At 40.9% G+C, this 72,089-nt stretch overlaps 2 gene segments (V, D, J or C); both read right to left on the bottom strand.

The window, feature by feature from the left end:
- Positions 1-22,569: 22,569 nt before the first annotated feature.
- LOC140456922 (Ig heavy chain C region, membrane-bound form-like) lies at positions 22,570-43,081 on the bottom strand. The segment is given in 7 exon segments: positions 22,570-23,138; positions 23,240-23,367; positions 26,173-26,502; positions 26,956-27,264; positions 29,205-29,510; positions 32,601-32,906; positions 43,026-43,081. Coding segments are annotated over 7 exon segments (1,407 nt in total).
- On the bottom strand, positions 43,045-44,431 carry LOC140456923 (Ig heavy chain V region-like). The segment is given in 3 exon segments: positions 43,045-43,116; positions 43,829-44,200; positions 44,332-44,431. Coding segments are annotated over 2 exon segments (414 nt in total).
- Between the last annotated feature and the right edge of the window lie 27,658 nt (positions 44,432-72,089).

Below are 72,089 nucleotides of genomic sequence, written 5' to 3'. Positions count from 1 at the left end.
TGGTCCTCAATTGTTGACTTCATTTGCCCCCGCACGGACAGGATAATATAATGGGGCAGAAGGCAGTTGGGCTTTGCTCCTGAACTCCCCTCCGCTTGGCCTAACTCATGAGAATCTTGGCAAATGCCAGTTGACCTGGAAAATGCAACCCTGCATGTGGAGACAGTACTAAAGGTCTTCATTGGAGATATTGGAAAATTGGTTGCCTAGTCTCCATTTGGGCCTGGAGCTCTTCCGCTGAGATATTTTGAGACGCTGCAACAAGTATAAAGTTTTGAAGAAATGAATTGGTTGCATCGTATCTCCCTTTCTTTGCTTCCACACTCCAACCTCATTAGCTTATCTTGCCAACAGTTAATGAGGGTTTTGAGGTAATAAATCTTGAACCAGTTTTATAAAACTAGCTGTCAATCGCTTGAAATATTTACTCAATTCTTCAGGTTTATTATGATGATTTTATTTTGGATGTAGATGTACGCTTAAAATGATTCAATAGCACTTTTCTGACTATTTGCAGATCACCTGACAGTCCAAAGTACAAGGTCGATGAAAAACTGTACACTCCAAAATCTATCATGAAAAAAGTAAGTTTGAAAACAATATGTGATTAATGTTTTGCTTCATTCGGAGGACACAAAATAGAAAGTAAATCACTTTCTGTGGACTTTTCAAGAAACATCACACAGCAGTGCAGGGAACACCACTGCAGGCAAGAGCATTTGCATTACTGTCTCTCTGTTATCTGCATTAGAATTAGGGATTCAGAATTTTGTTTCAAAAATATTGTATCAGGAGAGAACATCGAAGACACTTCATTGTAAGTTTGCTTACATTTTATTATTGATGTTTCTAAACTCTTAATATGAATACATTCAAGAACTTGCTCTCCCCTTTTTGTCTCTAATCATTATCACCAGCAAGAAAGGTTTTGAAGAACAAATTCATCATTTATTGCTAAACATCACACAACACCAGGTTATAGTCCAACAGGTTTATTTGGAAAAGCACACTAGCTTTCGCAGTGTCGCTCCTTCATCAGGTGATAGTGGAGGGCTCAATCCTAACACACAGAATTAAAAGCAAACATTTACAGTGTGATGTAGCTGAATCATGAACATTTATTGCAGTCACCCATCTGGAGTGTGGCCAGTTTCACTCAAACGGCTGAATGCAAGCTGCAGTCCTGAATCCCGAATCTTCAGTCTTCCAAACAGCTGGCACACAATTGTGGGATGGAGGCAAATGCTCATTTAAATAACTTCATGTATCTTTTATCATCAATTGCAGGCATAGCAAGTGTAACAATCCAAACTGCAATGGAAATGAAACCTATAGTTGTCAGGAACAACTGAAGAAATTAAAGTGTCAGTTTGATCCAATGTGCAATTTAACTCCTTAATAATATTGTATTTGGAATAAAGGCTATTGCTGCAGAACCAGCAATTCTTGTGAAGTTATGTAGGTATTTCCTTCTGTATACATGCAAGTACAATGTCAAATATGCTGTTCCAGGCCACAGTTAGCACATTGTGGAAACTGCTGGGCTCTGCCTCCCAAGTGTGTATTTTTCCGAGAAGTTAGATTGTGGTGTTTTTTTATTTAAACAAGACTTTTGCAATAATAATGTTGTGAATTGTGGTGGAGTCCTGCTGCTTGGACTGAGAGATGGAGCCAGCGCTGCTGTAGTGGATGACACCACCAAGGGCAGCATGCTGCTGATGTGGCCTGACCAAGAAGATATTGCTGGGTCACTATCCCAAGAATGAAATGGCCCAATCCAAAGAGCTGATGGTGAAATCGGAACGATAACAGAGTGGCAAATCTTTCTGTGCCACCAGTAATGTTTGCAATTGCTGAGCCAATACCCATTGATGAGAAAAAGTCAATTCTGTATTCGAACCAGTATCCAAAGCTCTTCACTGGAGAACTTGGACAGTTAGTTGCCCTTCTATAATTGCCCCTAAGCTCTTTATTTGAGACTTTTCTGGACTGTGCAACTGTGAAGAAATAGGTTTGTAACGTTATTCATTTCCATGTTCCAGCCTGCCTGTCAATGGCTTGAAATCCTGACACTCCGATTCAAGTTTCTAAAAATGTTTTTATTCTGAATGTAAATGTTTGCTAAAATTGACTTAATGGCACTTGATGACCATTTGCAGCACTGAAAACATCAACTGCTGAAAGTACAAGGAAGCTGGTGATTCTGGTTCTCCAGAAACTAAGAAGGTCATTGAAAAATAAGCTGAATACAATGTGTGACTGTCTACTAATAGCTAGCAGGTCTAGCTGCATCTGTGGAGTGAAAGCAGAGTTAATGTTTTTAGTTGAATGACTCATGTTCAGAACTTCAGACCTCTCTGAAGAAGGGTCACTTGACTCAAGGTGAACTCTGCTTTCTCTCCACAGATGCTGCAAAATATGTTGAGATTCTTCAGCAACTTTTATATTTTTTTCAGATTGTCAACTTCCACAGTTTGTTTTCTTACATTAAAGAAATTATTGACTGGCGTATAATTTTTGCTCTATTGTTAATCTTGTAAAAAGACATTTTAGGTTGAAGCTTGCAGTGAATGCTGCAGACCTAATGCTGGGACTGAAACCTAGAGTTTTGGCGTATGCTAAGGATGGTATATTGCCAGCAGTGACCAATGAAGAGATTCTTCATTAATGAAGGGCCTTTGCCCGAAACGGCGATTTTCCTGCTCCTCAGATGCTGCCTGACCTGCTGTGCTTTTCCAGCTCCATTCTAATCTAAAATGACGAGATTCCTGCCAGGGTTACTCATCAGTTGACAGTGCAGCTTAGTTTCAAGAGTTGCTACTCCAGTAAGAGGGACACATTTCTGAGCCCTACTGTTCATACTGATCATTGCTGAGGCTGCAACGGTGGGTACAATCAGGGATATGAGGGCGGCAGGACTGAGAGATCATGCAGAGTCAAGATGTCAAAGAGAACTGGTCTATGTCAGCATGGCTTAGCAATGAGAAGGTGCCAGACTCCCTACTGCCATTTTCCAAATTCGACCACCTCCCAGTTAAAAGCTAGTGAATAATTGAGTGAATAATGCATTAATACAAAGTCTTTCAATAATCATTTCCAGCCCTTCAATGTTCAGGCGTTCAGTTGTTCACTTCAAAGCACTGGACTGGACAATGAGGCTAAATATTTTGAAAACACATTGACTACCTAACTCTCTGCTTCCAGATACTATTACATTGGCCACCTCCCCTCACCCCATCTCTTCAAAAAGAACAGACTAAGGTGTCCTGCAAACCTCTGTGGAAGTTGAAAAAAGTCAGCATATATTGCAGTCATATCTTTTGAAAGTGGCCTTTTTTAACAGAATATAATAGAACATAGAACAATACAGCACAGAACAGGCCCTTTGGCCCACGATGTTGTGCCGAACATTTGCCCTAGCTTAAGTACCTATCCATGTACCTATCCAATTGCTGCTTAAAGGTCACCAATGATTCTGACTCTGCCACTCCCACAGGCAGCGCACTCCATGCCCCACCACTGTCTGGGTAAAGAACCTACCCCTGACATCCCCCCATAACTTCCACCATTCACCTTAAATTTATGTCTTTTGCATCCGGGGAAAAAGTCTCTGACTGCCTACACTATCTATTCTAATGTAAACAGGAATTTCTGGAGAGCATTAATTTCTGTAAGATTTCTGGAGGAACTTCCTCTTGACAACATCTCCCAATGCTATAGCAAACCCCACCATTCCAGACCACAGCCCCTCCCAATATTTGCATTACTCCCGGTTATTAGAGTGATTCCTCTCTTTTTCAAAAATATGCTGTATCAGCTCAATAGAGCCTTTTGATCTTCAGGGTTTATTTTCAAATGTTTGCAAGTCATTGATAAGTGTAAATCCTTTGTTTAATTTGTGCTTCACGGTGACTTGTGGCTGGGGCCATTTTGTCAGACCAGATTATCAGGAAGATGGGAATCAAAGTTTGCCAGAAATGAGGAAGCGAGTTTGATTTGATCTGATTTTGATGTGGTTTAATTATGCTTCATTTGGAATACAAGAATGTGAAAAGGGAATGTTGGAGAACTATTAATTCCTTCAAAATGTTTTGTGCAATGCAACGAATGCTAGTTCAGACAACAGCAGCTACATTAAAGAGGCTGCTCTACTGCCTCCCAAGGAATTTAAGGTGAGTGACAGAGTTGTCTTAAACAGTAGTACCACCACCCTAAATGCTGAGACGGGAAATTGCTTGCTGACCAATATTGAGGGTCTGTTTCTGGACATCGGAGCTATAGTGAAAACATTGAAGAATTGTGTTCCTTTCCTTCACCCCACCTCATCGCTTCTTTTTGTTTCTCTTTCCTGCTCATCCTCACTCCCCCACCCCAGATTCCACACTACCTCCAAAATCATTCCCATGGTCTCCAGAGTTCGGTGACATTTGATGAAATATGGCTGCATATTTGAAGAAATATGGCTGTGGATTGGGACCAGCTCCTGGTCTCCTCACCTTGGTCTATCTCCCATACAATGTCACCATTGAATGCTTCGCACTTTTTATAATTTAAGTTGGCCAGAGGCCATGTGTATCCACAGATGTGTATCCACAAATTCCCTAGTAATAGTCATTTGTTTGAATCAAGCTTATAAAGTGCTTTCATGGTGAATTCAATACAGGCAGCATCACATCCACACCGTTTCACTGACATCATCAATGAATAGAAGACTATTTACTGAGGTCATTACAGTGCTCTGGGTCAGAGATCTGTAATTACTCCCGGGCTTATTATAGTCAGGTCTTTCAGTAAACTCCAAATGGATGAAGGAGCAGGAAAGGAAAAGGAATAAAATTCTCTTTTCAACAAAACAGCCAATACTGACTAATATGACATGAACATTCAGTGAATTTGAATAATGAGAAATTGCTATATTCAGATTCTGAATCAAACATTGAACTACAAATTGTGCTTGTAAGGGTTAAATTAGCAATAGTGTATAAAGGGCTTGAGTTTCTTTATCAGAGATAAGGAAGTTAAACTTGAATCCTTGCATTTGGGATGTTTTCCCTCTCTCCCAGTACAGACAAGTCTTTATTTGACCTCTTTACCCCCCACCCACCAACTCCTACCCTCACAGCTAAAACTCTCGATGTTAATAAGAAGTGCCAAATATTAATTTTGTGATCATGCACATATTTAAAATGATTTTAACTGGTAATTTATAACCAGTTGCAGCTGTGAAAATGTTGACACCTCACATTGTGAATTAGGTGGAAACCTAAGTTTGTCAGAAACTAAAGGGAACAAATTGGCAAGTAAGTTTGGTCTAATGTAAGATTTAAATCTGCTATATTATGGATCCAATAATGTGAAAAGGAAGTGCTGGCAGTTGTTGTAAGATTACGTCAGGATTGCCTCACGGAGGCATCCCATGGCGGCGTGGTGAACACCAACACAGATGAGAACAATCACAGAAAACAGCTGCTTGACTGATTCAGAAATGCTTGGTTATTTTGAAAGACGAATCTTGAATCAGCATAAAATATCCAAAGTTTTTCAATGGTCGATTGAATTTTGCTTGTCTTTCAGTATGAAGGTCTTGCATAGACCAGAAATAGCTATAAACAATGGTGACATACTAAATAAATGGTTTTCTCTTCTTTTCACTCTGTACTGTCTCTTCCACACCCCGACCTCAGCATTCCCTCATTGTATTGTACTGTAGAGATCCTGTGGAAGTCAAAAGAACTCCATAACAACAGGACCAAGATGGTTTATGATGCATCTTGAAAACAAATAAAGTCCCAGCAACATTTTCTAGGTCATGGGACAGCATTGTCAATATACTCCAGGGGGATGGGTGGTGAAGGCATCAATAACTAGTTATATTAGCAAGATTACAAGACTGGGATTCAAGGAAAACTGCTTTGTCACTACCACCTCATTAACGTCACTATTACAAGGCTAAAATCGGGAGCATTGGAATCTTCACTGCTCACCTGGTGTTTGGTTTATTTGCAATAATAGTCAAGAAGCTCAATATGATCAAAGAGAGAGCAGTTTGATTGACTGGCAAAAGAACTAATGAACCTAATCTCCAGTCCCTTCACCATCACTGAGCTACGATGTTGGGCTACCTAGTGCTTACACTCTACGGAATGAACTGCAGCAACTTATTAGCCTCACACTGAAAGGACCTTTCCTGTCTATAATCTCTATTTCTTAACAGAACAACGATCAGCTAAAGGTCTGTTACACCAGATTCTGACTTTGTATGGATATCTCTGTTCTGTTATTTTTGCTATGGCAAAATAATGTGATTTATTAAAATTGCAGTCATGAACTAACTTAAGAAATCTAATCGATCAGGCTTGGAATATTGAATCGCAAGTCTGCGATTTTTTTTTGTTTAAATTGCTTTGGACTTAATTCTGAATAAGTTTACTGATAGCAAATTACTTAATTTGTGCTCTTCGATGAATTGCAGTTCTGGAAACATTGTCAGTGCAAACAGTGAGGAAAATGGGAATGCAGGTTCTCCTGGATCAAGTGAAGTAATTGCAAAGTCAGTTTAGTTTCATGCATGACTGACGAAGTCGTTATTTCAGAATATGACAAACCATTAGGAAATAACTGGTGAGCTGGGAGTTTGTGCAATGTTATACAATGATCAGTGGTAACAACTCGGAGGCAATGATTTGATGAGCTCTCAAAGAGGAACTTGCCTGTGTTCACTCCCAAGTCCTTTTACTGTGTGATACTGCAAAACTTCTCCGTATGAAAATCGTAGATTCCCTTTTGAAGACCTCAGTTGAAGCTGCCTCCACCACTACACTATTAGGCAGAACATTCCAGTTTCCGAACTATGCTGTTTTTTTAAAAAAAAGATTCCTTGTAACCGTTGTTTTATTTTGCTGATCATCTTAAATCGGTGTCCTTTTCTTCTCAAGCCTTTTTAAAATAGAATCCGTACAGTATGGAAACAGGTCACTTGGCCCAGCAAGTCCTCACCAACCCTCCACAGAGTAAACAATCCAAATGTATTCTCCTCGCCTTTTACTCTACTCTATCCAAATCCCTTATGATTTTGAACACATGTAAAATGTCTTCTTCATCTTCTTTTCTCCATAAAGAGCAGCCCGAGCTTCTTCAAACTATCCACATAGTTGTCCAGTTGCTCAAATCTGGTACCGTTTTTGTGTACCTTTTGTGCACATTCTCAAATCCCTTCCTGAAGCGTGCTGCATAATTACTAAACATGTGGGAAAAGCAGGACTGTTTATAACTATTTGTCATAATTTCCTTATTTTGCTTGCAACGGTCCTATTTCTAATGTTCAGAATCCTAATGATATCTTCAATCTGCACTGCCAACTTCATAATTTGTGTGCATACACACAATATGTATAAAATGCATTAAATATTAGACCTGGATCATTTAAGAAAGCATTGATCATTGTATCAAAAGATTTTAGCTTGTGTATAAAATGAACAAGGAACAATCCAGAATAATTTTGAGTTGGAGGAGGGCTGAGTTCAATGTGGCAAGAGGGCATTTGTGCAAGGATATTTGAGCACAAATCTGGGCAATGTTCAGCTCCGGCTGTACAGTGCACTTAACATTTCCACAAGCAGGAAATGGTGGCAAAAACAGTACTCTAATACCCTGCATGATGTTGCAAAGGATATGGATTATTGTTAACCCCAGTGAGGACCATGCTAAATATAGACTGTTCAGAGGGGAAATAAAGAGTAAGGGAGACTGGCAGCTAACTTTAAAAGGGAATCCAAAAGTCATGATTAGTCACAAACAGTGAAAGGGTAGCAAAGGAATGAGTGGGGCCAATTATCATTCATCTCCTGTTTAAACGTCATCGGGGCAGGGGCCTGGCTGAGGTATTATGAAGAGGAAGTTGATGTCCAGTTCATGGTGAAACAAAATATAGTTGAGACATGGAGGAGATGAAGGTTGACAGAATTTTAGAAAGGCTAAAATAAAACAAAATTGTCGATGCTGGAAATCTGAAACAAAAATGAAACTGCTGGAGAATCTCAGCAGGTCTGGCAGCATCTGTGGCGGGAAAGCAGAGTTTTAGTTTTCGAGTCCTGTGACCCATTGAGTATATCCAACTCTTTCTTTTTCAATGAGAAAGGCTGATCATCATTGAGTGTTGTAACTGATAACAGCGAAATTGGAGACACCTGAGGATACAGAGGAAAGTAACATTGAAGCTGCAGTGGGAATATCCACAACAACCGAATCCTGTTCAAATAGAGGCATGGAATCAGAGACAGGAGAATCACAACATTTAAAATACTTTTGTTCAAAATTATCTGGATAAATCCAGCAACCAGATTCATCTTAGTGGTGGAAAAGTTTCTAATGAAGTGTAATCACAGCTCAAGCAACAATACTGGGAGATCATATGGACTGAATTTATATGCTGACTAAAAATCTAATATGTAACCTGTTTACCTAAATCAACTGATGAAGGCTCATAATTCTGAATCTTCAGTTTTCTTGGATATTTAATCCAGTTTAGAAACATAGAAAATAGGGCAGGAGCAGGCCATGCAATCCTTCGAGCCTGCTCTGTTATTCATCACGATCATGGCAGATTGGAGTATGACCTTGTTTCATTAAATTAGTTGATCAAGGCTTGAAATGCAGCATTGTGAGACTTCTGCTTTTTTAATGTCTGGCAATAAATTACAGACCCAGACACCATTTTAGTTTGCTTTTAATTTTGATCAATTGCAATTTAACAGACAGAGCATTCAAAAAAATTATAGACTCAATTCTACAGAAAAAACAGTGACGAAAAAGTAAGTTTGATTTGTCATGTGGCTAAATTGTATTTTTAATGTGGAATCTAACACCATGAGAGAAATTACTGGAGAGTCAGAATATCCTGCAAAATAATGTAGAGACTTTCTCATGAAGACATGCCCCTAAAACCAGTCTACATTGTTTGTCCTTGAACATTTCCAAAAAACTTTCAAGGATTATGATCAATATGTATGGTTGTCTCAGATACATTACTGGCAAATGTTGTAACGCCAATACCAAACTCAAGGTCTCTTTCTCAACTTTAAATGTTCCTAGGAGAAATTGAGGACGGCAGAGTCTGGAGATCAGAGATGAAAAATGTGTTGCTGCAAAAGCACAGCAGGTCAGGCAGCATCCAAGGAGCAGGGGAATCGATGTTTCGGGCATAAGCAATAGTCAGTAATTTCTATCAGTGTCCACCGTTACAGCTACAAAAAATCCTCTAATATCTCTCCTCAATGGGTCATTCTTCCCCTTTGAATGTGGGCAGTGAGCACTCAGCTCTATCTTTTTTTGGCAGCAAATCGCTACCTTGCTTCCAGCCTGCTCTCAACAAGAGGTTAACTTGCACTGTCAAGGTGTGGCAATACTGAGAACAATCCTCCCCATACATGACCCATGCTATGATCACAAGAGAGGGGCTTATGCCCGAAACGTCGACTCTCCTGCTCCTTGGATGTTGCCTGACCTGTCAAATATTCCTGTTGATGAATGTTTTGCTTCCTGAGAAACAATTGATAAGTCTTTTTCTCTTCTCGATGCTTTCTGTAAGAGTATAGCACCAACACTTCTATCACTTGCATCGATAACTACATTGAATAGCTTTGGGTTATTAGTTGTCACTAATGTTGGGGCAGTAGTTAACACAACTTTCAGGCTGACAAATGCCTTCTGATAGTTTTCCATCCATTGAAACTTCCTGCATTTCTATACAATTCAGTGAGTGAAGCAGCCACACTGCTAAGACTCCCTACAACTTTCTGATAAAACCCACTTGTAGTTCTACCAAATGCAGAACAACCTCTGTTATACGAGCGTCAATTCGCCAAATTTCAGATTATCCGAACAAGATCTCAAGGTCCTTTGTTTGCAATCTGATCAGTTATCTGAGCAATGCATTGTCTGAACAATTAGTTATCCGAACAATTAGTTATCCCCACCTGTCTAATGTGGAAAATCAAGATTGTTTTGTAGTCGTACTGATCCTTTAGTCGATAAGGACACCTGTCCATGTTCAATAACATGGTCCAGGAGAGTGATTTGTGTTTTCTTGAGTTCGCTGTTAGCCAGGTTTATCACCAAGCCTGCCTCTCAAAGTCGAGTGAATAATTTTGAGAAATTCTGCAAATTTTCCATCCATGTGTGACTAAAAACCAGGTCATCAATGTGTACCATGCAATTGGGGAACGAAGAAATTGCGTCATTGGTTAGTCTTTAAAATGTAGCTGGCTCATTCTTCATACCACATGACATGGCTGTAAACTGTACAGTGCATTTTGGTGTCACGAAAGCCGAAATTGTCTTCACCTTTTTGAATAGAAGTATCTGAAGGGATCCTTTGAGTAAGTCGTACAGAGAAATATAAATTACTACTCCCATCTTCTCAATATGGTCTTCCAAACTTGATTTAGGACATGTATCAGATTTAGTAACTGCATGGACTATGCATAGGTCCACACATAATCATTGGATATTATCTGACTTTGGTCCCACTGATGTCGGTGAACTCTATTCACTACGACAGATTTTGATTACATTGTCTTTCAGCAAGTGTTCAGTCTCTTTCTGAACCTGTGCCAACCTTCAAAGGTTAAATCTGTAGGATGTTATTTGATTGGAACTGCATTTCCTCAATCAATATTATGTGTAGTGAGATTAGTAATTCCCAGGTTATTCCCACATATCTCCCCATATGATTATACTATTTATTTTGGGTTATTTCGATTTTCATCTGGAAGGGAACTCAGCAATTTATCCCAGTTTCCCAGAACTTCCTCATTGTTCAATTTAATTTGAGGAGACCAATTCACAATCATCTGAAATTATTTCGTCACTCTGTGTTAGAACATAGAACATAGAACAATACAGCACAGAACAGGCCCTTCGGCCCACGATGTTGTGCCGCACTTCTATCCTAGATTAAGCACCCATCCATGTACCTATCCAAATGCCACTTAAAGGTCGCCAATGAATCTGACTCTACCACTCCCTCGGGCAGCGCATTCCATGCCCCCGCCACTCTCTGGGTAAAGAACCCACCCCTGACATCTCCCCTATACCTTCCACCCTTCACCTTAAATTTATGTCCCCTTAGTCTCTTTTGTTTTCCTATCAAAATAGCTTTTGAACAAAACACATCTCTTCAAGCCACAGAATGGTCACAGAAATAAGTGGAGCAGTAAGCCATTCAGCCCCTTAAGCAGGCACTGCTGTTCAAAATGACGATGGCTGATTATTCAACCCAGTACCCTGTTCCATCATTCTTTCTGTAAGCTTTGATCCCTTTAGCCTGAAAAAAAAACTATTACGTTTTGGACTCAATCAATTTCTATGACAGTGAATTCCAAAGAGTCACCACTGTCAGGGTGAAGAAAGGTTTCCTCATCTCAGTCCAAAATGCCCGAGCCAGTATCCTTAGACCGTGAGCCCTGGTTCTGGACTCCCCAGCCATGGAGAACATCCTTCCTGATTATCTAAATCTGGACATAAACACTGACTTGTGCTACATCTTGTGATCTTAGCCTAGGTCAATATGGGGACGGTTGTTCTCAGTATTGCCATACCTTGACAGTGCAAGTTAACCTCTTGCTGATAGCAGGTTGGAAGTAAGGTAGCCATTTGTTGCTAAGGAAGAGATAGGACTGAGTGCTTACTGCCCATATTCAAAAGGGAAGAATTACCTATTGAGGAGAGATATTAGAGGACTTTTTCTGGTTGTAATGGTGGACAGTGATAGAAATTACTGACTCCCGTAGAACACACAGGGAATCAGCAAAGGTGACCCAAAGTGCTGATTCCTAATTACACATGTTGCACTTTCCAAATGACAACAGCCCATTGGTTGAAGAAGTTTTCCTTTATTTAAAATTAAAATGCCCATCGATGTATGATACACTTCTGGAGTAGGTGGGACAGGAAGATAAGCCTACTCAGTCTAACCTGGGAACTTAAGCTCCTGATCTAGGGTAGGGAGACTACCATTCGACGACAAGAGGCCTTTTGGCATCTCATACAGAATCGATGCAATTTCCCTTAATTGCTTCATTAATCCCTGGGATGTAAGTAATAAGCCACTTGTCAGAGTGTTGTGTTTTACTCAGGTGACACTGAGTAGTGTGCTGATCTTTAAGTCGGAACGTTCAGGGTTCAAGATCTACCCTCGGGGTTAAAATAGACTAATTGATACTGCCACAGCAGTGCTGTCCTGAGATAATCCTACACATCAGACGTATATGAGGCATTAAACCAAAGCCACTCTGCCCGCTAAAGGGACCCTTATTATTTTGAACGAACGTGAGGAGATTATACTTGGTGTCCGGGCCAATATTTATTGCTCAATCCCGATGAGCAGATGATCCAGTCATCATCTCCTTCCTGGTTTTCTCACAGCACACAAATTAAATATCACTTTTCTGACATGTGACTACATGATCAAAAGTACTTCGGTTGTTGTATAGAATATCTCTGATTGAAAATTGATTTGTCAGAACCTGGATGTATTGTTACTCAACTTTGCTGTTCATTTTTTATTCTCTTCACTCTATGCTGTAAGAAAAAAAAAATCCTTTCCAACTTCCACCAAAGGAGAATGAGACAAAGCTCAGTGCTGTAATATTTCACTTTGTACTAACATCTGGATGAAACTAAAATACCATTCAATGCAAATATAAAACGAAATGAACCAGTTTTAAACATTTAAAACAAATTATATATTTCACCAAAGGAGTGTATTGAAATATTTCAATAGTTCCCATTGTGTCAAGTACCAGCAAACAGTGGAGTCTGTTCCAATCTATTTTATCTTGTCGAAAGAATAGGCTGAGGAAAAGATCAGTGCATTATGGGCTCCTTCAATTTGAGAATGAGGAAAGGAGTACAGTGTGGATCAGTGATTAATAGCAGGAACAGTATTCTCCAGGTTAGAATACATGTGCAGTGGAATATACTAAAATGTTAGAATGAGAGAAGCTGAAGTGGGATATTGTCAGCTGAATGTTTTATAAGTCTGTTCAAATCGGGTCAGTCAGGATCTTATTTAATGGTGGAGCAGGCTCGAAGGGCCAAGTGACCTACCTTCGTTCATTATTCATACCTCGAAACAATTTTGTTAGTTTCTCAAGTGGAAGTATTAAACACACATTTTAAACTGTTACATGGGTACATGCTGATATTTCCATCCATGACTCCCTGGGTTTGATAACATGTAATTGACAGTGGCCCCAGGGGTTCTGCACTTGTTTCAGAGATCTGGAAATAGATGTATAGGATATTCTAGATTCTAGGTTGCATTAAGATGTTATATAAATGCACAACTTTTCTACTTGTCTTCCTGCGAGGGGAGAGAGGGTTTTGCTCTTCATCAAACCTGTGCATCATTTGACTTCAATCTGCTTTTCTTTTTTGCATTATTGTGTGGAGTTTATTCTCTTAAGTCAGTAGCCTGGGTTTTGCCTAAAGTTTAAGAGGTTTTTACTCACATTGGTGAGTTTCTGTATCCCATGAGGTAGATTCATTGCAATCAGTAATGGAAAATATAGCAGATCAAATACAATGTTGTTAACTGTTATTAGGTCATTTAACAGGGATAACTATGTGCTGTTCTATGCCCCTCAGGATTTAAAAGCCTTTTCAGTGAGGCCACTGCTGATTTACCCAAGGCGCTATACTGGTGAAGTCACTGAGACTGAAACCTTTATAATCTGGGACAATGATGAAATACACACTGACTGGAACTGCAACTTATCAGAAAAACTAGGGAACAGGGAGAGATTGGGGCCGAAGCTCAGAACACAGAGGCACTGTAAACCCAAGCACCCATTGACACAGCTTCTCGAGATGAGTTATGATGTGGTTCTGCACTATTCGGGTCTGATCTCTGATCAGAACCAATGCTTCTCTGTCAAACCTATGTGGTTTCTGGAAACAAATAATGTCTGCTAGGAGGCAACTACAAAGCTCTCCTGCAATAATGTGACACAGAATCAAGTGAAATTTGCAGTATCCCCTTTTGGGGCTTCTTGCATCCTTTCAAGAGGCAGCTGAATTTGTTGATCAGGTATCAGTTACCATCGAATTGGATGAAATCTTGTTAGTGGTTCATTTATTTACATTTCCCTATCTCTGAGGTTTGCCCCATTTCTTTATTAAAGAGCCAATGTGTGTGAGATCTCTTTAGTGCTGTCCATAGGAGAGCCGTGCTCCTGCCACTGTGCAACTGCATATTGATATCTGCCTTTAAAACAATCTGAATCTATGGTCACATACTGGTGTCGGAACTGAGTAGGGCTCATACTAGAATGACCAACTTGACAACTGCTACAAACCAATGTGGGCTAGATTTTCCAACTGTCATTATCACAAGGGTGCTTTTGGTGCCACATTCACTATTCAGAATAACAATTGGTTTTTCTGCTCATGCAGAATTTCTCTCTATTACTTTAAATAATAGTGTACTGTGTGTGGTTTGTTTCTATTTATTTCTGTTCCTCAATGATTTTGAAATTCTTACTGTAAAAGGATCAAAGACAAAGTAATGCCATTCTTCTCTCTCCAGAAGGACATTGTTGCTGGTTTTCCTCTGAGGCCAGTGCAGAACTCGACCAGTTCATTGTAGGCCTGATACATTATGGTTAAGTTTAACCTCTGCCAGCTGGAACAACGTGGAAATTTGAGTATTGATGAAAATAAGGATTTTTTTTTAAAAATTAAGTCTTTAGTATTGTACTTATCAGGACACGCTCAAGAATACCAATGGGAAGGGAGAAGACATTTAATCTGTCTGGGTAATGAGTGCTGATTGGTAAAGGCCGAGAGAATGGACCAGCTGATGAGTGGCAGTGAACTGCCAATGCTTGTTGTGATTCGACTAAATTGGTGATGGCCATTCTCTGATTCATTTGTCAGGGCAATACCTTGACCACTCAGGAAACCTGCCAATTGAAAACTTAACAAAGTTTAGCTGTTAACTGTCCGTCACCATCTGACAAGCCCATTTCCATTGGGTACATCTCGATCAATCATTGTGTACTTTCCAAAGCAGCAGATCTCTTTTCCTGTTCAGTGTAAACTGTTGTTTCCCTTTACATTAAAATCCTTGCAGCTATGCTGATGCATGCAAGACAAAAAAAAAGTATGTCCTATTTTACAGCAATACCCAATTTCTGTATTTGCAAACAACTGTTTGAAAATGGGAACGTTTTGCTAATGGAGGATCCAACATCCGGCTGATATGATTAAAATGGAGGAGAAAGTGAGGACTGCAGATGCTGAAAATGTGTTGCTGGAAAAGCGCAGCAGGTCAGGCAGCATCCAAGGAACAGGAGAATCGACGTTCTGGGCATAAGCCCTTCTGAAGAAGGGCTTATGCCCGAAACATCGATTCCCATGTTAAAAATGGAATCTAGTTTTCGAAGTTGAAATAATTTAACCCCCTGACCAGCGCACTTTGTACATGCTGATCCTCTTTGAATATTGTATCAGTCTGGCTGTTGAAAGACAGCTTTGGAAAGTTGTTTAATTATGTTAACTTCAATTTAATGAATTGCTGAACCGGTGGAAAATACATTCTATTGCATTTACAAAACTAAGACATCTTGTGAAATCAGGAGATGTGCACAATGCAAATGAACATCCCATTTACTGCTGGCCTGGACAAGACTGGTAAATTTAAACTGGTGCTTATAGAGAAAAGACTGAGAACTTAACTGGCTCATTATCATCTAATGTATTGAGTTTAAACTTATGTCTGTCTGTAAATTCTTCAAGGCCTTGATAAACACTGCCCCTTGTACCCCTAATATACACACTCTTTTCTTTTGGTTCTCTGATTGCTTTATATCCTTTTGTCCACGAGTATGGTCAAGTCCCCTTAATTAGCTGTACTTTACTGATAAACTTCCTCAGATGCCCTCTTTACTCATTCTCTCTTTGAAAGCTTACTTAAAAGGCAGTTTCATGTTTCTGGTCATTGGTCCAAACTCTACTGATACATGCCAACAACCTTCTCCTGTTTGGATTTCGATGCATCCTTTTTCTGTTTGGAATGTCGAACTCAAATGCTGAATATAGGGTTAAAGACAGGATTCTTGGCAGTGTGGAGGAACAGAGGGATCTGGGTGTGCAAGTACATAGATCCCTCAACGTTGGCACCCAAATGGATAGGGTTGTTAAGAAAGCATATGATGTTTAGGCTTTCATTTACAGGGAAATCGAGTTTGAGAGCCGCGAGGTTTTGCTACAGCTCTACATGTCCCTGGTGAGACCACGATTGGAATATTGTGTCCAGTTCTGGTCACCCTGCTATAAGAAGTATATACAGGCTTTGGAGAGGGTGCAAAGAAGGCTTACCAGGATGCTGCCTGGACTGGAGGGCTTGCCTTATGAAGAAAGGTTGAATAAGCTTAGACTTTCCTCTCAGGAGAGAAGGTGGAAGCGAGGAGACCTGATTGAGGTGTCCAAAATAATGAGAGGAATAGATAAAATCAAAGCTAGAGAATTTTCCGCAGGGCAGGATTGACAGGTACGAGGGGGTCATAGTTTTAAGATATTAGGAGAAAGGTATCGAGGAGACGTTAGAGTAGGTTCTTTACACTGAGAGGTGTGAATGCATGGAATACATTGCCAGCGGTGGTGGCGGAAGCAGAGTCATTAGGGACATTTAAGTGACTGCTGGACATGCACATGGTTAGCAGGGAGTTGAGGGATGTGTAGGTTGTTATTATATTTTACATTAGGATTAAAACTCGGCACACTGTCGTGGGTCAGAGGGCCTGTTCTGCGCTGTACTTTTCTATGTTCTACGTTAAAGCATCTCATACATATGAGTAATAATGTCCACTTTTGGCAGATTTAATTGGAATGTATCTGCCAAACCTTTAGCAAAACTGAATCAGCAAACAGCTTCAAACTGTGCGCACATCCATCACATAACATTGCTGTTCCTCATTAACTCTTCAAATGCACTGCTCCATTCCAAATAACGGACCATCCCATTCCCATTCAGAGAAATTTGTTTCTGATGGATGGAAGCGGTTGTTTCTGTACTTCTGCCATTTTTGTTGAACTCATCTCAAGTGACACTTTAGAATTTGACAGTCAGGCCAAGACTGTTTGTGTTAAGCTTTATCAATTTTGACCAGTTTTCCAGCTCTTCATGTTCTTGAATATTGGAATGGGACTGGGGTCTATCAGGCCTCAAGGGACAGGCAGCAAGGTCATTAGGTGGATAATACAGTGGAAGATGACAAGGGAAGGAAGGAGTGTCAGTGGCTCTCATATTTCCACCTCCGTAGTATTTTATTGATCCCAAATTAGGGAAAGGATGACCACTCAGGTGGTCAATGTAGAGTCTATTCCCGTCAGTGCTGGCAGTTTATGAGCAGTAAGTGGGTCCTCTATTGAGTGGGAGACCTCCTCCTGCATCCTAGAGACACGCCTGCAGGATGTCCCTCCTAATGAAGTACCTCATGGCTCACAACAGGGTATCCCATCTGCATACTGGAACAGTCTCCTGTCCATGGTGGCGATCATTATGGGAACTGGAAATCAGAGTATGTGAGTGAAAGAAGCCGTGAGGGCTAGAGTGTTCACAGCATTCCCAGGACCAGGTTGGCAAGTCCTACTGAAGCCATTAATAAGTCATTAAGATCCCCCAATTGGTGCATGAACAATGGGTTACTCCTACTCCTAGTAAGAGTATTGTGATTAATGCTTTTTAGTGCTATTAGGCAAATAGTGAAGTGTGGCCATGTGATAAAATCATTTACATTCACTGCTGAATACTCGAGACTTTTGGTGAGAAATTTTATAATTTTTCTAGCTGTTCTGAATACACTTTTTGTTTCATACAATGGTGATTTTCTACATAGGATTACAGAGGAAAAACAGACCATTTGGCACAATCAGTCCATGCCAGTGCTTATGTTCCACTCAAGGTGTTTCACATCTTTCCTCATCTAAATCGTCCATTGTAATTCTCTATTCCCATCCCTTCCAAGTGCTCACCTAGTTTCCTTGAAATACATCTAAACTATTGATTTCAACTATTCCGTCTGGTCACATATTCCCCGTTCTCATCATTCTTTCAGTGAAGAGGTTTCTTCTGAATTCCCTTTTGGATCTCTTGAGGTACTGCCTTATATTGACAGCCTCTAGTTATGTTCTATCCCAAAGTGAAATGTTTTCTCTGTGCCTTCTTTTTTCAAAACCTTTCATAATTTTAGAACTGTCAGCCTTCTTTTCAAGAGAGAAGTGAACAGCACAACAATTCTTCCTTGATATGCACAGCCAGAAACTTGTGTAGCATTTTTATAAATCTTCTCTTCACTCTTTCTCATATATTCTATAATATGTCAACTGGAACTGCAGGCAATACTCTTAATTATAGTCAACCAAATTTTTATAGGGACCCTACTTTCAAATCTATCCCTTTCGAGATAAAGCTTAGAGCTTTGTTTGCATTTTTATGGCCTTTGGAACCTGTGGTGAAATTGTTAGTGACTGATGTAATTGTCTGAAATCCCTTTGTTTGTCTCCCTCACTTAGACGTGCATCTTTGAATAAATGACCTGCACATTATTCCTACCAAGGTTTAACACTTTACGTTTATCTGTGTGGATCTTCATTTGCTAATTATCTGAACATGCCGTAAATTAATTAATGATCGCTTGCAACCTCTTGTAGTCCTCAGAATTGGCTACATTTCAACATTCCTTTCCAATTTGGTGTCATTGAATTGCTAACTTTTTTGTCGTAATTTAATTTGCAGTTTTACTTTATTTTGTTTTGAATTTTTAGAGAGGTGCAGTAATCCACATGGTAACTATAACAACTAAATGTAGAATGACAGATAGATGAAAAATTTTAACAAACACGTGACTAATTGATAGACTCTATTAACTGCAAGGTCAAAACAGGGAATTATTTTTTACATGAATGATATGGTGAGATTATGCGTAGTGCAATAACTTTTTGTCCATTTTTTTGTTGCAGTTTATTTCCTCAGGTCTTTCTGTGCTACTGGTATGAAATTGAAAAGGCACCCATCCTCCATTTTAAGCGAAATGATAATTTAAAAAAACAGCATTTATATAAAACGTAACATGATTTATGAAGCCATCCCTCTAGGCTTATACATATTCACAGCCATGTAGAGTTATATAGGGAGAGGCTGAATAGGCTGGGGCTGATTTCTCTGGAGCGTTGGAGACTGAGGCGTGACTTTATAAATGTTTATAAAATCATCAGAGGCATGGATACAGTGAATAGACAAGGTCTTTTCCCTGAGGTGGGTGGAGTCTCACCTAAACCTATACTCGTGAGTATAGGTTTAGAGTGAGAGGGGGAAAAGTTGAAAGTACCTAAGGAGGAACATGTTCATGAAGAGGATGGTGTGCATAGAATGAACTGCCAGAGGAAGCGGTGGAGGCTGGTGCAATTTCAACATATAAAAGGCATCTGAGTGTGTATACAAATAGGAAGGGTTTAGAGGGATATAGGCCAAGTACTGGCAAATGAGACTGGATTAGTTTAGATTATCTGGTCAGCATGGGCAAGTGAGACTGAAAGACCTGTTTCCAAGTTGTAAATCTCTATGACTCTATGATCTACCCCTTTGCTCTTAATGTACTAGCCGAATCTCTTTGGATTATCTTTAACATTATCTCCCAAGGCTATCTCATTTTCCTTTCTTGCCCTCCTCATTTCCGTCTTTAGAATGTCCCTGCACCTCTTGGACTCTTCGAGATTCACTTGATCTCATTTATCTATATCTAATATATGATTCATTCTTAATCTGAACCAGAGCCTCAATATCTTTATTCCTCCAGTGTTCCCTCCTCTTACCAGCCTTATCTTCACACTAACAGGAACATCACGCCTCTGAACTCACGTTATCTTACTTCTGAAAGCTTCACTCTTGCCGGCCGTCCCTTGAGCTGCAAACAGTCTACTCCAATCAACCCTTGACAGTTTTTTGTCTCAGACTATCAAAATTTGTCCTAGTCCAATTAAGAACTTTAACTTATACATAATATATATAACTTATATATAATAGATATTTCCATAGATATTTTACAACTAATCGAATTATGACCCCGGCCACAAAAAGCTCCCCTACTAACAATTCAGTCAATTGCCCTGCCTTGTATTACAAGAGTAGGTCAGGGTTGCTCCTTCTGTGACAGTTACATCTGCATATTAATGAAGAAAATTGACTTTAGCACTTACCAAATTCCTCACCATCCAAGCTCTTAAGACCATGGCTGTCCCACTGTATGTTTGGAAGTTTAAAATTTGCGATTGTTACAATCCTATTATTTTTACATATAAATAAGATCTTTCAACATATTTGTTACTCAATTTCACTCTGACTACTGGGGGGACTATTACAATTGCATCAAAGTAATCATGCCCTTCTTATTTATGAGTTCCATCCCCATAGCTTCACTGGACCATCCCTCAGAAATCCCTTGTGTTAGAACAGCACTTATATTTCACCACAAGAAAAATTGACTCCAATCTCCTTCTAGCTCTTCCTATTTCTGCCGTACCTTTGATGGTGGGAGGGGCTTTGAACATAAATTATTCAGTTTACTGGTGATGGTTCGTAGCTGAAAATAAAGAGACCATGGATGATTTGGGTGATGGGAAATAAAAGGCTACATTGTGTGGAAGGAAAATTCTGGATATAAACAAGAATTTTACAAACCGATCTCCATTCTGTCTGCCCAGGTCTTGCCTACACCGCTGTACCTCCAGAGGACTTTCCTTTTATTTTGATGAGTTCAAGTTAATCTCAGCCGCTGTTTTGTACTTGTCAACTATTTGTTAACGGGGGTTTGCCGTTTCAGAATGTAGGTTGCCTTATTGTGTACGTTCTCAGAGTTCAGTGTTTGGGGTCCTTGTTGGTTCACCCTGTGCTTTGGTATATAATGCAAAATTACAGAAAAATATTAATAGAAATTTAAGATAAAATGTTAGGATATTGGAAGAACAGCTAAGAGCATCAAGTTTGACAGAGGGTTGTGGGACAGGGTACAACTAATCGAATTATGACCCCGGCCACAAAAAGCTCCCCTACTAACCATTCAGTCAATTGCCCTGCCTTGTATTACAAGAGTAGGTCAGGGTTGCTCCTTCTGTGACAGTTACATCTGCATATTAATGAAGAAAATTGACTTTAGCACTTACCAAATTCCTCACCATCCAAGCTCTTAAGACCATGGCTGTCCCACTGTATGTTTGGAAGTTTAAAATTTGCAGGAAAGCAGCAGGGTTTCCAAAACTTCTCATCTCTGCTTTCCCTGATCAAAATCAACCTGCGTTTTATAATTTTTGAGGATTGTTATTCATTAATATCGGTGTGTCAGATAAATCTCAGTCTCAGGGAGGTGTGGCGTGCTTCTTTGTTTTGTGATGAACTCAGAGGAACATACTATAGTAAGAGAGTAAACCCAAAGGGGTGAAGGAGCAGAGGATCCCCCGTGTGTATGTGCACAAATCAGGGAATGTACCATGACACGTGGACAGAAGAGCAAATAATCCCTACTTCATCAATAACGCTGTAGAGAACAAACACAAAGCAATTATAATTAAACTCAAATAAAACAGTCTCTTGTCTCACCTGAAATGTTGCATCTTGTTTCCGGTGCCACGTTTTTGAAAAGATGTCAAGTTATGAGATTGAGTGTGTGACTGATTCACAACACTATTCCCGGAATGACACACCTCACCAACTCTGAGAAATTGTGAATGTTCTCCTCTGCTGATAGTTTCCAGACTCTGTGAACAGTTGCTCTGATTGGTTCTCAATTCTGTCTTGCGTCACATAGATCCCAAAGGCTGAATATTTCAAGTACTCATGAGCTCTGCCTGATCAACATCGACCTCTGATTTATTATTTGTGAGGGTTGCTGTCCTGTAATATCCCTGTCTCAGATAGATCTCAGTCTCATTCCCTGGGATTTGACAGGTGTGGTGTGTCAAATAGACCCCAGGAATTGTGCTCCATGAGATTTAGGTGTGAGAAAAACTCCAGTCCTGAGAATCTGCCCTTGGATTGTGTACGTGTTGTGTCTGAATACCTGACTAAACGTTGACATTTTTGGCTGATGAATGTTTCGTTGGGCACTTTAGGTGGCGATTTCTGCATTACTAACCCAGGCCGTCCCGACATTGGGAGCACTTTTAGTTTAGACGGTGGAGAGTAAAGTTTCAAACTCCTTTGCCTGCCTTTTATAGGCTTCTGGTGGAGCAAAGCTCCTCATTCGTATCATTAGGTGACCCGAGGTTGTGACCCTTTGTGCATAAGAGGAAATGTTCTCTAATCCTTCTGCCTCTGGAGTGTTCCATCAGGCATATCGTGTGATAGATGTATTTACATTAGTGGGCTGCATGGTAGCGCAGCATTAAACTAAATGACTGGATGAAACACAACCAAACAGAACAAATGAAAGCATTTGGCTGGGAAAGGAGTAGGATGTGGGAAAATGTATTATTACTGACTGGTCTTGAAGAAATAATTAAGTAAACTCAAGGTTAGTGCATATTCATTCGAGATTTATTAACAATTTCAGAAAGCATTTTTATCCAAAAAGTTGATGTAAAAGCTAACAGAAGTGAATATAATGGCTGGATGCCACATTGAGATGAGAACACATGCGCTGTGAGCTGGGAGTTTTCTGTACATCAGTAACAGTCACAAGAAAGGGAGTACAAAGGCTCATCAGAAAGGGTTACAGCAGTAACAGTCACAAGAAAGGGAATACAAAGGCCCATCAGAAAGGGTTACATCAGTAACAGTCACAAGAAAGGGAATACAAAGGCCCATCAGAAAGGGTAGGCAACCATTCTGAGTAAGGAACTAATAAAAGCAAAACAAATGGGCTTCAAACAACTGGGAAGCTACAAATTCTTCCAACCACAACTATCTCAAAGATATCAAAATAAAAAGGAAAATCCATCAATAATTGTCTCAGTTACATGCTGATAAACTGAAGTAATCTCACTGTTAGAGTCAGCAACAGGACAGATTGTAGATTGGGAATTCAGAGACCTTGATAAGCAGATCAGGAAAATCAAGGGATTCCACAATTCATTCACTTAACCTGGAAAAGAGAGATAAAGCAATGTTTATTCAATGGCACACTTAGACATTTCACAAAACATATTGGGCTGCTTGGCGTGAGAAAGATGTGATTATTCTCACCTTCACCAGAGTGACGGCAGCGCTGTAGAAAATACTCAGGAAGAACAAGGTGATGAACGTGGAAGCAGTTGTCCAGATGTTGCTGTTATCATCCTCATAGTCTTCAATCCAAGTGCGATCTATTGAATCTATGAATATAAAGCCGAGAAAACGCATTTAGATTGTTTATTGATCCAGATCGATCTATCTGCATCCAAGTCATGTAATTAGAGACCATTACATCTTCATAAAGCAGTCAGATATTTCTCAAGGGCTCTTATCTGTATCTATTAGTGCATTATTGACTCTCAGCAAGAAATTACAAATACTAACTGCACACGTTCTTTCATCATTGTCCATGTCAGAACGTTTTAAATTATTTTTCTTTCAATCTATTATTTAAGGATATTATTATTTGAGGAATGCTTATTATGAATGATTATTTTAATTATATCATTATATTTTAAATATAGGCTGTGACAGCACTTTAGTTGAAAATTGTGGCCATCACTGAATAAAAGTTCAAATGTGATTCTCATCTTTATGTATTGGTGACCAATTGCTTGGCAAATCATGAATATAAGTGACATCACAGTCAGGACATTGCTTCATATTTTTGTTTGTAGGATCTGTACATTTAGGAATAAGTGTTTGTACGTGTGTCCCTTAATTTATTTGATCTACTGGTTGGTGTGTTTGATTTTCCTTTAATGTTTGTGTATGTGGTTATGAGAGTCTCTTACTTCACTCTTGCCCACGTTGGAGTCTGTGCGTGAATAAACATATTCCTGTTCCTTTACTGCTGGTGTGCTCATGTGTTTGTGCACCGAGATTTTGGTCTTTTCACATTGTGTAAGCATCATCATGCTAATATTCCACTTCGTTGCTGCCTATGCTTATCTTGTAATGTCTTTGTGAGCGTTCACTTTTCATTAGTGCTATCTAAAATGTGTGCTTATGTGTCTGTTTCAGATCCTCCCGACAACTAGGTTATTTTCATGTTTATGCTTAATAATTGTTAGCATGCAACGTTATATTTTGTTGGATGTTTATATTTATATGATGATGTTTGCTTGTGTGGCAATCTTTCCCAAACCATCTCCTGAGAAGCTTGTTTGTGTTATTGTTTGTGGATGCTTGCTGATGCTTGTGCCCATTCTCCTTATTTAATAAACACCCCTCTATTTGTTGATCTATGCACTTGTGTGTCTGCATGTGAGACTCTGAATTTGTGTGTACGTGTGATATTGTATCCATGCTGATCAATGTGGTTTAAAAATAACTAATTAAGCTGCCTCTGTCATTGTATGTTTGTGATTCTGAAAATGGGAAAGTTATGATATTAATATTTATCTCTGTGCACTTACGTCCTTGTGTGAGTTGACAAGTGGGAGGACATTTTTCGGAATTTGTATCGGTGTTCATGCGTGTATGTCTGTACCCATTGTACTGTATGAATGTAAATGTATTTGTGTGTTACCGTGTGTCTATGTTTGTCATGGTTATGTGTGAGTACCCCTGTTCATTTGTGCAAATGATTTTCATTCGGTGTATGTGAGTTTTTGTATGAGCTTAGAGAGTGTTCAAGTGCCACTTGCATGTGTGGCTCTGTGTGAGTATGCATGTGTGACATCTTATCTATATGCACGTTTGAGTGTGCATATAAATATGTGTCTTTAGGTGAGAGCTTGTATATGTGTCATTACGAGTGTATTTGTGATCATCTCTCTGTATCTGTTCTTATACCAGACTGCAATTTTTATTATTCAAATTTATTGTTCTACTTTTTATGGATTGTCCATAATTAGATCTGACCTTGGTGTTGTAGGAAACATTTCCCATTGTCATGGAGAGATAAGTGTATTATGAGCAACACTTCTGTTGCAGTGATAGAATTTCTGTCTCTGAGAGAAAAGTCTTGAGTTCAAATCCCCACTGCCCAAGAGATAACATTTCTGAATATGTTTATTAGAAAATGTCTACTTGTGTTCTGTATGTGAAACAAAATGATACCAGAATTGATCCCATGTGCTCCAGAAAACTGAGACAAACCTATGGAATACAAACCGGGACGATGCAAACACCAGTTTTGGATTATGGGAATCAATGTTAATCATTTGTTAACAGAGCCAAGCATGTCCAACATGCTTCAAAGGTATTATTTTGCAAGGAAATGTTAAATCTTTGGACAGTAAGCAAGGAGCTGACTGTTCCTGTTAGTAACTGGGTTACATTACAGAGGACATCTTCCATGAAAACTCTTCACAGGGAACACGAGGACAGACCATTCATCATTCCCCTCCCCTCTGCTTCACGACAACTTATCTGTTGATTCTCTTTGGTGTGAAAGTGAAGATACATTCTGTCAACTCATGCGCTGGTGCAAGCTCCCTGGCAGTTCCCCAGAAACAAAGGTTACATTCAAACTGTTCTGCACTATTTACGATTGGTATGTTCCAATCAAATTTAATTTTAATGTGTCTTAAATTTACATTTCCAATTGGTGCAATGTGGCAGTTTAAAACTGACATGAATTTTGTAAAAGTGTCCAATCGGGGGAATCAAGAACACCAAGTTCATAACTCGTGCTCTACCCTTGATATAAAATGGACATTGTCAGATTTTGTCACAGAGGGATTTAGGATGGATAAGGTATTTGGCGGAATCCTACAATGAGTGAGCTTTACTCTGTCTCTAACCCAGGGTGTATCTGAGCAGAGAACATTAACTGCACAAGACACTCGTCCTAGACCTGTTAATAATCCACTTTAACTACACAGATGGAATGGAAGTCAGGGTGGGAAACAATTAATTCAGTATTTAACTCACAACTGGACGAAAAAAAACACTTCTACTACTTCTGTTGAATTATTAAATGCAACTTTGAGATTTTTATTGACATGAATTAACAGTGTCCATCAGTGCAAGCGAAATGTTTACAAAACTCGGTTTACCGCTGGATTTATCGACTGTTCTGTTGATGATCTTCAGTGGAATCGCTTCATGTCCCACCACACAGGAGTAAGAAGCACCGCTGGCCCACTCCTCCGCTGTAATGGATAACAGGCTGTACATGAAGAAGGAGATGTTGTCACTCTCCGCCATCACCTCGGTGTTCTTGTAGTTACTGGGATTCACCGGCTTGTCATTATTTGTCCACTTGACGAAGATCTCTCGGGGGGAGAAACCTCTCACTAAACAGGTGAGGGAGAGAAACCTCTGAGCGGAGATTTCTTCTGTTGGTGGCAGAAGGACTGACACTGATGGCTCCAGCGGATTAATCACTGCAGAATATTTGAGACAAATATAAATCAACCAAAAAATCCTGAACCATTATCACAATTTCACTAAATATTAAAATATGCCATGTTTAAATTGGGATTTATTCACTTCCGTTTACTAAAGGAGCAGAATGGTACACATTCTGTCCAGTAAAAAAAGTCGAGTTTAATGTGAAAGTTGCCTCCATGTTTCCAGCCCACAACAAGGACATTCTGTCCACTGTCATTGCTGATGGTGACGTCACAACCCAGGCTTCTTCCCACTTTATCTGACTGAATCAGAATACAATATCCTTTGGTCCATCTTTTTTTTAATCAGCTACCTAGCTATCCTGCCTTCAGATGCATCATTAATCCTCCCAATGGTGTTTGTTCATTACCAATCAAAGCCTGACATTGATGTAACTGGATCTGGATTACACATGGGATCCTTTGTGCTTTAATCTCATTGCTCACCTTTCTCCTTGTGGATGGAGTCTCTCAGCGGAGTCGGTAGATTCTGATGGTACACCACACATTCAAAAGTAACGCCACTCAGCCAGGCTTCAGTAGAAATGTCTAATTTGCTGATCACGCTGTCGGGATTCTGTCCAGGCTGGTCAGCAATCTCTGTTTTCAGAGGCTTCTTTTCTTGTTTCCAGGTCACGTTGACTCCAGAAGGAAAATTGGACACAACGCAGGTTAGCGTCACTGTCGCCTCCAGTAAGACTTGTTCTACTGGCGGTGGGAGGATTTTAACGGTGTTAGGGTGGCACTCGGTATCTTCTATGAAACAAAAATCAAAGTCAATGAAAAATGCCCCTTTATGATACAAACAGCCAATCTTCAGATTACTTCTTCACAGGGTGAAGACACCACCTTCAAAATGGCAACTCCAACTATTGCTGAAACGATGCTTACTGTTGTTGATGTATTTTGATTTGTGAAACCATTTGTGATTACCTATAACATACCCTGTGTAATTACTCCTAAAGAACACTGGCTTTGTAACAAGTGAAACCTGAAAAAAAATAAAATAATCGAAGATACCATCATGTAACCCATGGAATTACCTTTCTTTCAGAGTCTGTCTCTCACTTAACACCATCTATTGATACTTGTGACAAGAGTACTCTCAATATAATGAGTTCATTTCTATGTTCATAACCCTTTGTTGCAAATGCTGCTGGTCATGCTGACTGCCAAATCACATCCTACATTTTAGACAAATTATAATAAATAATAATTATTCTCTTTGCAGAGTTCTAAAGTGTTACAGGAGCGGTGAACAGCCATGGAAATTCTGTTCATTATATTTAACGTGATCAAAAATACTTTGTGTTATTGGTGTGATGTCATTCTCTAATTTATGTCATTGTTCCTCGTGAGCTGTGTTTGGAGCAGATCGGAAAACAAGACATTGAGTACAGCATTGGATATCGAGAAGGACACCCATCTCCTTAAGTCTTTCCCTCCATTCAGTTTGTTCGTAACTGGTCTGTACTTTCACTTTATTTACTAAGGTGCGTTTTTTAATTTCTTCATAGAGCAGGGGAGAAAAAAAAACAAACAAAAGCGTCTTAAATTAATCTACAAACGCGATGGAAATGTGCACTAATTTTATAGACATCCACTACTCACTGTGTAAACATCGCGACCCCAAACCAGGCTAAATCAGCCTGTCTCGAGTTCCTAGTTCATTCATCCCTATTGGACCGTTCTTACCAGAATTTATTCTCCTGCCTCATCCACTAATTACAGAGAGCACCTTAAAGAAGCTCAGTGAGATCACGTTTATCCCAGTTGATGTGATACCCACTTGGTCTGTGGTCTGATCCCATAAGTGAAGTTAAAGAGCTCAGTACCAGATAAAAATCAATGTCGTACAATGTCCAAGGCCAACAGATCATTCCTGAGCAGGGAATGATGCACTGAACGCATTTTGATTTATTTTCAAGTAAGGGTCACTGCATATTTTAACCACGTCTTTTTGAGACCACAAAATCATAAGATAGAGGATCAGAATAAGGCTGTACGGCCAATCCAGAGTTTAGATCAGAATGATGCTGGAAAAGCACAGCAGGTCAGGCAGCATCCGACGAGCAGGAAAATCGACGTTTCGGGCTACAGCCATTCTACTGTCTTCTCTAAACAAGAGCCGATCTATCTCTGGCTTGAATACACACAATGGCCTGGCCTCCACAGCCCTCTGCAGCAACAAGTTCCACAGCCTCATCACCCACTGGCTGAAGACATTTCTCCCCACATCTCAGTTCGAAACGGTGCCCCTTTGACCCTGAGACTGTGCCCTTGGGTCCTAGTCTGACCTACCAGTCAAAACATCTATTCCACGTTCACTCGACCTCAGTCTCTCAGTATTTTCTATGTTTCAATCAGATATCTCTCCAATATCCCCCCTCCACCCCCAAACTTATCCTTGAAGCGGCCCTCTGAACGCCTCTCCCAGCATGGTCAGGCAATAAACTATTTAACAAAGCTCACTGTCTATATATCTATCTTCAACAGAGAGGAAACATGCTTTTCTGACTTGTCAAAATGTTGAGTCATGAGCAATGCGAATGTAACACTCAAACTGAAATGCGATATGTGGCATGTTGGGAAACGAGAAGCTGTACTGTACTGTTTACTACGCCTGATAAATGAGCGTGTTTGATTCACATCAGAGTTCAGAATGATTTGTAGCTCTCTCAGTGTGTGTCTCTTACCCTGGAGTGCGGTGATGTTTTTACTTTGAATGTTCTCTCCATGAGTGACCTGGCAGGTATAGACTGCGCTGTTGAACCATTCACCATAAGGGACCATCAGCCGACTCGTCACCGAGAAGTTCCCGTTTGCCTCACACACGGGAGACGTGAAGAAGCCAGAATCCAAGGGTCGGCCATTTTTCAACCAACTCACGGAGATTGACTTCGGATGGAAATCGATGATTGAACAGACGACGGTTGCAAACTTGCTGCTTGCGATTTCTTCACTGGAGCTCACGGTTAGGAGAAGAGTTGGTGAGAGAATACCTAGATCATTAGGAAACACATCGCATAAATTATCTGACGAATTTCAGAACAAGTACAATCGGTTCTCATATATCAAGGTTTCTTGTGGTTAATGGATACAAGAATCATAATTGTGCAGAGTGCTGGAGAAAGTGGGATCCACACAGAAAGATCAGCAGGACAATGTGAAAAGCTAAAATTATCGGACACAGCAAGGGAGTCAAGGAGGCATAGAAACTATAGGCCGGTAACATCAAAAGGGAGATAGCGATGTTGGATGGTATTCGTTTTAATGACAGAGTCTGATGAACAAGGCAGACAAATTACTGGCATAAATGAGGAAATGATGCGGTTGCTATCACAGAGACATATTGAGAGCGGGGCAGGAGTAGCTATTCAACATTCCAGGATTTAGTGCCTTCAGGTGAGACAAGGAAAGATGGAAAAGGATGAGGGCTGGGGGTGTGCAGTGCAGAATGTTGCTTCTGTCGCAATTCTGACAAGAGTATTTTAGGCTTTAAAGAGAAATGAAACCATGGATACCTCCTCGAACAAAGGCAAATGGACAGTACTTCAAAACCAAAATACAGCAAACATAACTACTGGGAGAGCACGATAGACCTTACTATAGGTCCAAAAGAGCAAGTGAACATACATGGGCAAATTTCAGAGAAATGTAAATTAAATAGGGGAATGAGAAAAGAGGTTTTTAACTTCCTCAGCATAGGCTTGGATATTCATTTTGTCAAAAATTTAGAGGGAGCAGAATTCTGAAAATGCCCCCAGGAGAATATTTTAACAAAGTATGTGTTTAATACTGAGAAATTTAATCCAGACCTTGCAAGAGAGGGGTGAATCTGGACTTAACTTTAGGGAATGAAGTCGGCCCAGTGGGTAAAACCTCAATGGTGGAGCACTTTGCAGACAGTGATCGTAAATCAGTTGGATTTCAGATTGTACTGCAAAGGAATAGAAATTGGCCCAAAGTTCTGAAAAAGCTAAGGACAATTTTAGTAAGATCAGGTAATGACTTGACCAGAGTGGACTAGAAGCTGACACTTATTGGTAAATCTGAGTCAGAGCAGTGTGACACATTTAAGAGAGAGATAAGAAAATCACAGGGAGGACATTTCCCAGGAAGCCACTGAGTGGGACCAAGAATGCAGTGGGCTCTGGACACCAAAGGCCATGGAGGATGAGATAAAGAGAAACAAGGGAGGCTTCCGGTCGATACTGAAATCTCAAAACAATAGGAATTAGTATGGAGTACAGAATGTGCAAGGGGGAGTTTGAAAGACAGAGGAATTAGAAGAGCAAAAGGGACCATGAGAAAATAATAGCAGTCAAAATAAAGAAAAATATTTTTAAAAGTTACACGCTCATTCATAATAAAAGAATTATTCAGTAAACAGTAATGCTCATTAAGTGTATTATTGGAGTGGAGCCAGAGGATTAGGTTGTGGTCAAAACGAACGTGTTGTGCCAGTGTTCAGTAGTAAGAGGGACAATGTGGGGACAGAAAACATGGAGGGGTGTTGTGATGTAGTTTTCAGAAATTAGGACACATGACGTGATGTTCTGTGTTGTCTTGCTGAATGAAAAGTGGTTATATTTCCAGGGCAGATGAAAAGTATACCGAGCTGTTGAGCGATGCAAAGGATGAAATAGTTGGGTCGCTGACAATAATTTAGAATTCCTGTCTGGCCACAGCACTTGTGCCAAGTGAGTGTAGATCAGCCAACGTTGCACTGTCATGCAGGACGAAGGAAGGTATAAATAATGAAAACACAGATCTGTCAAGCTCATCTCAGTGGTAGGGAAACTATTGAGAAGTGAAATTAGTCTTCATTTGGAAGATAAATCAACAATTTTCAGCACAGTTTTATTGAGAGGAAGTCTTGTGTAAGAATTTGATAGTAGTTTTCAGAGAGATAACTCGATGTCCAGATGATAGAAATAATCAGAGCCAATGGGATCGGAGTTAATTTGACAGATTGGATCGAGAACTGGCTGAGTGGTGGGAGCAGGGGATAATAGTCATCGGCTGTCTGCGTGAATGGAAATCTATGTCTCCTGGTGCTCTGTAGGGATTGGTTTGATTTCCTTGTTATTTCTCTTACATACTAATGATTAAGACTCAAATTTAGGAGGATTAACCAGTGAATTCACAGATGAAATGAAAACTGTCATGTTGGTAAGTCATGAGCATAATGGCTTTAGATTGCAGGAGGATATAAAAGGGTTGGTTGTATGTGAAGAGAAGTTGCAAATGGAAATTATTCTGCATAAATGTAAGGTGATGTAATTCGGCAGAAGAACCTGTGAGGTATGACGTTTTGAATGGTGGAACCCTGGAAAGGCCTGAGGATCTTTGGTGCATGTACCCACCGATCCCCGATAGTACTGTGTCGTCTGGATAAAGAGGCGAAGAAGGTGATAGGATATTTTCTTTTATGAGCAGAGACATTGACAATGAAGAGTAGGGAGATGATACTGGAACTTAATAGAACACTGGTTAGGCCATACTGAAGCGTTGTATGCATGTTATCGAAGGAATGTGATTACACTGAAGGCAGTATTGATGAGATTTGCCAGGATCTTGCCTGGGTTGGAGGGTTTCAGTTATGAAACTAGTTTAGATAGACAGGGGTTTTCCTTGGAGCAGAGGACAATTAGGGAGAAGATTATCATGATGTCTAGAATTATTTTAGGCATAGACAGGGTAAACTGAATGAAACCTTTCCCCTTGATGGAGAGAGAAGGTAAGGCCAGGAGCTTCCAAGTGGATCTTAGGGGAAAACAAAATCAAACGGAGGGTGGTGTTAGCCTTGAGTTCAGCACCTATAAGTCATGTAGAGACTGAGCCCCTCATAATAGGTATGAAGTATTGCGATGCATCCTTGCAAGGGCAAGTCCCACAAGGCAATGGATCAGGTGCTGGCACATGAGACTGGAATAGTTCGGTGGCTGTTATTGATAGGCGTGAACTGGATGGATCAAAGGGCCTTTTTCCTGTGCTGTATAAGGTGATTCTGTGAAAACGATTATAAATAATGCCTTCTTCATATTAATCCTAGATGCTCTGTTTATCTCAGTTCCCACAACACGTACCTGAACATGGCATTTCTTTGCTCTTGTGTGACCCGCTGTGTTGAACCTCACAGTAGATTTTGCTGGGGCAATCTGCCGCTGACTCGGGCAGGGTTAACTGGCTGCTCAGGGTGTAGGTTCCCTTCTTGTTTCTCACTGATGGGTAAGTCTGAAATCCAGTCGTGATTAACTCCCCACCTTTCTTCCAGGTTACCTTGGTGACGTCAGGGGAATAATCCATCGCCAAACAACCAAAGGTCGCAGAACCGGTGTCGTGCTCCTGACAGGAGGAGACCAGGCCATAAAGCGTGGGGGGAGATGGTGTCTCTACAATAGAATAACCAATTGAGCATGTTAGTTTCTGTTCATTTGACCTTACCAGTTACTCAAATGTATCCTAGGCTGTAAACGTTTGCCAGTATGCTCCCGCTGAAGTCTACAGCATAACTGGAGTTTATTTTTGTTTCCTACCAGTTGCTGATCATGATCATTGGTTCCTTCTTTAGAAACATGCCCTCAACCTTGACCATTGCCATATAATTTAGGAAGAAGAACATCCTGATCCCACCCCAGTAACTTTGAAGATGTCACCAACTGACACTTTCACTGGATTGCTGTGAAGAGCAAAGAAGTTTCACAAAATACAAACCAAGGAACTGCAGATTCATCGAAATTCTACAGTGTGTGCAAACAGGCCATTTGGCCCAACAAGTCCACACCCACCCTCTGAAAAGTAACTCATCCAGACCTATTCCCCTACCCTATTATGCTACAGTTAACCCTGACTAATGCACCGAACCTCCCAATCACTGAACACAACATTTGCAATTCCCCCAGCTTGCACATCTTTGGACTGTGGGAGGAAACGCACACAGACCTGGGGAGAAAGTGCCAACTCCACACAGACAGTCACCCGAGGCTGGAATGGAAGCCGAGTCCCTAGCACTGTGAGGCAGCAGCGCTAACCACGGAACCAGCGTGCTGGTCCACTAGGTACCGTGCTGCTGGAAATACCCAACCGCTGGCAGTACCCCCGGAGAGAAATCAGAGTGAATCATAGAACATAGAACATTACAGTGCAATACAGGCCCTTCGGCCCTCCATGTTGTGCCACCCTGTCATACTAATCTGAAGCCCATCCCACCTACACTATTCCATGTACGTCTGTATGCCGAAGTAAAAACAATGACTACAGATGCTGGAAATCCCATTTCTGGATAAGTGGTGCTGGAAGATCACAGCAGTTCAGGCAGCATCCAAGCCTGTCCAATGATGACTTAATCTTGGCGAATCTACTACCGTTGCAGGCAAAGCATTCCATTCCCTTACTGCTCAATGAGTAAAGAAACTACCTCTGACATCTGTCTTATACATATCTCCCCTCACTTTAAAGTTGTGTCCCCTCGTGTTTGTCGTCCCCATACTTGGAAATCAGGTCCAGTGAGCCTTCCTCACTTATCAATGCAAGGCAGAATGTTCTCTCTGGGAGGAAGGTCACTGCAGCAGCAGCACAGGCAGGAGCTGAGCACTGGGACAGGGAGGAGGGCTGTCACGGCTGAACTCATGCCAATTGTCTGGAAGTTGAAACATCTAATTTACAATGATCTGAATTCTGGAGGCCTCTGAAAAATGGAGGACCATTAAGGTTCAGAGACTTTGAAGTGTTACAGCTGGGTATTTACGTAAATATGATTTGAGAAATGAACTGGTAATCTTTAACTTTAATAACTATCAAATTGACATGCAGTTCACCACCAAACCTCATCTTTCAGACTAACCACTGCACTTACTCTGTCTAGACCTAAATTTCCACTCACATTGACAAACCCTACCCATTCATGCCCGGAACACACAACCCCTATCATACAAAACACATCCAAGGCAATCCATATTGGTAGTATATCTGAGAAGAGAGATCTCGGTGTCCATGTACATAGATCCTGAAAAGTTGACAGCCAGTTTGATAAGAGTTATTTAGAAGGCATACTTTCTGTTGGCTTTCATCAATAGAGGGACTGAGTTTCAGAACCACGAGGTTAGGCTGCAGCTGTACAAAACTCTGGTGTGGCCGCACTTGGGAGTATTGTGTACTGTTCTGGTCACCACATTATAGAGAGAATGTGGAAGCTTTGGAAGAGATCAGAGGAGGTTTACCAGGATGTTGTCTGGTATTGGTATAGAGGGAAGGTTTAATGAGGAAAGGACGAGGGTCTTGAGGCTCTTTTTGTTTGAGAGAAGAAGGCTGAGAGGTGACTGAATTGACACATAAAAGATAAACAGAGGGTGGACAGTGAAAGTCTTTTTCCTTGAATAGTGATGGCTAGCAGGAGAGGACATAGATGATAGATGTCAGAGGTTGTTTCTTTACTCAGAGAGGAGTAGGGGCATGGACCGCACTGCCTGCAACAATAGTACACTCGCCAACTTTAAGGGCATTTAAAAGGTCATTGGATAAATATATGGATGAAAATGGAATAGTGTAGGACAGATAGGCTTCAGATTGGTTCCACAGGTCAACGCAACATCGAGGGCTGAAGGGCCTGTACAGCACTGCAATGTTCTATATTCTATATTCCAGATGGACATATGATCTCAATTCCTTTCACTCATTTACACTCCTGCCACCCTGCACATGGGCCATGGTGAATCTGGCCCTGCCTGGACCTGGCACCATCATTTTCACAACCTCTGACAAAAGCCCACTACCCAAGACATGACCTCAGCCCTTGATCACTGACCTTACATCTTACCCAAGTCAACCTGTGCACATTGCATCCTCACTCCTTTCACATCTGTGCTTTACAACCTACCATTTTGCCAGACTCCGAGCTTTGCATTTTGACAACACGTCCACCTGTCACTTCATTACAGTGACCTTCCACCCTGAAACATCCTGGCACTCTGCCCACCGCTACACTAACCAGCCTGGCATCCTGCCCACCTCTCCATAAACCTGTCTGGCAAAGACAGACCTCCTGCATTTCAGCTCAAACTACCCCTCACCTACCAAACACAATTCGAACAAATTATCCTGTGACCATTACCATTTACCTTGATGCCACCTTGCCAGACAGAGTGCATGCAAGCTTACCCAGCAGCCAGCCAACACCTCACAGCCTACCAGCTCAAACTCTCCCACATGCCCAATCTAGCCCCTCACTTGCTCACCACCTTCCAACTTTGAGCCTACTCCAATATAAAGTCAGTGAGTCATAAAGTCGTACAGCACAGAAACAGTTCCTTTGGTCCAGCTCATCCATGCTGACCAGAGTTCCCAAATTAAACTAATTCCACTTGCCTGCCTTTGGCCCATATCCATCCAGACCTATCCTGTTCCTGAAGCTGTTCAAATGTCTTCTAAATGTTGGATTTATCTCTGCATGGACCACTTCCTCTGGCAGTTCATTCCAATGTTTTGGACAGTTACAACATGAAGCCCTAACTCCTGCACTCAGTGCTGTGACCAATGAAGGTACATGTGCAAAACACCTTCAACACACTAGGTACTTGAGACAACGCTTTCAAGAATCTATGAGTCTGAACCCTCAGGTTCCTCAGGGTTCAACAACACTATCCAGTGCCCTACCATTAACTCTATAAGACTCTATGAGTCTGGACCCTCAAGGCCCTGTGTTCAAACATCACTATCCAATGCCCTACCATTAACTCTGTAAGTTGTGACCTGATTTATCTTCTCAAAATGCAACACGTCGTATTCATTTAAATTAAACTCCTTCTGCCACTCCTCAGCCCATTGGCCCAGCTGATCAAGATCTCATTGTACCTTTAGATAACTTTCACTGCCAATTATACCACCAATGTTGGCATTACATGCAAACTTACAAACCATGTCCCATTCAATGTTTTCATGGCTTTCAACCAATATTGTAGCCTGTTTCCCTTTCTCCCACATATCTGTAGCATTTTTTAAGGATTGAAGGAATCTATCTCCTTATTGAAATCATTTAATGTTTTGTCCTCAATCAATTTCTGTGGTGGAGAATTCCAAAGGTTCACCATTCTTTTGCTGAATAGTAAACAATCAGGTTCAATGTTATCGAGTGTTGGGAAGATTGGTGAGCAGCAAGATTAATGATGATCCCATGAATGGAATAGCCTTCTAGAGGGGCCAAGGTGCCTTCTTCAGCTTCCATTTTGCATGCTGTCATATCCCTTCGGCAGCATGTTCCAAAATTGTGACCCTTGAGGATAAGGGCGCACATGTATGCAAATGCTTCTCCTGAAAGCTTTCCTCCAAATCAGACTTCAACTTGACTCTCAACTATTTCCCTGCCAGTTTCCTCTTCCTCAATCACAGCCATGGGACTCACTTCCTACCAGCGCTGTGAATGTGCTAATACCACACCAACTTCAGCAATTCAAATAGACTGATGACAACTGGTTTCTCAAGGCAATATAAAAAGTCTGACACTTCCACACCGGTCTAGAGATTCAAACAACCACTGGAAGAATTGTAAATTAATAGAGGCACTTGTGTGTCTACACAAGATGACATGGTTTCCTTTTGTGTGATTTGACTGTGTTTTCACTGAAGGAACAGAGCTATTTCTTAATCATATAATAGGAATCAAGCATCCCTCATTTTTAGCAAGGCAATCACACATTATATTTCTTTATTCCAGGGAAGTATAGTGTTAAATTAATGAAATATGATGATTGGGATGTTTCAATTGGGAATAGTCAGAGATTTAAAGTTTACTTTCATGAGCAATTAATTCCAGCCTCATTGTTTCACAGTACTCACAGGAATGTCTTTCAGAAATGGTGTCTCCCTTTGTTTACTGAATCAGTAAATCTGGGATAGTTTTTGCTTGTTAATCAAAGGTGTTGAAGAGTTTTAGCCAAAGGGATTGAGCTCACAGATGCTCCATGATCTAAGTAAGTGGTGGAACAGCTTGAGGGGCTGAGTGCCCTCCTCTTGCTCCTACCTTCCTATCATTGTGTCATTCATTAAGCTAGCACTGGCGGTGAACACTTTTTATTAAAATATTTCAACAAATTAATTGTTTCACACATGCTTGAAAAAAATTCTGTTGATTATTTGGAACGAGATAATTGACGTTCTCTATTTGATTGATCAAAATCATTTCCAGCCAATTACAGCAGCCACTGCACTCTGGAGTGGGTTGTTACTTCATAATAGTTTCTTGTGAAACTCCAGCTCGAGATCAGGGCGCTCAAATTCAATGATTCTCTGATATTTAATATCTCTGAACATTCGCAATTTGTTCAAATGCATCTTTTCTCTGAAGGACGTGTTTAATCAAACAGAACTTTTTTCAATGAAACAACAAACTTTAAATGCTAGAAAACCAAAATAAAAGACAGAAATTTCTGAAGAAACTCAGCAGGTCTAGCAGCTCCTGTGGAGAGAAGGCAAGGTTAACCTTTCACATCCAGAGACCCCCTCTTCACCAAATTGTTTTCATGAATTTGGCACAAGAGCTCACACCTGTTGAGATAAACAGTGATTACGTTGGCTTGACTCCTGTTGGAGAAAGGATTCTTAGCAGAGGTACTGGATGGTCAGAGATAGCAATTGAAGACCAACTCAAAAGCTATCTCCATCTGCTGCAAGTGTTGGGTTCAGCGGAACTCCCACCGGACTGAACAATCAAATTCAGCTACAGCACTGGTTTAATATAAAGGTGAGCACTTACTCCATTAACACCATCTAGCGATGCCCAAACGCTTGTGAACAAATATTGATCTGGAAAAAGCTGCTAACTGCCAAAATTCTGTTTAATATCTAAGAGACACAAGTCAGGACAGCGATTGATTAGATTTCACTGGCCTCTGTGAGTGGAATTCCAACAAACACCCAAACATCTCAATCTGCTTTCTTGCACTGAAGTAACCTGATAAGAGATGGTGTTACATACCTCTCTAACAGGTTATAAGTGAACACAGGCCACCTGGCACAGACTCAGGGACACTACTACAACATCACAACAGACCTGAACACAATGAGCTCGACACTATCACAGAGAACACAGCCCACCTGTTTTGACAGTACATAAACCATGTTAGTTATTAACACCTTCCAACAACCAGGAATTGTTCCAGAATGTTTGTACAATGAAAGTAACATTTCAACATTTATCCAAGAATACTTTGATAGCAGCTCCGAATTGTTCACACTCTATGGGAACTACAGAGGAATAAAACTAAGAATTGTATTGCCATCAATTCACTGTCACTGGATTCCAACCTCGAACTCCCTTCCTCTTTCCCCTGTGAATGTTGCTGCACCAGATGGTCTACTTAGTCTGATAAAGATTAAAATGTTTTGAAGTGTAATATGACCATTGCCAGTGACATTAACAGCTGATAATAGGTTTTCAAATAATAAGATGCAAAAAAATTCTGATTCTACATTGTGCCACGAAACATGTCCTGCATAACTGGGGCACAAAGAAAGTTTACAGCATATTTCCATCTGCCTCGCTCAATCAAGTATCTCTTGTTGCCAACAACCAATTTCAAAACTCTTGCTATCTGCCTTTTGTTCCTGAAACGTTCGTTCTGATTGGAACAACTTAGTCAGGGCTCTCAATTCTGAGGCACCTAATCGAATATTGTATTTCTGACCGATAAAAATGGTTTTGAAGCGAGAGATGAAATTGAACTTCTGAGATTCAGGGATCCGAACTGGACAATTTACAAATGGTCAGGACCGTTGACAAGTTAGTCAGAAATAGCACTGAAACAAACTGTACAACAGACTTAATCCAAGAGGATACATTGCTCAACTCCTCACGTCAAATATATTCACTGTACTTGAACATTCATCAGAGGAACTAACCAGTGGATTAATGTGAACGAGAATGTGTTCACAATGAACATAAATAACCACTGAGTTAATAAACTTAATAAGTCATTGTATTTAATAAAATGATTGAGGTGGGAAATATCGCCAATTAAAGCACAGATCCGGAGGCAATGGATTATTCTCTAAATTATTTTTACATATTCTTAAAACGTTCCTTGAACTGGGGAGATTTTGCATGCACTGCATAAAGTCAATACTGCATTTCAGTGTGGAAAGCATTTCTGTTGAAGGAATCAGGGCAAGGTCATTTTCTTGTTTACTGCTTTTAATGAACGAAAATGTTTAAAAAGGTATGAATTGAAAACATGCTTCTGTCTGCAGTTGCCCGCTTTAACAGATGTCTAAGTAAATGTGGGCACTGCTGCCTCATAGATCCAGGTACCCAGGCTCGGTTCCAGCCTTGGGTGACTGCCTATGTGGAGTTTACACAATCTCCCCTGTGTCTGTGTGGGTTTCCTCACACAATCCAAAGATGTGCATGTCAGGTGAACTGGTCATGCTATATTGTCCATAGTGTTAGGTGCATTAGTCAGGGGTAAATATAGGGTAGGAGAATGGGTCTGGGTGGGTTACTCTTCAGACGGTCGGTGTGGACTTGTTGGGCCAAATGGCCCGATACATACTGCAGGAAATCTAATCTAAACGATTGTCACACTTAACAAATGTGAGCAGATTCCTTCGGATCGCTACATTGCAATAAATCGGTCAAGTATATTAATTAAAATAAATATTACTCTATTTTCAGTGTGTGAATAAACAATGTGCTCCGTTATTCTCTAGTTCATGTCTTCTGCAAATTTGTGAACTCTGCATATGTCTGAACACATCGATGTAAAATGAATTCTCTGCGTTTGCAGCAAGTACTCCCATGGTTGTAAGAGTAGAGTTCCTACAGTATGGAACAGGCCATTTGGCCCAACAATTCCACACTGACCCTCTGAACAGTCAGCAGCCCAACCAGACCCATTCCCCATAATTTATATTTACCCCTGACTAATGCACTCTAACCGAGACATCCCTGAACACTACGGCTGTGCTAAATTGCACAAATCACCTGACCTGCGCATCTTTTGGATTGTGGTAGGAAACCAGAGCGCCCGAAGGAAACCCATGCAGACACAGGGAGAATGTGCAAACTCCACACAGGCAGTCACCAGAGGGTGGAATCGAATTTGGGATCCTGGTGCTGTGAGGTAGCAGTGCCAACCACTGAGCCACCATGCTGCCCTGCGAGTTCATGAGTGAATTATTTTAATTAATTCAAAATTTGTCCTTGGTCACATAATTCACTTTTGTAGTTGTTTCCGAAAGAATGACTCTTCAGTTGATTTGTTTTTGTAAAATGTAACTATTTAATTAAAATGCACAGATTGGGAACACATAAAGCACTGTGCAGATTAAATAATTCAGTTAATGTTTTATTTTTATCCTGCAAATCCAGTTTAATCAGGGACATAACAATAAATTAACTCAACTTACGTATGAAACTGATCAAAGCAGTGAAACTGATCTGTTCTTCATAGAATTGTGCAGAATTTCCAAATGGTCTTTGCGAATGATCTTTTCCAGTCAGAAAAATATGTATGTAGTGTACAGCGGAATTGAAAGGTGTTTCTTGATCAATTATAACACAGTCATGGCATTTTTGCTCAAGAGCAGAACTATTAGAACATTAGACTTTTGAAATGCTATTTATATTTCTCTCTGACTTGTAAACTGTTTAAAGACAGACCGTGAGATTGAACTAGATAGTGGAGTTCTGAATTTGGATTGGAAAGCATGGATTAGATTAATCCTTAATTATTACTTTTAGGTAAAAATGGCGCCCAAAGGTATCTGTTTTCCCTTCATTTCTAAAACCTTTGCGATTTGCCTTTCACTTAACAATAGGCTTTATGAAATTTCAACTCGCATGCTGATTGCATTGAATGAGGAACCTGGAGTGGTTCACTGTCACCAACCGTGTTAACATTGCAAAACAATGTAGAAACCAGAAACGGTTTCCCAAATATAACACATTTAATGTTACCCAAGCACAGTCCTTCCTCAACAGATGAACAATCACCAGATCACAACATGGTGTGTTTGCAGCAGAACTGGCTCTGCAAACATTTTCAACAGAACCAAGAACATGATTTAACCTCACACAAAAAAAATAAATTGAAGTCTAACAAAGCTGCTCAGAATCAAGCAAACTAATGATTAAATTGAATAGAAATAACAAGTCATAACAGCAACCTTGTTTGTGAGGGGACTTAACACTTAAAGCTGTAACGTTTCTGGCAACAGTTCAATTTATTTCCAACCTGCACACCCTTCTTGATCATGACAATCCTGTGCAGCACACAGTAGAGTGGTTGAAGGCATATATTGATTAATCACTTCATGGTCAAAACAAAATTACTGAATGGACAAATATTACCACATTATAATTTTAAGTTAGTTTCAATTACATAATCTGTTCAATTCTGCAGTTTCAGATTTTAGTTCCAAGTTTTATTTTGAATGAGGCTACTCAAAACAAAATTCAGTTAGTTTACAATTAGAACTGAGTTCTTTTTTTAAAAATTCAATGCATTAAAAACTTATCTTTTTCATTTCTCACACTTCTGGGTTTCTGCCATAAGTTGGTTTTCAGACCGTTACAAATGGATGTAATGTTTTCAATCAAGCAGAGAAAAATGTGTCATATAAGTTGAACAAATGCAGAAATGATTCATGAAAAACAATAGAACTTCACAAATATTGGTAATGAACAGTAATCCAGAGAGACAATCTCCTCACCAGAAAGAAAACACCAATTACAGAAAGCATGAAAATGCTGATCAATTCCACCAATTGAATAAGAATTCAATCAACTCAATTCAACAGAATCAAGGAAAATAAAATCAGAATCCAATCAACTCAAAACAACAGATTGGAATGAAACATAATCAGAATCCAACCAATTCACTCCAACAGAATCAAATAAAACAATTTCAAATACCAATCAACACACTTCAACAAAACCAAGTAAATACAAAGCCAAAATCCAATCAACTCAATTCAACAGAATCAAGTAAAACAATTCAGAATCTAATCAACAAATTGCAATATAGCACCGCAAGAAAATTTTATGACAGTTTCTAACCTGCTTGTCATCAACAAAATAAATGAGAAAATGTAATCATGGTAAGAACATATATTCAAGAAATGAATAATGATATTTTAGCATATTTTAATCATGTTTGGTAATATCTCAAACATCTTTGAATTCTTAGCGTTTGTTGTTGACAATAAAACTCACAGTCAGGGTGTCACTGACATTAAACATTATTTATAGCTGACTGTTTAAGAGACATTAGGTGTTTCAAGTAACCCAGCCACACAGAATGCCCATCTGATCAAAAAAAAGAGATACACGGAGCAACTGACGCCATCATCACCATTTTAGCTATTTGCTGAGCCTTAACTGAAGTCTATAATCAGTCTGAACAAATATCAATCCGAACCAAACCAAACTCAGCACAGAATCTGAGTTTCATTGAATTCAGAAATTAGTCACATGAATCGAAAATTTTTAAAAAGTTACGAAGAAAGTTCATAGTTCTTACCTGAAGACACTGTCACCATGGTCCCTTGGCCCCAGTAATCAAGATAGTCACAGTGTTACATTCTCTGGACTGTTTCACACAATAACTAGCTCTGCATAAAACAAATCAAAAGTTTACCATCATTTTAAATTTTCAGAACCACAGGCAAAATAAAGTCACAATAAATCTTCATCACATAATTGTGCAAGTGAATTCTGATCATTCTTGATAAATTTTAATACTGTTTTATACTTCACAGAGTAACACATGAGCTGATTCTCAAAATCCCCAAATGGTGTATCGACAATTACCCAACACTTTTACAAATTAAATAGTGATACTGGCATTGCACCCCACAGAATTAATACTGCACTGCAAGTTAAGACGGTTTGTAGATGTAATCACTGACGAGTTTCAAACAATGGAGGCTAAATAGGTTTTTGTATTGATCATAATTGCAGTGTCACTCCAGCTATCACAATGATGTAGACCAGTACACTCATTCTCTGTTCTTTACTCTCGCTCTCAATTTTCATTTGAAAGAGCCATTTCGTACTGATCATGTTTAGAATTAATGCCATAGTTAACATAACAATTAGCAGTGATTTCCTGAGCTGTCAGATATATTAAAACTAACATTTTGTCCGAGCATTTAATTGATGGAAGTGTTAGCAGTATATACGACATGCCCAAAACATTGTCCCATTGTGTCACCAGTTTGCTAGTTTAAATGGTACATTTCCTCTTTGATAGTTTTGTAAAAGGCAGCCTGAGGTCTGCTTCTGATCGCAGTTGGTATAATTGCATTTAAAACTCGTACTGACCGTCAGTTTATGATGGAATTGACAAAATGTTCACTCGAGCTGTTTTTGAATGGTTCCTCTCGCTGTGGTCTCTTGCACAGTAATAGATGGCGGTGTCTTCGATCTTCAGGTTCCCCATGTCCAACGCGAAAATGTTGTTTGAATTGTCTTTGGACGCAGTAAATCGATTCTTAATCGCTGGTGCATAGTTACTGTTGGATGAACTATAGTACTGAAGCAGCCACTCCAGACCCTGTCCGGGAACCTGTCGGACCCAGTTCATGTAGTAGCTGCTAAGATCGAAGCCGCTGGCTTTACAGGTCAGTTTCAGGTTGCCTCCGGGACAGCCAGTCTCTGCCTCTGGCTGAGTCAACACAATCTCCGACTGGACACCTTTCAAAAAGAAAACAAATAAACCATGAGCATTAATGCAGATTAAATGATGGCTGAGTCTTTTACATTCCTGCGGTAGACTAACATTGAGACAGTGATGACAAAGACAGACTTGAACAAAAAACACTCACATGATAAGAAAGTAAGGAATAAACTGAGAAAAATTGTCGACACAATCATTCTGATAACTTGTGGGAAGCGGTTCTGTCAAGATGATTTCTAAACAGAGCCGACCCAGGAGTGTTGAATTACGGTCTAGTACCCAGGATTTATATGGCCATCGGAAAGGGCAGGCTTACAGCTTCCGCCTGTTGGTTTCCTGCTGGAGGCTCAGACTGGATCCTGGTCTCAGCTTGTACAGCCCGAACACATGGGATCATGTATTTACGAGGTTACGCTTAAACATGGACATATACACATCTTGGGATATTTATTTTGCTGAATAGCTTCTTTGGGAGTGTTTTTATTTAAATGGTGGAAGTAAAATTGAGTATCTTCAGGTCTGTTTCACATGATAGTTGCAAGTATTTTGTTTAAAAAAAACAAATTCATTCGGATGTTAGCTCCCTTTATTTCTACATTCATTCACAAGCAGATAAAACTAAAATCAAAGTTCAAACATATTACCAGCTAGTAAAACAATTGAGCTTGTTTTCCCAGGACACTGCCAGTCTCTGTCCCAATACAAAATAACATGTAATTCATACTAAACATTTCAAAATTCAATTTAGAGAACTGAACACAGAGCTTGTCCAAAGTGTTTATATTTAGAATATTCAATTCGAAGTTAACTCCCTTTAATTCTACATTCCACCACAAGCAGATAAAGCTAAAAAGAACTTCAATAATATTATTAACCAACAAAATTAGTGACTTTATTTTTGCTGTCACTCAAAGTCTCTCTCACTTTACAAAATAACATACCATTTCTAATCTGCGTTTCTAAATTCAGTTTAGAACCTAATATGGAACATGTCTAAAGTGATTATGTTCAGAATGTGAGTGTGTGTCACTAAACAGTTTGGACTCGGAGATTAGAAGCACCTCCTTACATTGCAGAATGTCTCTCCCTGCATCTTTTTTTTCAAATTGCTCCGACCCTAAAGTGCATAGTAAAGGAAAGCTGTGTGCCTGAGAAACAAAAAAAATGAGTTGGCAGGGATAAATAACACCTCGGTAAACTTTTGAAAGAGCATCTAATGAACTAGAACAGGACAGTCCATACATCCATATCTAACTGTCTGGGTACATCAGGAATGTTTGGTTAAATTAGAGAGTATTACAATAATCATTACCACGGATGTCGGTTATAAACAGTATATGTCTCTGCTCACTGATAGCTCTGACAGGGGCAGATAACTCATAAAAATCAGTAAAAATTCGCTGTTACACGACACCAGTGTTAACCATGTATAAAGGGCCCACTCAGTTTTAATGAGATGCATGAATCAGAGAACGTTGTAACAAGTGATGTGAGTTTGAAACAATTCAATTTTGTTAATTTACTTTGAGATGATAACAAATGTTACTGCAATGTGGGATTTTGGATCCATTAACTTTATATTCAGGAGTTTTGAAGATACTCAATAAACAGGCTGAACTAACCAGAACGTCACTGCATTCAATGTCCTGTTTTCTGACAGTCACACAGTGAATGCTGTATTTAGTGACTTTCCTTTTTAAAGAAGAACTGCCAAGTGAAATGTATCCATTGTGAGTAAATGGGAAAATATCGTTTGTTTGGTAGGATTTTACTTTAGTTGATTCATTTTCCCTTTAATAGGCCAGATACAATAGTTGGCAGCAATTAAGCTGACTGCAGTAAAGGTCCTTGAGTTCCCAGTTTCATTTACTGGAAGCAGGTGGAGTTTCTGCAGTGGATCAAAGATATTTTGTTTCACTGTTGACCAGTTGGTGGAAAGCAAACTGTAAACCATAACCACCGCCTCCTCAGAAACAAATCGACTCAGCAACAATGCTGGAGGAAAGTTTATTTTTCAGTTGTGTAACTTGGAAAACTAGTCACTCCTCTCATTGAAGGAAATATTCGCAGAGTCTCAGACACAACCTTAACATCAACAGTTCATTTGAGGATCACTACAGCACTGTTTAATATTGAGAAAAATTGATCAATAGTCAGAGAGTCATGTAGTGATACAGCATGGTTACAGATCCTTCGGTCCAACCAGTCCATGCCAGTCATAATCCCAAACTAAACTAATCCCACCTGTGTGTACTTGGCCCATATCCTTCTAAATATTTGATATTCATTTACTTATCCAAATGTCTTCTAAAGGTTGGAAGATCATCCCACACAAAAACCATTCTCTGTGTAAAAAGCTGTCTCTGATATGTTTTTTTTTATTTTTCTCCTCTCATTGTAAAAACATGTTCCCTATTGTTGAAATCCCCCACCATAGGGAAAATTCGCCAATGTCTTCGTCAAAAATTGAAAACAATCCCAGCTCCAAACATTTACAAAATATCACTATGGATCTTCCTCGAGTCCAAAAAAAGATTGTCCCCTTTGATCAATGATTTGTAAAATTTACTCGTGTATCTACTGTGATAGACGTTTTCAAATAACTTCTCAAATGCAAATGGTTCACATCAATCGGATTAAAGTAACATTTCGTGCACTACCCCACACACACAAAAAAAGAACTAGTTTGTTAACATGATTTGCTCTGAGGAAGTCTACGATGGATTCTTTTATCAAACAAAATCATTTCCACTGTTGTGAGCGCTCGTCTATCTTCTGTGCAATGGTCTGAATTTTAAGTTGTGTCTGACTGCAGATGAAACTGGCTGATCTGGGTAAAAGTACAGTTTGTGCCTTTCACATTGTTGATGTATGTTGCTGACTTTAATTGAATAAAGAGGTCTTGTCCCAGGCATCGTCTGGCACCATTAATTAGACCATTAATTTCCACATCACGAGCCAGATTATCAGGTGGAGTTTATTGATATGTGATATTTTTGAAACGAAAGCTTCGTACATTTCCAGTATGAATCATGTCAATTAGAGCCATTCACCTTTCCACTCATGGCTTGATAAACCTATATGAGGTCGCCCCCCCGAACTCTCATCCTCCAGTGATAAAGGTTCCAGTCTATCTGGAATTCCAAGGTGGTTCTGTTCCCTCACATTCTGCTGTTTAAGATCCTCCTGTCACCCCAGGTCCACAGACAGTGTCCCTTGATTCCAGTTCAAAGAAATGAAAGGAACTTGTCCCGCCATATTTTTCAATTTTCTGTGGCTTCAAATACTATAAAAAATAAATGTTTGTGTCATTGCTGATTTATGGGAGAATGCCATGTACGCAATATCTGCTGAAAAACCTGCCATACCATCCTGAATCTGGTTCGCAGGTTCATCTGTTGCTCACAAACGCAACCAGACATCAGGGAACAATGAACATCGCCCACACCCAACCCTCCACCATTCCCCTCTGTACTTTGCACTTTGTGAAATCCGTGTTGTCGATAATCAGTTAAAAGAAAGGTTTTTTTAAAAAAAATTCTTAATTCATGTTGCTGATCTTGGCTGAGTAAAGGTATGTTGCTGTCAGCATTTCTGGGGAACATGTCTGCATTTTTTTCATGTCAGTTTACAATGATATTAAGTCAAGAATTGTCAAAATGTCCTGAGAAACAACGTTTAGAAATGGGCCTATTAGCTCCTCAGGGCTGTACCAACTGTTTGAATATTGATACAGTTCTGCCCCTACTTTTTCCCCATAAGCCAGGATTTACAGCATTGGAGATCATATCTATGTTGATAATGGATTAGACCCTACACAATGTTCCCAATGTTTACAGTGCTATCACCTGCAGGGTTATGGACAACATGCTATAAATTGGGTGTTGGCTGGAAGGCTCTGTCTTCACGTGATACAGGTGCGATGGGCGAAGTGATCTCTCTCTGTCGTGAAAACTTTCTACTACTCTAAATTCATCTTTCCTACTTTGTCTCGTTCAGAGGCTCTTCATACCAGAAATATTCCAAGCATTCGTTTCAATGAGATCAATACATTCCACCTGATAGTCTGGCTCGTGATGTGGAAATTAATGGTCTAATTAATGGTGCCAGACGATGCCTGGGACAACATCACTTTATTCAACTAAAGTCAGCAATATACATTCACAATGTGAAAGGCACAAACTGTACTTTTACCCAGATCAGCCAGTGTCATCTGCAGTCAGACACAACTTAAAATTCAGACCATTGCACAGAAGATAGACGAGCCCTCACAACATTGGAAATGATTTTGTTTGATAAAACAGTCCATCATAGACTTGCTTAGAGCAACTCGTGAATATTGCTTGATTTCTTTTTGTGTGGGGTAACACATGAAATGTTACTGTATTCCGACTGATGTGAACCATTTGCACTTCAAGTTATTTGAAAACGTCCTTTATAACAGATATGTGAGTAAATTTTAGAAATCATTGATCAAAGGGACATTTTTTTTTGAATTCAAGGAAGATCCATAGTGATATTTTGTAAATGTTTGGAGCTGTGATTGCTTATAGTTTTAACGAAGACATTGGCATACAGTGCACAACTTCACAATTTGCTGTAACATGAAACTTGCAACCACTGTGAACCTGGAAGGTGATGGTTCAGAATTTAACAAGGACCTAACAAGGTTCGTGAATGGACCAACGAATGATTCGTGAAATTTAACAAAGGCATTTCTGAAATGATTAAATTAGCTAGGATGAATGTAGAGACACAAATTCACATCTCTGTTTGCATTTCAATATACTATAAATCACTTTTCTATTATATCCTAAAATACTTGCGTCTTCGTTCATATTTAATAAACTCTATCTTGTTCCAGTGTTATGATAGTTTCTTTATTTACTTCACTCAAAACTGTATGCTGTATTCTTGCCTCAGTATTGACCAAACTCAGTTTGGTGCCAGCTTATGTCACTTGAGCTGCTTTTTCAGGAAGTGAATCGCTCCACCTGTTATGTCAAAATAATCTGTTCATGCTTAGTTCGAAATGAATCCTGTTAATATCATCCCAAATTCAGGCTCGGTTATTTTGTATTTATGCATTGGAAATGAACAGAATATGACTGATCTGTTCTTGGTGGAGTGGGAGAGGGAATTAAAGTGTTCAGCCACGGGGCCGTGGGGTTGGTTGGCACGGGTGTCCCAGAGATGTTCTCTGAAATGATCAGCAAGTTAGTGTCCTGCCTCCCTGATGTAGAAGAAACCATGTCAGGTGGAACAGACACAGTGGATGACATTTGTGGAAGTATAGATAAATTTCTCTGGATCATTTGGGGCCTTGTCGGAGGTGAGGGGGAGGTATGGGCGCAGATTTTGCACTTCCTGTGGTGGCAAGGGAAGGTGATAGGGGTGGGGAGTGGGCTGGTGGAGGGGCATGACCTGACGAGGGAGTCACGGAGGGAATGGTGCCACCGGAATGCAGATAGGGGTAGGGAGCGAAATATACCCGAGTGATGGGGTCTGTTTACAGGCGGTGGAAGCAGCGGAGGATGATATGATGTATGCAAGGTCGGTGCATTGGAAGTTGAGGACCAGGAGGGCTCCCTGTTGAGATTGGAGGAATGGGGTTTTCAAGGGCATCGTCGACCACGTGGGAGGGGAAATTGCAATTTTTGAAAAAGGAGGTTATCTGGGATGTTTTATGGTGGAACTGGTCCTCCTGGGAGCAGGTGCGGTGGAGGCAGAGGAATTGACAATAAAGGGATGGCATTTTTATGGGAGGTCAGGTGGGAGGAGTGTAGTCCAGGTAGCTGTGGGAGTCAGAAGGCTTGTAGTAAATGTTTAGTTGGTCACTGGAGATAGAGGTGGAGAGGTCTAGGAAAGGGAGGGAGGTGTCCGAGATGGTCCCTCTGAAGTTTAGGTCAGGGTGGAAGGTCTTATTAAAGTTGATGAACTGTTCAACCTCCTCGTGGTAGCATGAGGTGGCATTGATACAGTCATCAATGTAGCGGTGGTAAAGGTGGGCAATGATACCAGTGTAGCTGTGGAAGATTGACTGTTCCACATATCTGACGAAGAGGCAGGCATAGCTGGGGTCCATACAGGTGTCCATGGCTACCCCTTTGGTTTGGAGGAAGTGGGAGGATTGAAAGGAAATGTAGTTGAGGTTGAGCATGTCCTGCTTGGGTTGGCGTGACAGGAAGAAACGGAGATCTTCGAGGCCTCCATCATGGCGTTTGGATGTGTACAGGGCCTGGAAATTCTGTTCATTCTGGGGCTTATCAATTGCTTGCAGTTATTATGGAACTGCAAGGACAATGGCTGGGAACTCGGAGAAACCAAAGTTTAGGTCTTCTGCTTGAAGCAAATTTTGACCAGAATATTTAAACACCACAAAGCTCACTGTAGGAAATTCCAGTGCTGCAACTTTCAATAATATTTGAAACTTTGTTAAAAATAGGGATTTTTAGTCATAGTTTCTGAAATAATCAAGAAAATAATTAACCGTTAGAACAAGCTCTTTCAAAGAGAGAGGATTTGCAAAGTTTGAAACCATACAGTGCTGTGGTTTATTTGAATTCAATGTCGGTCAGAGTTCGATACTGACAAGGTGATCTCTCCATATATTGATTCTGTTAATCTGACACACCGACATAGCTGTCTATACAAAACTGTATTATTTGTTTAGTTGATTAAAATTTAGGAAACAGATCAAACAGAATGTATTCGGCTGGGGAGGTGATGGATACAGAAGGCAGAATCAAAAATTGGGAACATTAAATCTGAAGAGAGAGTAACAAGGTGTACAAGATCAAAGACATTACAAGGTGCATGTCGATATGTTCCAGACGTTAGTGAATCGAATGAGCTTGTTCGATGGTCGAGAGACTCGTCCAATGTCATCCTGGAATCAGACCGTGAAACAGAGATCGAAATGTCGATTTGCAAATGTCACTTCGATGTGATCGCTTCAGACTCTGTGTCCTGAAATAGGCCACATTGGCAGATGTTTCCGCCAGATTGCATCCCCTGGGTTTATTTTCTGATCAGAAGTGAGATGTGTGGCTTGCTGCTGGCACATAGAAACAGGAAGTTGCACGCCAGCTGAGAATGATCCATCAGGCGCTACTTTCCGTATTATCAGCACAAACAGTCTTCCTACCTCTGAGGGTGAACACACATTGACAGGGTCAAGAACAAACGGACAGATTGCTGTAGGTCTCAACATTGTATTCAACTCCATTCCCATTTCCCAGAATGAAACAGAAGAGACACAAGATTATTTCAGCTAGAGTAAATTATCTGTCAGAGAGATAAGAAGAGTTACCATCGGGTGAAAGGAGCTAAATGACAATATGTAGTTTCGCTCATAAACCTATGTTTAAAAGTAGAAAGCTTGAGGGAAGTTAATAAGTAAATCTAAGAGACAGCATTCATTAAAAGTTGGAAAAGTAAAGTTGAAGCAATAAAATTCAGCATGGTAACTCTTCTTATCTCTCTGACAGATAATTTACTCTAGCTGAAATAATCTTGTGTCTCTTCTGTTTCATTCTGGAAAATGGGAATGGAATTAAATACAATGTTGAGACCTACAGCAATCTGTCCGTTTGTTCTTGACACTGTGGAAGTGATATCATATCGGAAGTGATTGATTCTGTTTTCTGGAGAGGCAATGAGATGTGACATCGGGTGTAAAAAGTGGATGTAATGCTTCTTGACTTCAATCAGGTTTTTGACCAGATCTTGCATCTTCAGTAAGGTAAGGGTTCATGGGATCTGGTGCAGTTTGGCAAATGCATCGAAGGTTTACTTGTTGGCAGACGGTAATGTTCGAAGGTAGTCATTGTGAAGACATCTTGTGTCCAGTGGCTTATTATACGACTTGGTGCTGGATCCTTTGATGTTTGCAGAGTATATGAAAGGTCTAGTCAAGAATGGAGCAATTTTGATCAGTAAGTTCAAAGATGAGGTGAAAAACATTTGGTTTTGCAATTAGTGAGGAGGAAAGCCAGTGTGACATCAATGACCTTGCCTGTCGGAGAGAAGAATTGAAAACAGAACATTATATCCTAAAATCTGTGAAGTAAAGCATTTTCGAGACTAACAATTTAAGTGAATATATGATGTATTGTTGGAATCTACAAAATACAAAGGATAAGCGATCTTCTGGAATCCTGAAGAAGGGCTCATGCCCGAAACGTCAATTCTCTTGCTCCTTGGATGCTGCCTGACCTGCTGCGCTTTTCCAGCAACACATTTTCAGCTCTGATCTCCAGCATCTGCAGTCCTCACTTTCTCCTCGATATTGTGGCTAGACCATTAATTCAGGAAGCTGGGGTCTGAGCCCACAGTGCTGCCACATCAAGTCGTGAATTAAGGTTGATAATTAAACAACTCATTGAAGGAATAAGCTCCACAGATATTCCCTTGCTCTGCTTTGAAAAGAACAACACATCAGCGCAAAAGTTAAGGCTGAAGCATTCACAGCAACCTTCAGCCAGATGTGCCAACTGTCTGATCCATCTCAGCATCTTCCATAGATCACCAATATTACAGATACCTGTCAGCAGGGAATTCGCTTCGCTCCACGTGAAATCAAGACACTGTTGGGCGAGTGGCACTGGTTACTGCAAATGCTATGGAGCCTGACAAAATTCTGGCAATAATACTGATGACTTGTGCTAGCCAAGCACTCCCGGCACAGCTACAACACTGGCATGGACAATGTGGAAAATAGGCCAGGCATGTCCTGGGCACAGAAAACAGGTCAAACCACCCTGGTGAATTACTGCCCCATCAATCCATGCTCAATCATGAGATAGGTGTCGGAAAGTGCTTTCCACAGTGCTATCAAGCAGCACTAGCTCAGCAATAACCTGCTCGTGACATAAAATGTGGGTCATGCAAGGCCTACTCAGCTCATGACTGAATTACAGACTTGATTTAAACATGGACAAAGAACTGAATTCCAGAAATGAGGGGAGAGTGACAGCCCTTCACATTAAAGTCACATTCGACAGAGTGTGATATTATGGTGTCCTAGCAAAACTAGATTCAATGGGTATCAGTTGACAACCTCCCTGCTGCCTGCAGTCAGACCTCCCACATTGGAAGATGGCTCTGCTTGTTAGAGGTCAGTCGTCTCAGCCAAAGCAAATCTCTGTTGGAGTTCCTAAAGAAAGTGTTCTTGGCCCAATCATGTTCCGCTGCTTCAGCAATGACCTTCCCTCCATCAGAAGGTCAGAAGTGAAATCTGCATTGATCTAGCACTTTTTCTGTGACTCCTCAGTCCACATTCAAACGCAACAAAATCTGGACAATATCCAGACTTGAGCTGACAAGTGACAAATAGCATTCACACCACAAAACTGCGAGACAAAGACCATTGACAATAAGAGACAATCTAACCAAAACCCCTTGATATTCAATCGTGTTACCATCACTGAATCCCTCACCATCGACATCCTGGGTTTTATTGTTCATTAGAAATCGATCTGGACACTCCATATAAATACAATGTTTGTAACAACAGGACAGAGGTGAGGAATACTGCAGCGACTAACTCACCCTTCTGACTTGCAAAGCCAATTGACTATTTAAGAGACAGAAGTCAGGAGAGTAATAGCACAGCTCGCCCCTTGACTGGAGAGGAGCACCTTCAACTGCACTCAAGAAGTTAGGCATTGTCCAGGACAAAGCATCCCACTTGATCAGCAGCATATCCACAAGCGTCCATTGCCTCCATATCTGATGCTTAGTACCAGCCGTATGCTGAAAAATGAGTTGCTGGAAAAGCGCAGCAGGTTAGGCAGCATCTAAGGAGCAGGAGAATCAACGTTTCGGGCATAAGCCCTTCTTCAGGCATACCTGCCATATGCACTATCTAAAATACTGCACTGCAGAAACTTAGCCACTTCCTTAGACAGTACCTTCCCACTACCACTTGCATCTCGATGGACAAGAATAGCAGATGCTTGGGAACAGCACCACTGTAAGCTCCTCTCTAAACTACTTCTGACATGGAAATATATCATCGATCCTTTACTGTAACTGGGTCAAAATCTGGAACTCCCTTCCTCAGGCCATTTTGGAACATGTTATTTCAGAAAGGCAGCTTACTGCCATCTTCTGAAGGACACCTACAGACAACTGAAAGCAACCACCGTGTTCCATGAGTCAATAAACAAAATCATTGAAGCTAAGATGACAGTTTGAGAAAGTGGTTGAGGAGGCATTATGGGTATGTAATAAGCAATCGAAAGGTTTGGAGCAAAGTTCCAGAATCAGTCTCTACCATGGTAGCTTCAATTAATGAAAGAGTATGAAATGAAAATGCTGGGGTAATGAATGATAATCACAGACCTACCAAAGTTTTGAAACATGTTCCATGGTTCAGTATTGTATTTCAGAGGAGGATGTGTGACTTTCCTACCTGGCCTGCCTACCTGTTCAACAAAAAGGCGATGGTTCCTTTCCTGTGCCGAACCTGACTAAGAAAGTGAGGACTGCAGGTGCTGGAGACCAGAGTTGAGAGTGTAGTGCTGGAAAAGCACGGCAGGTCAGTCAGCATCCAAGGAGCAGGAGAATCAACGTTCCAGGCATAACAACTTCATCAGGTATCTTAATGAAGGCCTCATGCCCGAAACGCCGATTCTCCTGTTCCGGATGTTGCCTGATCTGCTGTACTTTTCCAGCACTACAGTCTCGACTGAGAAGCCATTTGGTTGTAATAAAGCTTAAGAAAGATCAACCATAATTAGCCGAGCAAGATGGCAGACCTTCAAAAAGGTAGCTGATGACCACCTTTTTGGGATATGTGACTAACTTTTTCATAAGTCAGTGCAGAATTCAAAAATGCAAATTATGGTGAGTCAGGCTGTTCAGACAGAGTCCGGTACACATTTAAGATTGATGATTGGATGCAAAGTCTCCTGTTGTGTTGCTGTGAACAGCAAGAGAGTTCTTGCCAGTATTGCACTCCAATATTTGTTCATGAAGTAAAGTGTCAGATTTATTGCATTTCTGTGCTTTCTGTGCATTTCCCACATGAGGATCACAGTGGTGATATCATGAGACCAGGATTCTCGAACTCCAGTTTGATGTTGAATGGCCAGGGTTTGGAATACCATCGTTTGCCCAGGGTGAAATTTGAATTTAAAGAAATCCTGGAATCGGAAAGAAAGCCAAATGGTGACCATGTCGCCCGAGTCAATGGAAAAATACAAAAACAGCTGCTGCACGAATGCCAAGGCATCTGTCACCTTTCCATGGTCTGGCCGACATGAGATTCCAGACCCACTGGGAAGTAATTGACTGTGTTCTGAAGTGGCTTTAGCAAGTTATTCAATGGGCAATTAGGGATAGGGACTCATCGCTGACCCGAACCAGAAACTAATACGTGTAACAAAACGTCACAACAACTATATCAATTAAATGTAATTGTTGCGGCAGTTCCTGATGTCATTTCAAGTATTTCATGTGAATGTTCTAACACACACTTTGAGTGATGTTGCACCGTCTAAACGGACTACAATATAAATCATTGGTCATTCAGAGTAGATCCAGTTCAACATTTAAGTTTAATTGCAGAATTTTCAGCACTGAATTTTTAACCTAAATAAAAGTTTTCAATCAATAAAATCTGTTGCAATTCGTCTTCATAAATTTGTATTCACTTCTACAAATGGTCAATATTCTAAAAACATACTTGTTTCGATTTGAATCTTACCAACAAATCACTTTGTTCATCTGGCTTTGCTGTCATCATCACTTCCTTGAAGCCAATTAAGCATTTATGTAAATAAACACAGAAATAGAATTCTCAGAATAGATTACAGAACCACAAAACCCTAATTTATATTTCCCCACAAGCACAACACACGAATTGTGGAAAAAATGCAAATAACTCAATGGATTCCAATACTAATTGATGTTAGGACTTTTAATACATAAGTTGTATGATTGTTGAATGACAGAGGTATCAGTTGTCATGTTTAGTCAAAAGTCTATAATTCAGAGATACATTGGCACAGCTAATATTTCTGTCTCTATTTTTCTCTCTTCCCCTCCTGCCTTCTCCCCTTTTTTCTTTCTATCTGATGCCGTGTTTTGCCTCTCCACAATCGGACGATGTTTTCCTTAATAACCTGATCCAACACCTCACCAACATATCCTCTCAGCCACATTCATCCATTTCATTCGAGAGATTTGAGTCAAGGTTTTCTCAAAAATCTGTCTGAGTATTGAGTGATCTGGAAATGCTTGATAGGAATGAGGCTGCAAGACTGTGATAGCATTTTCATTGTATCTCAGCAGTATTATTCTTGGATGAGAAATGTTTAATGGTTCAGGGCAATGCTTATTTAGACTATAATTAACCTTTACTGCACATCTCATGGAATGTTTAATATTGTAGAGGTCGATTTATTCTGTATCGACTCTGTGTTGTACCTACTCTGGGAGGATTTTTTTTGGGAACCCTGGACGCAGCTCTACTCTATGTCTAAACCAAAATATATTTGACATGATTGCATTGGACAGCACAACATAGAGGGAGATTTACCCAGCCCATTACATGAGCTGAACAATCACAGAAAACATTTGATGTAGCCGTGTAAAGGGGCTTGGACTCCTACCCACTGTCTTTCTGATTTTGAAATGTTTGATACCAGAATAAAAAGGGAACAACACTATGCACCGAAACTTTGCTATACAATCAGATTATCATCTACAGGCACATTCGCAAACCATCTATGAACAACCGTTGCAGTGTTAAATGGATAAGTGCTGAGAGAGATTTAATATGCAATACGTGTCTATTTCATGCAACACATGTCGACCGTGTGCTTGATATGGTAGTTTAAATGTAGTTTTGATTTGTCTTTAACCTTTTCTGTGAGAGTCGTGGTTGTGTTTGACAAATATTAAACAGAACTGGAGGACTCTATGACTATAAATGCGGTCACTGCATTCGAGGCAGAATGCAATGCCATCAAACAGGGAGAAAGATGATCCCTGTCTTTTTTCATGATGAGGAGAGATTGAAGCAGCTGGGCTTCAAACATGAAATTTAAATGAGGCCGATATAATTCTGAAAAGAGTAACTTAGAGCAAAGGACAATGATAGGGAACCAGAAGCAGCTTGTTCAGCCAATGGAGTTTGGTCTTCCAAACAATGACATCATGGCTGAACTGATAATCCTCACCTCCACTTCCCAGCGTTTTAAATGTAAGCATTGATTCAATTACCAAATCAAAACCTTTCCATTTCAGCCTTCGAAATACTGAATGACCCAATCTCGACAGTCTTCTGTGGAAATGAATTCCACAGATTCACAACATTCTGGGAGACAAAATTGTGTTCTGCCCGAAATTTGTGACCTCTAATTCAGAGATTCTACTCCCTGGTCCGAAACTCTCCCACAAGGGGAAACAACATTTCTGCATTTACACCATCAAGTTTCCTGAAAATAATAGATGTTTCAGAATGTCACCACTGAATCTTCTATGTTCCATTGAGTATAGGCCCAAATGACTCAATCTCTACTCTCAAGACAGTCCTGCATCCTCAGGATCAGTCGACTAAACCTCGTGTGGATTGTCTCTCATTCCAGTCTACCTTTTCTTTGTGATATGAGTCCCAAGAACAATTCACAGTATTCCAACTGTGGTAAGAATAGAGGTTTTTTTCAGTTTTAACAAAGATTATAGTCATACAGATATCCAACACAGAAACAGACCCTTCGGTCCAACTGCACTGACCAGACATCCCAATCTGACTGAGTACCATTTGCCAATCATTTGGCCTATCTTCCTCGAAATGTTACCTGTTCATACACCCATCCAAGTGCCTTTTAAATGCAGTAATTGAACCCATCTCCACCACTACCACTGGCAGCTTTAACCATACATACACGTGAAAAGGTTACCCCTCAGGTTCTTTTCAAACGTTTCTCCTCTCACCTTAATCCGCTGTCCTCTTGTTTTGGACTCTCCCACTCGAGGAAAAAGGCCTTGGCTATTCACCATATCAATGCCCCACATGATTTTATAGGTCTTGTTCAGGCCACTCCTCAGCCTCCTGTCCTCTCACTGCAGGGAAAAGAAAAGCCCCAGCCTATTCAGCCTCACCTTATACCTTAAACACTCCAGTTCCAGCATCATTCTTGGAAACCTTTTCTACACCCTCTCAAGTTTCACAAAATCCTTCATAGAAATGGTCAGCAGGATTTGTCTGTAATAATTCTAAATGTGGCCTCACAAACGTTCTGTAGAGCTGAGACATGACATCTCGACTCCTCCATTTAATGTTATGACCAATGAAGGAAAGCATGCCAAACACTATCTTCCCCACCCTGTCTCCCTGCAACTCCACTTTCAAGGAATGATGCATCTGCACCCTTTGGTTTCTTTGCTCAGCAACACTCCCCAAGGCCCAGCCATTAATTGTATAAGTCCTGCCCTGGTTTGCCTTACAAAAATGCAGCACCTACATTTATTTAATGAAGCATGGGTTCATGAGAGGCAAGTCATCTTTAACTGATTTATTGGAACTCTTTGAGGTTATATCGAGCGTGGTAGACAATGGGGAAATGGCGAACGTGGTGTATCTGGATTTCCAGAAGGCATTCAGCAAGGTGCTGCACAAAAGGCTGCTGCATAAGATAAAGATGCACAGTGTTACGGGCAATGCATCAGCAAGGACAGAAGAATGGTTAACTAACAGAACGCAAAAATTGGGGATAATTGGGTGTTTTTCTGGTTGACAATCAGTGGCTAGTGATGTGTCTCAGGGATCAGTGTTGAGACAGCAATTATTTACAATTGTTGGGACTGGAATTGTTTACAATTCAGATAGATTGCTTTGAGTTAGAGACCCAAGTGTAGAGTGTTGTAATTCACAGAAGCCACTTAAATGAGTGATAGGGCAAAATGTGCAGAAGGATATAGATAGACGAAGTGAGTGGGCAAGGGTCTGGCAGATGGAGTACAATGTTAGTAAACGTGAGGTCATCCATTTTGGTCGGAACAATAACAAAGTGGACTACTTTAAAATGGTGAAAAATTACAGAATGCTGCTGTGCAGGGGGACCTCGGTGTTCTTGTGCATGAAACACAAAAGTATGGTTTGCGAGTACAGCAGCTAATTAGGAAGACAAATAGAATAATGTCCTTCATTGCCAGTGGATAGAGTTTAAAATTAGGAGCTGCAGCTGTATAGGGCGCTGGTGTGGCCACATCTGGAGTACTCTGTACACTCTTCATCGCCTTACATGAGATGGCACTGGGATGGGGTTTGCTGAGGAGGTTGACTGTGTTGATTCTGGAAATGAGGGGGTGGGCTTACGAGGAGAGATTGAGCAGACTGGGATTATACTCATTGGAATTCAGAAGAATGGGGGAGGGGTTTTTAAAATTATAAATGGGATAGATAAGACAGAAGCAGGGAGGCTCAAAGCTTGGGAGAAGATTTGTATCTCGGTTGCTCGTTGTTGTGGTTCTGTTTGCCGAGCTGGGAATTTGTGTTGCAAACGTTTCATCCCCTGTCTTGGTGTCATCCTCAGTGCTTGGGAGCCTCCTGTGAAGCGCTTCTGTGATGTTTCCACCGGCATTTATATAGATTTGTATCTGCCACTTTCGGTTGTCAGTTCCAGCTGTTCGTTGCAGTGGTCGGTACATTGTGTCCAGGTCGATGTGTTTGTTGATAGAATCTGTGGATGAGTGCCATGCCTCTAGGAATTCCCTGGCTGTTCTCTGTTTGGCTTGTCCTATAATAGTAGTGTTGTCCCAGACGAACTCATGTTGCTTGTCATCTGCGTGTGTGGCTACTAAGGATAGCTGGTCAAGCCAAAGTCTTCACCCAAAGGGTTGTGAATCTCTGGAATCCCCTGCCTAGTGAAGCATCTGAGGCTAACCTGCTGAATGTTTTAAAGGTGAAGATAGATTTGTGAAGAGTAAAGGAATGAAGGGTTATAGTGCGAGGGTGGGTAAGTGGAGTCTCAGTCCATTGAAAGATGATCCACGATATTATTGAAAGGCAGAGCTGACTCATGGAGTCAGATGGCCTCCTCCTGATTGTATTTCTTATGTTTGGATGTTGTTATGTTCCAACAGGCCTCCAATTCAATACGTAATGCTCTCTAACTACTAAATAAAAACTGAAAGAACTGTGGATGCTGTGTATCAGAAACAAAAGCAGAAACTGCTGGAAATGCTCAGAAGGTCTGGCAGCATCTCTGGGGTGAAAGGCTCACCAGTTTATGGTTCCCTGGCTTTTCCATCCAACTTTCTTCAATAATGCTGCCCCATTAGTCGCTCTCCAGTCTTCTGGCATCTCATTTATGATTATCAACAATACAAACATCTCAGCAAGGGGTCCAGGAATCTCTTCCCTAGCTTCCCACAAAGTTCTGGGAAATACCTAATCAGGTCTCCAGGATTTATTTCCATTTTTCTACTTTAGACCTCCAACACCTCCTTTTCTGCAAAATGAACTCATTTTAAGATTACATTATTTATTTCCCAAGTTTCTTAGCTTCCATGCTCCTGTCTACTGTAAATATTGATGAAAAATATTTGCGTAGTGTTTCTGCCATCTCCTGTGGTTCCATGCATGGAAAGCCCATGTTGATCTTTAAGGGCTGTATTCTCTCCTTAGTTATTCTTTTAACCTTAAAATAATTTTCGAATCTTTTCGGATTCTCCTTCATTCTATTTGCCACAGCAATTTTATGTCCTCTTTTTTCCCTCATGATTCCCTGTTTAAGTATAGTCCAACTGCCCTTATACCCTTTTCAGGATTCACTCAATCCCAGCTGTCTATATCGGATGAATGCCCCCTTCTTTTTATGGACAGAAGTTGCAATTTCCCTCATCATTGAGCTTTCCCCATGCCTTGCCCTTCACACAACCAGAAACATACCATCACTGAACTCTCATTGTCTCATTCTTAAAGGCCTCCCACTTGTCAGCCGTCCCTTTAACTATGAATAACCTCCCCCAACCAACTTCTCAAAGTCTAATACCATCGAAACTGGCCACACTCTAATTTGAAACTTTTCATTTTTAAATCAATTCTATCCATATTCAACATTATTATTAAACCAATAGAATTATGATCACTTTCCCGGAAGTATGCCCCTATGGACACCTCAGTCACTTGCCCTGCCTTGGTTCCCAACAGAAGGTCAAGTATTGCGAACTGTCTAGTAGGTGCATCCACATATTGAATAACAACATTTTCTTGTGCACACTTAACCAATTTCTCCACATTCCAAGATCTTAACACCACCCCAAACTCTGTTTCGAAAGTTAAAATTCACGACCATTATCCGTTTTTTCTTACAGATAGCATAATGACTTGTAAATTTCCCATTAACTATTAGGAGGCCCATTTTACAATCCCAGCAAGGTCATCACCTCTTTCTTATTTTTATGTTTCATCCATATAACTTCACTGGGCAGTCTCCAAGACATATCCTCTCTACATCCAGATGTAATGTTCTTTCTAACCAAAAACACCACTCCATCTCCTCTCTTGCTCCTCTGTCTATACATTCTATAGCATTTATATCCTGGAACATTAAGCTGCCAGTCCTGTTCATCCCTGAGCCACATTTCTGTAATGGTAATGATAACCTTGTCCCACATTCCCATCTATGCCCTATGTTCATCTGTCTCACATGTTAGGCCTCTTGCATAAAAGTAAATGCAGTTTAGCAGCCTTACCTTGCTCTTGCCAAACTGTTATCTGCCTTGACCCCTAGAACTGCTCACCACATCTCACCTCAAAATTTCTATTTTTTCACGATCTTGTTGGTTCCCACCATCCCCCTTACTAGTTTAAAACCTTCAGCATACTGCTAGCAAATTTCCCCACAAGAATATCTGTCCCCTTCCAATTCAGATCCCTCTTATACAGGTCATTTCTATCCCTGAAGAGATCCCAATGATTGAAAAATGGGAATCCTAACCCCTGCAACAGCTCCTCAGCCACACATTAGCTGCTCTATCTGACTGTTCCTAATCTCAATATTCCATTAGTTTTTAAACAAACCCCAACATGACATTTGCCATCTTTATTGACAGTTGAAATTAAAAGCTAACATTTGTGGTTCGGAGATGCAGACTCCCTGTAGATTTCTGAATTCAATCTCTATCTTGCCTGTTAAAATACATAACTTCACTGTTTATGTCTGTTCTCATTTATTTCATCCACATCACATTATTATGCAAAGCTCCTTGTTCACTCTCTTGTCCTATCTGTATCCCTCCGCAAACTTCTTTTTGGGTCATATTCACCACTTGTCTCCGCTCCAACTTTTGAGTCATTCGCAAACTTGCCTACAATATATTCACTTTCCTCATCTAAGTCATCAAAATACTTTGTAATTCTTTTTTGTCTCCAGAACAGACGTATGTGGTACTCCACAGGTTGACATCCTGTAAAATAAAACTCTTAGTCAAACTTTTCTGATTGGGATTTCAAAACTCCTCTCTCCATGTTAATACAGTCCCTCCAAAGCCAAGGCTCCTTTCTTATTCAGTAATCTTATGCATGGGTGCTATCAAACACCTTCAGAAAATCAAAACATATTACAATCACGGTTTCCTCCATTTTCTCCAAGAATTCCGATACTTTTATCAGGCAAGATTTTCATTTTGTAAAGCCATTCTCAGTTTTCTGCTATAACATCCTTTTTAAAAGACTCCACCATTTTTTTTCAATAAATGATGTTAAACTAACATCAGTCAATCTTTTTTGTGCCTTAACTTTTGATGAGTGAAGGTGTTGGGTGAAGGATCTATTATCAGCCCTCACTTCCAACTGCTGGAGAAGCACTGTCATTGCATCTACTGTGAAAATCTCAACAAAATGTATCTATGTTCATTTACTGAGAAAGCAATTCCACAAATGTTCTAGCTCATCACCTTCTGCTGGCGGTCCCAGATTTTACGAAGCAACTCATTGAAAGTCGACAAGGCTAATTAGCAGCAAACCAAGATCAATATTTGAGCAAAAATATCTCAATTCCTGGTCACGTATCTTTTTGCATCTCTTTTTAGGACATTAGCTTCGACAATGTGGAATCTGTGTAAGAGAGAGAGAAAAACACTGTGCCTGAGCGTGTGTGTGTAAGAGAGTGAGTCAGAGAGAGAGAGAGAGAGAGACCATACCTCTGTGTGTGTGCGTGTGTGTGTCTGTCGGCGGCAGGGGGAATGGGGGTGGGGTGGGGGGTGATGTGAGGATACTGTTATCTTAAAAAGGTTATTTTTGTCCTGTGTTTTTTTGAAGAGAGATTGTAAGGGCAGAGGTGCTGAAGAGTCCAGAGTGTTTGTAGCTTTTTCTTTAAAAAACTTTAAGAATGGTAAAGGAGTGGCCAGTTCAGGTTCTTTTAGTTTTGATCGAGCTGCAGCATTCCCAAGATGTTTTGAGTTTCAGAAGGTTGCAAGCTTCAGTGAATGATTCCTAACTGAGCACTCGGGTATTTCTCTGGATGTTGTTCCCTCCTGCCTGTAAGAATACGAATTTGTATTTACCTTTTTGCCAAGGGGTGTGTTTATGAGATGTTACAACATTGGATCAGGAAATTAGTAAGTTACTGTATCAAGTAGTCGGTTATGTTTTCCAATCGTTTAATGCCACTTTCTTTTGTTTGTGTTTCAACCGGAGTGTTTAAGTGAATTCTGTTTGGCTTAATGCAGAGTGGTTTAACCATTTGCATCACATCTGGAACATCAATGTCACATTTGCCTTTAAACAAAGAAAACCTTATTTATCCCATCCATGCCTCAATGATTTTACAAACCTCTATAAGGTCACCCCTCAGCCACCGACACTCCAGGGAAAACAGTTGCAGCTTCTTCAGCCTTTCCTTGTCACTCAAACCCTCCAACCCTGGCAACATCCTTGGAGATCTTTTCTGAACCTTTTCAAGTTTCACAGCACCCTTCCTTTATGAGGGAAATTGCACGCAATATTCTGACAGTGGCCTAACCATTGCCCTGTATAGCCGCAACATGACCTCCCAACTCCTATACTCAATGCTCTGACCAACAAAGGGAAGCATACTCAATACCTTCTTCACTATGCTGTCTTCCTGGGACTCCACTTCCACAGAACTAGGAACTCCAAGATTTCTTTGATCACCAACACTCCCCAGGACATTACCATGAAGTGTGTAAGCCCAGCCCTGATTTGCCTTTCCAAAATGCAGCACCTTGCATTTATCGAAATTAAACTCCATCTACCAACCTTTGCTCTATTGGCCCATCTGATCAAGATCCCGTTATACTTTGAGGTAAGCTTCTTCGCTGCCCATTACACCGACAATGTTGATGTCATCTGCAAACTTACTACATATACCTTCTATGTTCACATCCAAATCTTAAATGTAAGTGATGAAAAGCAGTGGATCCAGCATTGATCCTTATGGCACATCACAGGTCACAGGCCTCCAGTCTGAAAATCAAACATCTACCACCATCCTCTGTCTTCTACCTTCAAGCCAGTTCTGTATCCAAGTGGCTCGTTCTCCCTGTATTCCATGAGAATTAATCTTGCTAGCCAGTCTCCCATGGGGAACCTTGTCGAACGCCTTACTGAGGTGCATATAAATCACGCCTACTGCTCTGCCCTCATCAAATCTCTTTGCTCCTTATTCAAAAAACTCAATCAAGTTTGAGAGACATGACTTCCCATGCACAAAGCCATGTTGACTATCCCGAATCAGTCTTTTCCTTTCCAAATACATTCTGTCCCTCAGGATTCCCTTCAACTGCAAGTCACCCCGCCCCCAATGATATCAGGCTCACTGGGCTATAGCTCCCTGGCTTTCCATAACACCTTTCCTCAATAGTGGCACCATGTTAGCCAAACCGCTGCCTTCCAGCACCTCATCGTGTCTATCGATGATAAAAATATCTCAGCAATGGGTCCAGCAATCACTTCTAGCTTCCCACAGAGTTCAAGCGTACACCTGATCAGGTCCTGGGGATTTACCCACATTTATGTGTTTTAAGACATCCAGCACCTTCTTCTCTGTAATGTGGACATTTTTCAAGATGTCACTGTTTATTTCCCCACATTCTATTTCTTCCATGCCCTTCTCCACAGTAAACACTGATGCAAATACTCCTTTAATATCCCCCTCCCATCTCTTGCAGTTTGATACATCGGCTGCTTTGCTGATCTTTGAAGTGCCCTATCCTCTCCCTAGTTACCCTTTTGTCCTTAATGCTTTTTTTGTAGAATCATTTTGGATTCTCCTTAACCCAATTTGCCAAATGTATCTCATGCCCCCTTTTTGTCCTCCTGATTTCCCTCTTAAGTATACTCCTACTGCCCTTATACTTGAAGAATTCACTCAATCTCTACTGTCTATACCTGACGTATGCTTCCTTCTCTTTCTTGAGCAAACCTTCAAGTTCTCGAGTCATCCAGCATTCCCCACACCTCTCACCCTTGCCTTTCACCCCAATAGCAACATACTGTCTCATTATCTCATTTTTGAAGGCTACTCATTTTCCAACCATCCCTTTACCTGCAAAAATCGGCATATAATCACATTTTCAAAGTTCTTCCCTCATACTGCCAAAATTGTCCTTTATCCAATTTAGAACTTTAACAGTTAGATCCTGTCTATTCTTTGCCAGTACTATTTTAAAACTAATCGAATTATGGTCACTGGCACCAAAGTGCTCCCCCACTGCCACCTGCTCTGCCTTATTTCCCAAGGGAAGGTCAAGCTTTGCACCTTCTCTAGTAGGTACATCCACATACTGAATCAGAAAATCTTCTTGTACACACTTAACAAATTCCTCTCCTTGGGTGCTCCAGTTTCCTCCCACAGTCCAAAGATGTGCAGGTTAGGTGAATTGGCAACGCGAAGTTGCCTGTAGTGTTAGGTGAAGGGGTAAATGTAAGGGAATGGGTCGGGGTGGGTTGGTCTTCGGAGGATCGGTGTGGACTCGTTGGGCCGAATGTCCTGTATTCCACAGTGTAAGTAATCTAATCTAATCTAATCTAACCTTATCTAATCTAATCTAAACCCTTAGCACTATGCCAGTTCCAGTCTACATTTAGAATGTTAATATTCCCAACCATAACACACTATTATTCTTATAGATAACTGAGATCTCCTTACAAATTTGTTACTCAATTCCCCGCTGATTATGTGGAGCTCTATAGTACAATCCCAAAAAGGTAATAGTCCCTTTCTTATTTCTCACTCCCACCCAAATGAATTCCCGGATGTATTCCCAGGAATATCCTCTGTCATTACAGTCATAATGTTATCCCTTATCAAAAATGACACTCCTCCTCCTCTCCTGCCTCCCTTTCTATCCTTCCTGTAGCATTTGCATCTTGGAACATGAAGCTGCCAGTCCTGCCCATCCTTGAGCGACGTTTCTGCAATTGCTCTGATATCCCAGACCCATGTTCCTAACCATGCCCTCAGTTCATCTGCCTTCCCTGCTTGGTCTCTTGCATTGATGAATATGCAGCTTGATTTATCACTCCTACGTTGTTCTCTGCTTTGTTCCTGCCTGCCCTGACTGTTTGACTTGCTCCTTTTCCCAACTGTACCAGTGTCAGATTGATCTCTTTCCTCACTATCACCCTGGGTCCCATCCCCTTGCCCACCTTATTAATTTAATTCCTCCCAAGCAGTTGCAGCAATCTCCCTGCCAGTATATTAGTCCCTTTCGAATTCAGGTACAATTCATCCCTCTTATATGGGTCACTTCAGCCCCAGAAGATCTTCCAATGAACTAAAATGTGAATCTTTCTCCCACACATAAGCTCCTTGGCTACGCATTAATCTCGGACACCACCTTCCCTCTCCTTCCTGGACCGCTACATCTCCATCAACAGTGTCCGACTCAACACAGACATCTTCTCCAAACCCACCGGCTCCCACAGCTAAACAAGGACAGAATCCCCCTGATCTTCACGTTCCACCCCACCAACCTCCGGATACATTTCATCATCCTCCGCCACCTACAAATGGACCCCAGCACCACAGAGATATTTCCCTCCACACACTTATCTGCGTTTTGTAAAGACCATTCCCTCCGCCACTCCCTTGTCAAGTCCACACCCCACACCCCACCAACCCACCCTCCCCTCCTGGCACTTTCCTCTGTCAGCACAGGAATTGCAAAACCTGTGCCCCCAACTCCCTCTCACTTCCCAAATGCCCCAAAGCAGCCTTCCACGTCCAACAGAACTTTCGCTGCACTTCCACACACATCATTTACTGTATCCGATGCTGCCGATGCAGTCTCCTTTACATTGGGGATACAGGTCGCTGACTTGCTGAGTGCTTCAGAGAACATCTCCAGGACACCCGCACCAACCAACCCCACCACTATGGCTGAAAACCTCTGAACCCCCCCCCCCCCGACTCCCACTCCGCTGTGGACATGCAGTTCCGGGTCCTCCTCTATCACTAAACCCTAACCACTCGTCTCGTGGAGAAAGAATGCCTCACATTCTACCTTGGGACATTGCAACCATACACTATCAATGTGGATTTCACCAGTTTCCTCTTTTCTCCTCCCCCTCACCATCCCCCCAATCCCAGCCCCAACCTTCCAAATCAGCACCACCATCATGACCTGTCCTATCTGTCAATCTTCCTTCCCACCTATCCACTCCACCCTCCCCCCGACCTTTCACCTTTACCCCCAACTCCATCCATCTAATGCACTCTAATCTACCTTTCCCCAGGCCCACCCCCCTCCCAGTTATCTCTCCACCCCCTTGGCTCACAGCCTCATTCCTGATGAAGGGCCTTTTCCTAAAATGTCGATTCTCCTGCTGCTCAAATGCTGCCTGACCTGTTGTGCTTTTCCAGCACCACATTCTCGACTCTGATCTCCAACATCTGCAGTCTTCACTTTTTCCTAGACGTTCATCTGCTTGATCCTCCTATTCCTAGCCTCACTAGCTCACAGCATCGGGAGTAATCCAGATATTACTACCCTCAAGGACCTCCTTTTAAAATTCCTGCCTAACTTTCTCTCTCCTCTCTTCAGCATTTCATCCATTTTCCTTCCTGTGTCATTCGTTCCAGTGTGCACAGTGACCTGCTGCTGGTCCCACGGCCCTTTGAGAATATTCTGCCTTGATCCTGGAAACAGGGAGACAACACACCATTCTGATTTCTCACTGTCGACCGCAGAAACATCTGTCTGTGCCTGTCTCGGTCCCAGAAACTTGACTGTTCATGCTGCGTTCTCCTGAAAGGCAATCACCCACTACATTTTCCAAAACAACATACTTGTTTGAGATGGGGTTAACCACAGGAGACTCCTGCACTACCTGCCTCCCTCTCCTACTTTTCCTGGTTTTTCTCCCTTTCTTAAAACTACCATCCGTCAGATGCCCCTCGTTCCTGTAAATTCCTCCTTGTCTCAAACTGCCGCTCCAAATGATCCATGCGATCTGATAGGATTCAGAACCAAACACACTGCTGACATAATCATCAGTATTAAGGAAACTGTCCCTAATCTCCAACAGCTGACAGGAAGAGCACATCACTCTACTCAAGGCCATCTTTGTACCTTAACAACCTACAGAAAATAGCATAGTCTTATGCACTAAAAAAACACAGTAATCCAGTCTAACTTAGTATGTATGTTTCATATTTTTAAGTTTTAATCAAAGGACAGATCTCAAAAAAAAATCACTATTAAAAATGACAGCAATATTACACTTAAAAACCATGCACTTATCTGCTCCTGTGCTGTGTGCTCTCCAACATAGGTTCCTCGAATGTCAGCAGTGAATTTCGCTGTTTGTCAATTTTTCTTCAACACACTCCACTATCCGGAAACGCTTGAACTCAACAGCAAAGGCAGTAACTGTGCAGATTCACAGCTGTTTCAGTTAGCAGTGTAAGTTTCTTTCTCTCTGTCTCTGTCTCTCTCCCTCTCTGTTTCTCTCCCTGACCATATGGTCACTACCTTTGTTCACTTCCTCCTTTTTAAAGTACCATTGTTTTGATCTTTTCTCCCAAACTTCCAAAACAATGCAACAGCTTAAAAACAGTAATTACTGCTTGTGGAATTCGAGGAACTCACTTCCAACACGTAAAATACTCCAAAAGCGAGCAGTTCTTACAGCCAAAACTTTTCCCATCGTCCATCTTGGATTACACAAATCCTGATAGCTTTTGCTCCATCTCCAAGTCAATCCTTACCACTCATTAATTGGTTCTCCCTGTTTCAGTTTGCTTACTTGTCTTCTAATCCTGACCAGTGTAGGGCAGAAATGTTCAATTTTGTTTTTCTTTTAGCAATGTTTTGGTTTTGTTCAGTTCTATAAAAATAATTCACTATCTTCTTTTTAAAGACCTTTCCACTTCTCTAATGGCTATATTTATTGTCTTCAGTTGTGAGGAATATTTGTCCCTATTCTCGACTGAGTGAATCCCTTCCCACACTTGGAGCAGATGAATGGCCTTTCCTCAGTGTGAGTGCATTGCTGAATTTCCAGTTGAGGTGGGGATCTGAATCCTCCTTCACTGTTCTCATATTTCCATACTTTCTCCCCAGCTTGACTGTGATTATATTTTGACATTTCAGATGATTTCATCCACACACAGGACAGGTGCACACTATCACCACTAGTGTCCCTGCTGATTATATCTGTGGGAAGTGCATCCAACACCAGCCCCTCGAAAACCGCGTTAGGGAACTGGAGCTGGTGTTGGATGAACTTCGGATCATTCGGGAGGCAGAGGGGGTTATTGGCAGGACTTACAGAGAGGTAGTCACTCCCAAGATAAAAGAAAAAGACAGATGGGTGACAGTTAGGGGACAGAAAGGGAACCGGCAGGTGGTGCAGTGATCCGCTGTGGCCATTCGCGTCAACAATAAGTATACCATTTTGGATAGTGTTGGGGAGATGACTTACCAGGGGAAAGCAGTGGGGCACCTGCTGCTCAGAAGGGAAGGGGGAAGAGGAGTAGAGCAGTAGTCGCTGGGGACTCAATAGTTAGGGGGGCAGATAGGAGGTTCTGTGGGGCGAGAGAGACTTGTGGTTGGTATGTTGCCTCCCGGACGCTAGGGTCAGTAATGACTCTGATCATGTTTTGGGGATCCTCCGGGGGGAGGGACACCAGCCCCAAATCGTAGTCCACATTGGCACCAATGACATAGGTCAAAAGAGAGATGGGCACTTGAGGCAGAAATTCAGGGAGCTAGGATGGAAGTTTAGAGCTAGGACAAACAGAGTTGTTTTCCCTGGTTTGCTGGCTGTGCCATGTGCTAGTGAGGTGAGGAATAGGGAGAGAAAAGAGTTAAACACGTGGCTATAGGGATAGTGCAGGAGGGACGGTTTCGGGTTTTTAGATAATTGGAGTTCTTTCTGGGGTAGTTGGGGCCTCTACAAGCAGGATGGTCTTCATCTAAACCAGAGGGTTACCAATATCCTGGGTGGGAAATTCACTAAAGTTATTAAGGTGTATTTAAACTAATACAGCAGGGGCATGGGAACCCAAATTGTAGGACAGGTACAGAAGAGGATAAAAATAGGGAGTTCCAAAATCAAGTATCTGACACTGGCAAGCGAGAACCTGGTTTGAAGTGTGTGTACTTCAATGCGAGGAGCATCCGAAATAAAGTGGGTGAACTGACAGCGTGGGTTGGTACCTGGGACCTCGATGTTGTGGCCAATACAGAGAAATGGATAGAGCAGGGACAGGAATGGCTGTTGCATGTTCCGGGATTCAGGTGTTTCAGTAAGAACAGACAAGATGGTAATAGAGGGGGAGGTGTGGCATTGTTGATCAGGGACAATATTACAGTTGTAGAAAGGATATTTGGGGACTCGTTAACTGAGGAAATATGGGCTGAGGTTAGAAACAGGAAAGGAGAAGTCACCATGCTGGGAGTTTTCTGCAGGTCTCCAAATAATACGAGAGATGTCGAGGAAAGGATGGAAAAGATGATTCTCGATAGGAGTGAGAGAGGCAGGGCAGTTGTCATGGGGGGACTTCAATTATCCAAATATTGACTGGGATCACTAAATTAACAGTTTGCTAGATGGGTCTGTTTTTGTCCAGTGTGTGCAGGAGGGCTTGTAGACAGCCCTACAAGGGATGAAGCCCTTAAGTTTAGTCCTGGGCAACAAGCCTGGCCAGTTGTTAGATTTGGAAGCAGGTGAGCACTTTGGAGTCAGCGATCACAATTCTGTCAGGTTTACTTTAGTGATGGAAAGGGATTGGTGTACTCCACCGAGCAAGTGTTACAGCTGGGGGCAGGGAAAATACGATGCAATTAGGAAGGACTTAGGAAGCATAGAATGGGGAAGGAAACTGCAGGGGATGAGCACATTAAAAATGTGGAGCTTATTCAAGGAAAAGCTCCTGTGTGTCCTAGATAAGTATGTACCTGTGAGGCAGGGAGGAAGATATAGAATGCGTGAGCTGTGGTTTACTAAGGAAGTGGAATCCCTGGTCAAGAAGAAGAAGAAGGCTTATGTTGGGCCAAAATGTGAAAACTCCGGGCGCTTGAGGGTCACAAGAAAATCAGGAAAGAACGAAAAAGAGAGCCCAGAAGAGCCAGGAGGAGACATGAGAAGTTGTTGGTGGATAGGATCAGGGTTAACCCTAAGGTTAGGAATAAAAGAATGATTGAGAGTTAAATTTGGACCAATCAAGGATAATATTGGGAAGTTGTGTGTGGAGTCAGAGGAGATAGGGGAAGCTCTGAATGAATATTTCTCGACAGTGCTCACTATAGAAAATTAAAACCTTGGCGAGGACGATACAGAAATATTTGCATCTAGACTAGAAGAGATTGAGGTTCACAAGGAAGAGATATTAGAATTACTGAAGAGTGTGAAAATAGACAAGTCCCCTGGGCCGGATGGGATTTATCCTAGGATCCTCTGTGCAGCAAGGGAAGAGA

The sequence above is a fragment of the Chiloscyllium punctatum genome, chromosome 31 (genome assembly GCF_047496795.1).
Source record: "Chiloscyllium punctatum isolate Juve2018m chromosome 31, sChiPun1.3, whole genome shotgun sequence".
Lineage (NCBI taxonomy): Eukaryota > Metazoa > Chordata > Chondrichthyes > Orectolobiformes > Hemiscylliidae > Chiloscyllium > Chiloscyllium punctatum.
This window is presented reverse-complemented; position numbering and strand designations above follow the sequence as displayed.